We start from the raw sequence: 72,089 nt of genomic DNA, 5'->3' as shown, positions 1-72,089 counted from the left end.
AGGAACTTCAGGGATTCCAGCAGTTTCTATCTTGCACAGCCTCAATCCCTGCTGGTTTTTACAGGCAGGAGTTACGAAGACTTCTTTCCTAACAGTGCAACCCTAAGCTGGGGGTCTGTTTTGGGTCTGGGACCCTTGGCTCCTGAGATATCCGTCCTGATTTTTATCCACCACATGTGGATGTGGGACCAGCCCGTGCCATGTTGCCACCCATCCTACCAGTCTCGATGTAGTTTCTTCTTTAATTCTGTAGTTGTAGGACTTCCATTCAGCTCATTTTCCTATGATTCTAAATAATGATTGTTCTACAGTTTACTTATAATTTTGATGTGGTTGTGAGAGGAAGTGAGCCATTTTTATGTATGCTGACATCTTGACTGGCAGTTGACAAATGTTTAATGAAGGCAAACTGTGTTGCATTGTTGGCTTTGGAAAATAACATTGTTTTTATTCCTCAATTTTCCACAGGCCACTCTGTTTTCTATAATATGTCTGTTCAAATACTGAGTGGTGAGTAGCTGACAGCTTAAATACAATTCATTTGTGGACTAAAAGCATGAAAATATACAATACTGTCTCTACCTTTATTTTTTCATTTTTACCTTATTTATTTTTTGAGAGCAATTTGAACTCCAGTAGATTCACTTCAGAACACATAAATTAGGTGAATGGGAATTTTATGCTCAATGTTGTTGCATTTTAGGCAGTAAATTCATACTGATTAGATCTTCCTGACAAGGTGAGCATTTCAGTTGTCAATTTAATTGGCTGGTAAACTCAGGAAAAAACTTTTGTTTTATTGAAAGATACAAAAAAAAGCATTTAAAAAATTAAGACCATTTTAGAGCAGTTTTACATTTACTATAAAATAGAGATTATGATTTACTATAAAATTTATATTTATATGAAATATAAGAGGTTTCTCATATACCCACTAATCTCAGACATGCATAGTCTCTCCCATTATTACTATCTCTCACCAGAATGGTACTTTCTTTTAACAAAGGATAAACCTACATTGACACATCATAATTATCCAAAATCCACTGTTTATATCAGGGCTTCCTCTTGATGTTGTGTATTCTGTGGGTTTGGACAAATAATCATTATAATATCATACAAAATATTTTTATTGCAATAAAAATCTTCTGCACTCTGCTTATTGAAATGCATACCCTCCTACAACCACTGATCTATTTATGTTTTCCATAGTTACACCTTTTCCAGAATGCCATGTAGTTGGAATCATAACAATTTATAGCCTTCTCAGGTTGACTTATCTCACTTAGTAATAAGCATTTAAATATTCTCTGTATCTTTTCATGTCTCAAGAGCTAGTTTCTTTTCAGTGCTATATAATATTCCATTATTTGAATGTACAATTGTGTTTTTTTTTTATCCATTACTGAAGAACATGTTGATTGCTTCCAAGTTTGGCAATTACAAATACAGCTGCTATCAACATCTGTGTGCCCATTTTTGTGTAAATATAAACTTTTCAGTAACTTTGGGTAAATACCAAGGAGCACTATAGAGTAAATGGAGTCAGCCAGGCTCCCTCACCAGCCGAAAAAGTATTCCCATAACCTTGAGACAGGGCCCTCACACGCAGAATCATACTTTGTTATATAATGTCTTGGCATCCTGCTGGCTTTGTGTGCATTTAGTATATAAGGAAGTTGGGACTCCATGCCGGCATGTGTGAATCTTCTCACCCTTGAATAAAGGCATTTCAGGAATTCCCATGGCTCCACGGATTTTCTTCCGTTTGCCTGAATCCTCTGTGAACCTTCCCGGCCTTGAAAGGTTGCAAGACAAGCACAATTGCTAGATTAGGTGGTAAGACTATGTCTAGTTTTGTAAGAAACTACCAAACTGTCTTCTAAAGGGGCTGAACAGTTTTGGATTTCTGCCAACAATAATGAACATTCCTGGTGCTCCACATCCTCTCTAGCATTCGTTGTCTGTGTTATGGAATTTGGCTCTTCTCGTAGTTGTGTAATAAAATCTTGTTTTAATTTATATTTCTCTAATGATATATGATTTGGAGCATCTTTTCATATACTTATTTGCTACCTGTATATTTACTTATATTTCTTCTTTAAGTATTTATTTAAAATCATTTTAGGGTACTTATATTTATACATTAAGTAGTATTTAATCCTGCAAATGTCATGGCCAAAAATTTCCACTATGTGTGGCATGTATCCAAGAGATTCATTATTAGTATGTGCTGAAATGAAAAAAAAAGAAATAAAATAAAAACACTGGAAATTTGCATTTATTATATTTGTATAATAAAATACATGATTTTTAATTTTCAGTTACAATCTAGAAATTAGTAAACAAAAATATAAAAATACAGAGTAAATATTTGTCTTTTCAAATAACATAAACATGGATACTGCTAAAAATCACAACAAAAAAACTCTTTAACATTACTGAATCAGAATCTTTAATTGTTGGCTTTGCAATCATTTGTAACAGTCATCACAAACAACATTGCTTTGTTCAAGGCAAAAATACTTTTCAAAACACTTGCAGAAATATTTAGTCACTTATCTAAATAAGTGACTCATTTTGGATGCACACCACCTAACACCTCTTTTTCTTTTTCTGCTTGTTGAGGGAGCTGTACCTATGTCATTGTTAGAATTTACTTCAATTTATGTTTGAAATTGGTGAAATTTCAGGTGTAAAGGCTTATGCACACCTGTAGAGATTTCTGCATGCCTTTTCATTTGTTCTGTTACTAACTTCATTATAAGATTTCTGGTAAATATTCTATACCTTATTTTCACATTACTGTTCAGCATATGAATAGTCTGAGCTTTTTTCCTGCAATATTCAAAACTGTGTAGAATATAACTATAAGCTATCTCCTGGTGTTTCTGACCACATCACATGTATCATTTAGTCCACAGTGTCAACTCCTAACTTCATGTGGTTGTAATATTCTATTATGTCAGGTTTTTGTGAATCAAAATTTACAATGTCATTGAAATGCATACAGGAAACTAAAATTATGTGTTTTGTTTCCCTTTCTGGGTATATGAGATATAAGTGTGCAATCTGTACCAAAAGCAAATAAGTTGGAATTTTCAGGCCTGTTTTTAGAAGACAAAAATTCAGGGGTAGTTGTGTTTATTCTAACAAATGGTACCTACTCATGAAAGTCACTTCCTTTTCAATTGGGAGATAAGATTTATATCAGTGAACCAGTTATCTTTTCTAATATTATGTCCTGATGAGAAAATGGGTTCTACAAGTCACTTGATTACATCTGCTGGTTTATTACTCATCAAGTAAGGAACTCTGGGCTGCTTACTGGCATATATTTCAAAATTTCCTGTGTAAAATACTTTTAAATTGACCGTAGCAAAAAAATTATAGACCACATTTATTAGGCTTGGGTGGAACATATTGTCTAAGCCCACATTTATTCCTTAATCCAGGTAACATTTCATTTATTGTTACAGTCTGTCCCATTGAATAAAATAATTTACAATTTTCTATAAATACTGAGAAAATGTCTCATTGCCACAAGTTTGTCCACTTTTGGGCATTCTAAGAGGGTAAGTTTGTCATGAAACCTGATACTATTATGAATAAATTTAAATCTCCATGAAGATATTATAAGTCTGAAAAGATCAACCCCACTACCATCTGTAACTCATAAATCCTGAAAATTTAGCTGATTGCTGTGATATAAACCAGCTACACATGGGGTCTAGAAATGCTTTCAATTCATTTTTTCTATTGATTTAGCATCTCTTTCTTGTGAAAACCATCTTGAGATAGAATGAGGTATTTATTTGTATATAATAAGATTATATCAAATAGATCACTTGTGATAAAGCAGTTCCAAGTTTCTAGTTCTGTGCTGGCTGTGTGTGTACATGTGTGTGTTTGGCTGAAATAACAGAAGTAGACACAAAATATTTTACAGCTGTTTTCTAATTTGTCTTCTTATTGGATTTTTCCTCCATTTTGATTCTTTTTTTATTATTTATTATTATTATTATCTCAATTGTTGTTCAAGTACAGTTGTCTCCATTTTCCCCTGTCCCACCTACCCCTACCTCCCACCCACAATCCTTCCTCCCTTTGGTTTTGTCCATGGGACCTTTATACGTGTTCCTTGTGACCTTTTCCCTTCTTTCCCCTATTATCCCCCTCCCCACTTCCCCTTGCTCTCTGGTTACTGTGAGTTTGTTCTTTATTTCCATGTCTCTGGTTATATTTTGCTTGCTTGTTTGTTTTGTTGATTCGGTTCCACTTACAGGTGAGATCATATGGTGTTTTTCTATCACCATCTGGCTTATTTCACTTAGCATAATGCTCTCCAGTTCCATCCATGCTGTGGCAAAGGGTAGGAGCTCCTTCTTTCTTTCTTCTGTGCAGTATTCATTCCATTGTGTAAATGTACAACAGTTTTTGATCCACTCATTTACTGATGGGCACTTAGGTTGCATCCAGCACTTGGCTATTATAAAATTGTGCTGCTATGAACATTAGGGTGCATATGTTCTTTTGAATTGGTGATTCAGGATTCTTAGAGTATAATCCAAGCAATGGGATTGCTGGATCTAAAGCAGTTCTATATTTATTTTTATTTAGGAAATTCCATACTGTTTTTCATAGTGGCTGCACCAGTCTGCCTTCCCACCAACAATATACTAAGGTTCCCTTTCTCCACATCCTTGCCAGCACTTATTGTTTGTTGATTTGTTTATGACTGCCATTCTGACTGGTGTAAAGTAGTATCTCATTGCAGTTTTAATTTGCACCTCTCTGATGGCTAGTGATGCTGAGAATCTTGTCATATGTCTCTGGGTCCTCTGTATGTCCTCCTTAGAGAAGTGTCTGTTCAACAACAAGAAAAATAAAATACCTAGGAAAAAACCTAACCAAGGAGGTAAAATACCTGTACTCAGAAATCCATTCTGATTCTTTATCCTTTCAAAAAAAACTACTCTTTATTCATGTGCTGAATAGAGATGGATTAAGAGTATTCATAGTCTTTCTTCACTAGAAATATCTTGCTCAGTATCTGACTCTTCTGAACAAACACCCACATAATCTTCATCTTCTAAATTGATTTTATTTTTATGTTCAACTCCATTATTATCATCATCGAACTAAAGTAGCATTTGCTGAACTTCTTCAACATCTCTTGAATTATTAAACGATCTACTTTTCTAGTCATTTTCAATGGCAAATTAAACACACACACACAACTGACTATAAAGTTCAAAAAACTTTTAAAAACCTACACCAACGGTGGCTTTGGAATTTGAGGTATCTCTCAAATATAATTTACTACTGAATATCATATACCCTTATGAAATACATATTATAACCAAACTGAAGGCTTGAACATTATGGCTTAATATTAGTCATGTACAAATGTGCAACTACTCATGACCTTGAACCTGTACACTCAATACATGTAACAGTGTTTAAGAAAAGACTTTGTGTCTCTTAGATCAGCTGTGACTTCTGTAAGGTTAAAATAGTTACTAGCTATGGCTAAAATTGTATTTTACCTGAAAAGATAGGGAAAACATATGAATTTTGTCTTGGACATGTTTTTCTGCTAATTGCAGAAAGTGATGAAACTGAGTCAAATAGGTTACAGAAGATATGGACCAACCCCCAGACTCATCAATCAGAAAATATCAAATATAACATAATATTCTTGTTTAATTTTGTTTTTTATTGTATTTTCCATTGCCATTTAGTCCCCTTATACACTCACCCCCATTGCAATCACCACACAGTTGTCCATGAGTCCTTTTTCCTTTTTGCTCAATCCCTCCACCCCCTTCCCCATGCTTAGTGGTCATTTTGCTATCTATGAATCTGTCTATATCTTGCTTCTTAGTTCAGTTTGTTCATTAGATTCCACATATGAGAGAAACTATATGGTATTTGTCTTTCTCTGCCTGGCTTATTTCACTTAGCATAATGTTCTCCAGGTCCATCTATACTGTCGCAGAGGGTAAAACTTTCCTCTTTTTTATGGAAAAGTGGTATCCTATTGTATGTATGTCCCATAGTTGTTTTATCCACTCATCTACTGATGGACACTTGGGTTGCTCTCATATCTTGGCAATTGTAAATAACATTGGAATGAACATAGGGGTGCCTATGTTCTTTCAAATTAGTGTTTCGTATTCCTTCATTCAGATATAGTCCCAGAAGTGGGATCACTGGTCAAAAGGCAGATCCATTTTTAATTATTTGATGTATCTCCATACTGCTTTTTACAGTGGGTGTACCAGTCTGCATTCATACCAACAGTGAAAAAGTGTTCCCCAGCACTTTTTGTTTGTTGATTTTTTGATGGTAACCATTTTGACAGGTATGAGATAAAATCTCATTGTGGATTTAATTAGCATTTATCTGATGATTAGTGACATTCAACATATTTTCATGTGTCTATTGACCATCCTATGTCCTCTTTTGACAAGTGTCTATTCAGGCCCTTTGCCCATTTATAATTGGGTATACTATTCTTAATACTATTTCATATAAAATATTTGTCTTTAAGGAATAAAGCACTTTCCTGTTTTCAACTGCATTTTCTTATGATTTTCTAAGAATAAATTCGGTGAAATTTATTTTTAATGAAATAGTCTAAAGTTTGATTTTGTTAAAAATCAAAAAGCAAAAAGACTTAAATGGCAAAAGAAAATCTATAAAATTCAAGACTACTTATCTTTCCTCTCTTCTATGGTTACCATGGTTTCACCACCAGTCTGCTTTGGTAAGAATTAGTAAGATAAGTTAAAATACCCAGCCTGGCACATGGTTGCTACTCAATCAGTGTTAACTCCATTTGAATTTTAGGCATGCTTTTACATAGGTTTTCAAGAAATTGATTGACCCCTCCACGCTAAGTGATCAATAATTTTGAAAGATAAAATAAAAGTGAGTCTAAACTTATGAAGGCCTCTAGTAACATACTAAGTTTTTCAATTATTAAACAAAGGTCTTCCAAAGATTGTGATCAGGTAATTAAAATATGACAATTTTGTTTTAACATAACCAATATAACTAGATTGACAAGGGACTGTGTGTATATGTGTGTGCATTCAGGTGAGTGTAAGAATGACAATGATTAATAAAGAGTCCCTCAGATTTCAACTGTTCAAAAAAGAAGGCAAACTCTTGATTCTCTTCTTTTTTTGGAATATGATTCTGAACACTTTTCTCTACTGAATTTCACGATTTGTATGTGATAATAAGCCTCTCAGTGTGCTCAACTGGGTAATTCTCTTTTTTTCCTGACAGTTCACACAAATAGCAATAAACTTATCTGATGCCTGCTGCTTTCTTTATGTCATTTGGAAATGAGTTATGTTATACTTTTAGGATAAATTGAATTCTATTCTTTCAAGCATAGATCTGAGTGGTCTGGTAGTTTAGATTTTTGTCTGTTATGTTACAGAATATGATGAAGTCCACAGTGATACACTATAGAAATAGAACCATATAAATCCTGTTGCTATTGTGGGATTTGAGATTTGTCTCCATGGACACTGAGCCAAGCTAACATTCAGGGATTCATAGCCTAACATTCACAACAAAGACTGAGAATTTAAGCCATCTTTATTTAAAATGAAGTGACTATAAGTTAAGCAAATCTTGTATATATTACATAATGAACTTATCAAAGTTTTCTATTGCAGCACAATTAAGATTATTAATAATTCTAGAGTTCTTAAGCAGTAAATATAATTTTTTCCAACCTTAGTGTTTATAGGTTAATTATTTTGATGCTTATACAAGGATACACATATAATAATGGATTAGAATGTGAGCAATAAGATATAATTAATGTTGACATATTCATTAATCTAGAGTAAAATTAGAAGTCAATATAATAAGCATCTCTATTGATTTGGAATTAGTAAAAATTCTCCAACTGTGTTTTTTCTATCTAAATTAAAATGTAAACTAAGAAAATGCTGATTAACTGAAAACATTTAATCAACCAGTTAAATTATGCAAAAAGTGCTATATAGGAAGACTTCAAGTTTTTGTCCTGATTCTATCTCAGTAGTGGAGATACAGCTCTCTAACGTGGGTTGCTGTGCCAGTCTTATTTGCAGATGCTTGTGTTCTGGGGGTGAGGCGTCTTTACTAAAATGAGAGTCTTCCCTGTTTACTATTTCATAAACACATTGCCTTACGTATTGTGGAGAGCAGTAGGTAGGCTCAGGTTTATATGACTTAGATAAAGTTATTTCATCACTGGTTGATTCACCTTTACTTATTATTTCCCTCATCATTGCAGTAAAGTAAACCTTAATTTACAAATGATAATAATGTAATCATTACAATTGCTATTTAAATATATATATGTTAATATAGAAATCATGCTTAACTTCACATAAATGAAGATAATGTTTATAAAAGAACCTCATGTAATATTCCACATATTATAAATTTTCAATAATCTTACATTTTATGTAGCATGACAATTGTAATTATTTAAAAATAATTCTAATTAAGGCTTATCAATCTAAAAGTCTGTATTTTACACATACTTGTAGATATAGCATCCATTCTTAGGTTTCCCTAATATGTCAATTTGATTGTTTCTGATTTGGCCTTGGTTTGTCTGGATTATTAATGCAAGGCCAAGATTTTAAGTCATTGTAGATGTTTCTGCAAATATTGTGTAAACTTTCTCATTAGGCTATTTTAGCAAGCCCTTGTGCTGCCCATCCCAAGTATTGTCTTCAGTGTCTTGCCAATTAAAAGAAAATGTGCACACAAACGCGGCCTACAAGTGTAGGCACTAAAACCTTTTAATCAAAAAAAACCCTTTTGATGTCTGCTTATGTTTAAATAAGACAAACAATAATTATTGATGTGTGTGTCAGAGAGTTCAGTCAAGACTTGAAATAGATGTAATCGAATGTGACAATATAAAGTGAAAATCTGTTGTCTTGCTATGTGCAACATATTGGAAAATTGTGTGTTGTCGAATTGAGGACACATTTAGAGACCAATTTCCAGCTAAAGCACCAGAAATTACCTGTTGCTTTGTTTAAAGCTGTATTTCAAAGACAGCTTTAAAAATGAAAACAGTTTATAGAGTAAAATTAATTGCTAATATTTACAAAATAAATATGTTAGATTAATCTATGGACCTATATTAGCATTAATTACATTACCAAACATTCTAAAGTTTCAAGCAATAAAAATTTGTTACCAAATTCCCCATTCAACTTTGCATATTGATGATATAAAGATTGCTTTTGAGCATCATACAATGAAGCTAATTGAATTTCTTCCAAAATATAAAGCTATTGAACTATTTTCCATGTTCTACTTCTCTTCTGATAATTATGCAGAAACAGCATAAAATTTACTCTCATTTTTTTGGTGACAAATCCTTCTATTATTGAATGAATAATTATATCAATTTCTTTCTTTAAATAATGATTTCAATAATTATGAAATCAGACCCAAGAATAATTTCTGATGGTTGTGTATGTTACCAATCTATTTACCTGTCTAAAGATGATAAATGTCAGTCATAATTATCAATCACGTGTTCCCTTAGATAAAAGATAAAACAGCATTCCCTTAGCAAAGATAAAACAGCATTCCCTTAGACTGAAGCAGGAAAATAATATTTGCACAGAAGGTGAAAAACTGGGAACAGACTGTGTGGGTTCTTTTTCTCTTAGGAAGGAAATTTCCTGAGCCAAGACCCAGTGTTACGCAACCGAGTGGGGACTGAAAGACTGCATGTCTATGGATACTGTGTTTCTCAAGAGAAAGTGTGATTTCAATCCACTGCTTTTCTTCTGTAAATAACTTTTTATAACAGTCATTGGGTTTTTAGGATTGTTTTATTAGTTAGAATTTTCTGATTATTTTATATTTTTCATTTTAGTCATTCAGTATAACCTTTCAAAATCAACATATATCCTTTAACATTGAACCTTTATTTTCTATAAATTGTTTTTTTCTCTCTCAGTATTTTCTGTTCTTGCTTCTAGAACCTCCTATTAATTAGATTTTGAAACTTTGGATCCCATTTTTTGCATTTCTCATTTTATCTCTTTATTCAGCTTTTCAACAAATTACCTCAATTTTATTTTGGCAACTTTTTTGATTTCTAACTATATGTGTGTGTGTGTGTGTGTTTACTATATGTATGTATCTATGCATATCTGTGTATATGTTTGTTGTCAGTGTGTGTTCATGTGCACATATACATTATATAGGTATATGTACACATATGTGTAATAAATTTTTCAAGGGTGAAAATCAGCTTAGGTACCTATCACTTGAAAAGTATATAGATAAATTATATTACACACATTCCCTGTACACATATCAACATATATCGAGTTTAAGAAACTAATGCTGAGTGAAAAATAAAGCTAAATGAGATCAAATATTCAAATCATTCATTATCTAAAACATATATAAACAAAATCATCATGTTGCTGAAAGTGAAAGAATGCAATGGTTTATATGAATAAAAGGGGAAATTTCAGCAAATTAAAAAAGTCCTTCCATGTTCCAATGGTGCAACTATTTCTCTCTCTGTAGTCCAAATAACAAAATGAACCTTACTAACATATTAACTTGTATTTAGTAAATTTATCACTGTTGGATTGAAATTAACACTATCACAGTTGCTAAGAAATTTCTCAGAGCAGTAACTGTGATCATTTTGGTTCATTTTGCTTGGAAGTTCTAAGAACATAGTTTAGTTTACCTACGAATATTTTTCTATCAATTCTGTTTTTATATCTTAAGTCATTTCATAAATTCAGTTCATGTGTTTCAAATTTATTTTTTCTTATTTAATATGGAGCTATTGCACATTAGATTCAAAGAATCAACCATAGGAGTGGCTGGGTAGTGTATTTTTATTAGTAATATACAGATTGAGTTGAATAGTCATCCTTCATTAACTATATGTTTGTATTTATATTTGTTATTATCATTATATCTTTTTTATTTTAAAACAAAAAACATTGTATTTCTGAAGTTCCCTCAGACATTCTCAAATTCCTACTTTATTAGTAATTTCACATGTTGGTTGAAGTAAAAGGAGACCCTGCTTAAGTTAATATATTCTATCTTCTCTTTAATCATAGTGAATAATAATACTTTAAAAAATACACAAACACATATCCACAGCATCAATGGCATCAACCAAAGCACCAAACCCCATGTGACTGAGAAAACATAATTCTCTATATCGGTGTCTTACATCACTTTCAGATCTCAGGCTTGTGCTACCCAATCCAAGAAATATGAAGATAGGCGAAGAATTTTAACAATTCAAAATTCAGTGAGAAACAGATGAAAAGGGACAGGAGATCAAACACTACCTATATTTTTCTTATTATTAATCCTGCTTTTTGCCGTGTATAATGTGCATCACATTTTTGGCCCAAACTTGCAGGAAAAAAAACTTTCATTTTTTAATTCAATTTTTTATTATTTATATTTAGATCCTGGTTTTTTGTACTATAAAGGAATTTTACAATTTATTTTTGAACATATTATGGTACAATAAATTTTATGTAACAAATAACTGCAGAATACAAAAACAGATACAAGTTACAAGAACTTTTAAAAAGAATGAAAAGTATTTATATAGATATGGAATTAGTACTAGCCATGTATAATATGCATCCTTTTTTTCCTCTCAAAAATTTGGGCAAAACATTGCTCGTTATTCATGGCAAAATACAGTATCACTAGAATGTCCTCACTCCACTGGTAGATTTCCTAAAGCTCTACACGGAAATTACTCCGAGAAAAGCCACTCGTGCTGGTTCTGGCAGTGCACATACTACAACTAGGACGATACAGAGAAGCTGAACATGGTCCCTGTTAAGAAAAATGTGGACTTTTAATTTTCCATATTTTTAATTGTTTTTTATTTGGTCAAAAGTTTTGGTTAAGGTAATATTTTTTTTAAATAGTGCTGATTGTTGCACAACATTGTGAAGCTAATTAATGCCATAGAATTTACACTTAAAATTGTTAAAGTAGCAAATTTTGCACCATATATAATAAATACTTTTAAAATACTATGCAAATAGCCCTGGCCTGGGGACTCAGTTGGTCAGAGCCTCGTCTCGTACACCAAAAGGTTGCAGGTTCATCCCTGGTCAGGGCACACACCTAGGTTGTGCCTATGGGAGGCAAGTGATCAATGTCTCTCTCTCACATCAATGCTTCTCTTGTTCTCTTTCCCCTCCTTTCAAAACTCAATAAAAATATACTCAGGTGAAGATTTAAAAAATAACAAAATAAAATAAATTACCATACAAATAAGCTTACAAAAACAAGGTAAGTTAATTTTACAGGGTTTGTTTTACTGATTCTCCTTAATCTTAGAAAGGGGAATTGGAAATTAATTAGAAGGGCAAGAATATAAAATTGTAATTATTATTTGTTGCCCATTTTGAGGCTGAACAATAAATACAACAGTTTTGCATGTGAAATACATTAAAATGTAAATAAACTATATATAATGAGAGCTGTGACATGAGCATATTAATAAAAAAGAAAGGTCTTAGCCTATGATATAAATGTGCAGTTCTGGAGGAAAGATGAGAGAGAAATAAGTTCCTTTGGTGGATCTGATCCTGCTCATAACCAGGTTCTGAACATCCTCAGCAGCTTGCCACCAGTCATCACAGAGGCTTGTCACTTCGCTTTCAGTGAAGGAAGAATCTGACTAGTTCCCTTACCAGAACTTTTACTCTTCCTGCGCTGTTTGTCCTCTTTTGATATTTAGCATTTCTCTTTCTTTCTTTCTGCCAATGTGATTTTTTTCTCCCTCTCCTTCCCCCAAAATAAATTTCTTGTTTATGCACAAGTTGTTTTGCAGTTTCATCTGCTGGTATATTTAAATTTTATTTATAAATCTCTTGCCATTTTGCTAAAACTGTCCCCTCACCATTTTCCTTTTTCTTATTCATTCTACTAAAGAGCCTAAATATATTTTACTTTGCGCAGTGTTTATGAAAATGAACTTTCACATGTTACCGTCTCTTAATTTTTGTCTCAAATAATTTTAGACTGTTCTGTCTAAAGAATATAAACATAAATATATGTTTCTTGAACATGCATGATTGTATTTTTGAACTGCTTTATAGAACATTGTCAAAACCATTGGAAGATTCCAGATTTAGCATAATAATCACTGCTCTGTGACCTAAAAAATGCAAACCTAAATAAAGTTCATTTTGTGTCTGCTGAATTAGCTGAACTGCTACCAGTTCCATGATATCATCATAGCACATGTAGTAGACATCACAGACACATAGCATGTGAAGAACTAAGCTTTTTTAGGGTATGAACCCACCATCTTCTCAGATTGGTGGCCATATGAATAAAGTGCCCATAAAGATTCAATCGCTGTCATTGCTTACTGGGTTTGGTAGTGACAGGTAGCCTGAACGCTGGTGTCATTTCCAGTTTGGTTTCATTTTGTCATTTTCATTTTCTACTCTGGATCCTCAAAGAAAAAAAAAAGACATTTCAATTCATCTACTGATTATAGGGGCTACTTGTGTCTGATGAAATTACTTATTGCTTTGATTTTTACATAGTTCCATTCCACTCTGTCTGAGTTGTCACCCTCTCATCATGAAACAGGGTGCAGTCAAGAGGAGGGCCCCAAGAAGGGATTTGTAATGGGGTCCAGAACTCAAGGTGTCCAGGAAATATTAGCAAAATATATATAGGATGCCCTCGCCCCCACAAGTCTGAGCTGGGGAAAAGGACCTGTGGAGCAGGGCCATTCAGAGCTATTTTGTGTAACAGCTTTGCAGCTAACCCCTGGCATGGTCATTTAACATATCTACAACCTCTAACTGGTTTAATGGATGTGTTAAATAGCTGTGGCCAGGCTTTGTGGGGGGGGGGATGGGAGTGATTTCCACCCAAGATGTAACTGGGAGGCAACTCCCCCTGGTTACAGGGCCTGCGTGAGAGCTTGGAGAAGATTGGCTCCATGCCATGGGGCCACACCTGCCCGGACTTTCTATGGCAGCCCAGTAAAGCTGGAAGAATAGGGTATGCTGGCAGGTGTAACTAATTGTGGGAGGAGTTGGAAAGGGGGCTGCAGAGGAAGACTGGTGGTGGGATTTAAACCCAGGCGAGGCAGCCATACCAGAGGGAGGACCGTGTGGTTTTGGGGAAGAGGGGAGAGGATCACGCGATTTTGGGGGAGAAGACAGAGGACCACGTGATTTGGGGGGAGAAGACAGAGGACAACTTGGTTTTGGAGTGCTCCTTTTTGCCACACGGCTTAGGCAGCAGGAGAGACTTTGCAGGGAAGAAAAGGGGAGGAAGGACTCTTGCTGGTGGGCCCTGAGAAGGTGCCACATGGCTTTGGGATAACTGGAGATTGCAGTAGCCACACAGCTGATGGTGCCGGGAGCCTGAATCACAGACTTCTACTTCTTTTCATGAGATACGGTACCCCAGACTGGGCAGAGGGAGAAGGAAGGACCGTGGGTATTCTAGAGGACTTTAGTATTTTATTGAAGACATTAAGTCATTACTCTAAGTCTGTGTAACTTTTAAATAAATAATTTCTTTCCTTTTCACCAGTCTCTGGCATTGAGAGATGTCTTTCCTCTGGCAGCAGGCATTGTAAACCTAGTAGGTGTGTGTGTGGGGGGGTGGCCCAGAGAGAGAACGGGGGGGGGGATCCTTTCCATAATAGTACATTGAGAACCCCTCCCCCCCCCAGACTGTTCTGTAACAATCCCGCCCATTCTCTCCTGCAATCTAGGTCACTCTGGTCGTACTCTGACTCCACATTCATTGCTTTGCTGCTCCTTACATGTTGCATAATGACATGAAAGTCTATCATGTTGAAGAAAGAATATCCGTTGTTGCTTTAACGTAAATGACTGTTTTCAATGTTGCATATACAGAAATAATGTTCGGTAAAGCATAAAATTAGTTTTTATTAAGTAGAAAATTTAAATGAGAGCCCAGAAAATAGAAAAGTACCATCAATAATAGATGTTTGTCTGTATTTTCCTTGGTGTTCATTTTTCCTCAGTGTCTATAGAAAATATTGCATACTTACTATTTTTGCATTGTGAAGTTGCCCTAAATTATTTATAAAAATTAATGGATGTATAACCTTTTATGTGTTTGAGGCATGTGTGCGTTTCAGGAATTAAAGATATTTGTGTGCCTTTTTACCTTTATTGAGCAAGATAAGGTGAAATTGTGTCACTGTTCAACTGAATCTGTTTTCTTATGATGTGATTTTTTATGAGCTTGATTATCTAAGTTAGTTTGTAAACAAATATAATGAACACTTATTTTCTGCTAAGCATAATCTGGGAGAGTTTCAAATATACTTTTATGGCAAAAGGGATTTTATAATTAAACATATCCCCATGAACACTTGGAACTGTAAAGTACGGAAGGGGAACAAAAAAAACAGAACTTATTTTTTTTAAATGTCTATTTATACTTACATGTTTAAACTTCAGTCACTTTCAAAGTACTCTCCATTTGATGCAATACACATATCAAAAAAATTTTTCCACTGCTCAGAACAGTTTTGAACTTGCTGATTTCAATGTCTTTTAGTGCTTCTGCCAATTCTTGTTTCACCTTCTCTGCACTGGCAAAATGTTTCCCTTTGAGGACTTTTTCCATCCAGGGAAACAAAAACAAGTTGCTCAGGGTGACATCAGGAGAATAGGGCAGTTAGGGCACACAGATTATACTGTTTTGTGTCAAAAACTGCTGAACACATCGCAGTGTGGGCAGGTGTGCTAAAAAATCACACAAAATGAAATGGGCCAATGTGCTAAGTCTTCAAAAAAATTCACTGAAGCTAAGCACAGCCTCTCACAACACCACCAGCTGGCACACTGATACAGATGGGTTCCTAGAACACTCACCTAGCTGGGGAAGCCTGTACTACAAGGGGCCCAACCTGTAGAAGATACTTCCATTTTGGGGGAACCCCCTTGTCTAATTTGACAGCAATTGTGATATGAAATGATATCCCAGCATTGCTTTATTCTGTGTTTTAAATGCCAATGATTTGGAGCATTGCTTATTGACTCTTGGTTTCCTATTCCATAAATGGCCTATATACATATTTCTTACTTACGTTCTCTTACAGTTTTAGAAACTTTGTTGTTAATTTGAAGACATGATTTGTATATTCTAGATAATCTCTATTTTTGCTAGTAAAATAGCCAAATCTTCCCATTATTTTTAAATATATATAAATTCCATGAAATCCCAACTCCAGTGTTTTTTTTGATAAACATGAAAAATACTCTAATATGTATGAAGAAGTATAAACGTGCATACATAAAGAGCCTGAAGACTTTTTTTAAAAAAAAACAAAGATATCAGAAAGACAAACTAGAGTATGTCATGTGTTTTTAAATTTGTCATGACTAAGAACACACAGATATACCAAGTGATAGAATAGAAAGCTAGAAACAGATCATATATATATATATATATATATATATATATATATAGCCATTTCCTACACAATAAAGTGTTACCATAATCACTGAGGAAAGATGGAGACTTTAAGTAGATTGCATTAGGAAACCTCACTCTTCTTATAGAGAATAAAAACCTTGATCAAACATGACATACACAAACAGAACCTAGATGGATTGAATATGTAATTTTGAAGGTTAAACTATAAAGTTACAGGAAAATTATGAAAAACTTTATTGTGTGCTAGGGGCAAAAAACAAACTTCTTGGATAAAACCTTCACAGAGCAAATGACAGTGCAAGAATTGATAAAATACATTAAAACAAAAGATTTCTCTTTCTACAGGACATTTTGTCATTTACAATTTTATTCACTACTGATATAGAAGGGAAATATATATTTAAAATGTGATACAACTTATAAAAACAAAAACATACAGTGTTTAGAAAGAAATTAAATATGTAAAGGAGTTTATGTAGGGATAGACATCATATTTTAAAGATTTTTCCTTTTCATCTGATCATTAAGTTATTTTAATCATTCACAACTTTGTAAGGAGGGGTCAAAAAGCCCTTTCTGAAGAACTTGTACCCAAGAATATATAAATGCTTTCAGAAGAAAAACAAGGAAGAGGGACTTGTCCTAATAATTATTAAGAATTATAATAAAACTAAAATCATTAAGGGAGCATATATTGAGATAGAGATATAAAATTGACTAATTCGACATAGTGGAGGTCCTAGAATTAATTCAATATACATACAGAAATGTGATTAATGAGAACTGAAGGGATTAGAGCTTGAATATTAAAAAATTACTATAATTTTAAATATATATGCTATTTTTATAGTATACATCAACTTATAAAACCATTTTGTTTGATAACTGGCAGATATAGCTAAGCAAATATTCAGTAACAAGTGAGACTTGTAGTCCATCATTACTGTTTAATTATTAAATCATTCTTATATCTCAGCAAACTGGTACTATAAAACCTGTTTAAGGCTGTTTTTGTTTTTTAAATAGCCTTGATAATTTGAGGAGAAATTCAAGGGAGAGCAGATGAACTCTGGTACTGTTTGGTTTTTCATTCACATATAAAATTATCTGCCATTTTGAATGTGAGTCATGCATGTCAAAAGGACTTAGAAATTTCCAGCCTGGTCTTTTCTTTGTGCCCATTCTCTTATGCGGTCAGACAAGTGACCCTCATACGAGATACATATAAAACATTAAGATTACAAATTCTATTTATCAGGATACCAAACTATGGACATCTTATAACTACATACTAATATACAACTATAGTGCATTCCGAATTCTAAGGATTATGGTAAAACAGTGAGAAACGAAACAAATCCCTGCCTCTATGGGTTAACATTCTAGTTGGTGAAATGATAATCAAGCTAAATACATAGCAGTTATCTAGTATCATAGCCAATTATGCCAAAAGTAACTTAAAACATTTATTATATCAATTTCTGTGGTTTACAAATCCAGGTGCAGCTATTCAAGGTGTTTCTAACTCGGTCCCTCATAAGGTTGCTGTCAATCTCTCATTCGCAGGTGCATCAGAGATCCAGATGTTCCTCTAACAAACTCCTTCACATGACCATTGGCTATCGGTTGGGGATGTTCTTCTTTGCCATGGGGTTACTCACAAAACAGCAATTTGCTTCCCCCAAAGTGAGAGGTGGAAGCCACCGTCGTTTTGAACTCTAATCTCAGAAGTGGCATCCCGTAACTTGCACCATACTGCAGTCACCAGAAGGGAATCAGTGAGTACTGCTCACATTTAAAGTACAGGGGACTGCACAAGGTCATGAGGTGAGGATCACTGGGGGGCATTTTAGAGGCTGGTTCTTGCCATAAGTAAATAAATAGTGAGAAGGGTGAAGAAGAAAAGTAACTCAGAGGAGATAAGTTTCAGGAGAAAAAGCTTTAGAAAAATTTTAGACAGGATGAGAAAGCTTCACTGACAGTGACACTTGGGAAAATTAAAGGGGAAGTGACAAATGTGAATATGTGAGGCAAGACCATTCCAGATTGAGAAAATGGCAAATAAAAAGATCCTGATATGTATCAAATCAGTACCAAAAATGAACATAAAAATTAGCACATAGTGAGCAAGTTGAAATTGGCCCTCTTATTCATTAGGATGGGATATCAGACAAGGCCAGTTCAAAACTAACATGAAACATTATGTCCCCGAGAATATGCCGGGGTTTTAAAGTGTCAAAACAACCCTCGTCTTAATCACTGGAAAACTTGGTTGCCTGAAAGTCACACTATCAAAAACACCGTGCTTTGCAAGCATACTGCTAAGAAAAAAACATGCTGCAATTATGTGGGTAGGTGAGTCATTATTATACAGAGTGGCAGCATCAATTTTCAATCCAGGTGCAAAGACGCAGATAATGGTTTTCTGCATACAACATGACACATTTAAATTAACTTTGTAGTTTCCAGGAAAACAGGATCCTGGGTCCACTTTTCAATTCAGACCTCATAGTGACAATCCCTTCAGGCAAAGCCCAGCTTTGTTTTCAGCCCGTCACCCTGCTTCATTAGATTTCACCCAATGCCACTTGTCCTAAATCTTACAATACCTCTTCCTTTTTCTTTGTGGAGACTTCTCATAGTTCCTACAGTGTAGTCTTTCTCACTGAGATAGGTCCATAAACCTGCTTTGTGGGACTACAGGCTTGTTCTTATTGGCTTTACATTGATTGGGCTGGAAAAGTAAGACATATCCAGAAAATGAATGGGAGACAGCAATAAAGTAAGACAGTGACACACACTGTACCTCTCTTGGAGTAATAAAAGTTAATCAAATGAAGTATACTTTTACATTGCTAGCATTACATAGCTAGCATCACTTAATCTCATTGGAGACAATTGGTCAAAGTAACAGGAGATTGGAGATAAGTAATCTCAAAGTAATTGGTTGGAGATATTTAGGATGGTTAACAGACAATAAGTAGATTTTCTGCCTTGGATACAAGGGGGGATTGAGATGAATTCAATGTGCTATTTGCTTTCTCAAGGAAGATTCTACACTAATGAAGGAGTATTTGTGATTTGAAGACGTCTGCTGGAGCTAAGAGTAGTATTACCAGGATAGACTTCTGTCCTTCTTTTTCTAAAAGAGATAAAATAATCCCTGGATGATCAAAATTTGTAACCAACAGGTAAAAGAATTCATTGCTGAGTATGGATGTGGGCAGACATCATTAAACTCAGTCATACTTCTGGTGGCTGGTCTTTGCTCTGTTTCCTGATTGGGTGGAGCTAATCTGTTACTGACTGAGTATTTGGACTATCCCCCCATCCCCTACTGGGATGAAGCAACAGTTTGGATAAGGATGTCTGTAGAGGACACAAGTTTCCCTCAGGAGCTCTTTTTCAAAATTTAATCTTTTTCAAGTGGGGTTGATCATGTTATCAAGTCAATTTAGAAGCACACTGTAGACATAGACTGCAAACTAAAAGCAATAATACTTTATTTCACAATATTATTCCATCATTTGGGTCCTATATCTGTCTAAATGAATATGTGTTTGTGTGGGACGCATAGTACGGATTGACACTATAAGCCCTAGCAGTATGCTCTAGCCACCATCTAATTTTTCTGTTCCTTACCCAAATATCTGGAAAAGGTTACCTACATTTGCTACTTCCACTTTCTCACTTCATTAACAATATATTCCAATTTAGCTTTTATTATCAAAACTCTACTGAACTTTTAAAAAAACTTTTAGAGTATCTCCATGTCCCTAAGCTTTCTTACCCAAACTGTCAGCATTTGAAGACTTTGGTCATTGTTTTCTTTGTGATATGCTTAATTTTCTTACCTTCTATAAACTTCATCAACATATTTCAGTTTATTTTATTGATGTTTTCTCCTTTACCCAGACTCTAAACTTTAAAATTTGAGGGCGCTAGGCTTGGTTCTCAGTCTCTCTCTGTCTTGTCTTGTACTCCCAGAGAGTCTTATCTAGTCCTATGATCTTAATCTTAAAGGCAGTTTACTACACACACACATTCCTTAATTTCTTTTTAACTAGTCCTTTGTTTCAGAAGCTCTGTCAGACTTAAAATCTATTAAGCATCTACTTGATACTTTTGTCTACACAAATTGTCTAGACAAAACCTCAGCTTCAAGATTTTCAAAGTTCACTATCTTCTTCCTCCCCCAAAGCCGTTCACATTTCAGTTTTCTCCTTCATATTACATAGTATCCCTGTCCATTCAGGTCTTGCATTCCAAACGTGTAGGTCATTTTTCCTTTGTTTCCTGCCCTGATGACTCACCATGCTCACCCACATTCAATCCATGTACAGAGATTCTATAAATTTATTTCAAACTGCCACCAACTCGGTTTTGGAAAGTGTAAGAATCACCTATCAGATCTACTTCCAATGATTATTTCCCTCCAGACAATCATATTCGTTAAGCTAAAAATGTTCTGATCTAATGGGATTATATTTCAATTCATATGATAACTCTGTAAGGTCTACCCTTTTTTATGTTATAATCCATTTTCCATATATTAGAGTGATCTTTTTATAAAGAGGGAAGTAAATCTTGTCTTTCTCTTCCTAAAAATCATCCTAAAACTTATCATATTTAATGGATATTTTATGATAATTTAGCATTAAATTTACAGTTCTCCAAAACATGACCCAAGTCCCTTTCATCCTGAATTTCATCAATACTCAGTCTCTAACCTATGTGCCAGCAGCTTGTTAGAATTGCTACCAATAAGTTGAATCTTTCCTAATATTGTTTCTTAGAATCTCTGTCCTTTTATCTCAATGATAAAAAAATATAAACCAAGGACCTCAACACATAACTCAATAGATAACTCTTCAATAAAGCCTTCTTCTTCTTTTTTTTCAGTGTACAATTGTATATTTAGAATTAGACAATTGGACAAAGCTTAGATGATCCCAATTTTATTGGCGACATTCAAAGCCTCATCCTTGGGAGCCAGTCTAACATATGCCTTCTCTTCATCAGGCCTGATCAGTGTGTTGACCTTGGCCATGTCAATGTCACAGAGCTTCTTCACAGCCTTTCCAATCTGGTACTTGTTGGTCTGACATCCACAATGAACACAAGTGTATTATTGTCTTCTATCTTCTTCATGGCTGACTAGGTGGTCAGGGAGAACTTGATGATGGTTCAGTGGTCAAGCTTGTTTCTCCTGGGGGCGCTTTTCTGAGGAGATTTAGGCTGCCTTCTGAGATCAGTGTCTTTAGCGTGGGAAGGTGGGTGGTGTACTGTTCAGTAGCTCTGGATGCCTCTCAGCACTGCTTTCTTTGCCTTCAAATCAATGCTTTGGAGGATGAGAGCCTTCCTTCTTCACTTTTGGCACCACCTTTATTGAAAAAAAAAAAAGCAAACCTTTCTCTTCTATAATCTCTTTTTTGTTGATACCCTTCCATAGCTCACACAATTTATAAACAGATGAGTTTGTATTTACCATTTGTATGTTTCCATTTATATTGGCTCCCTCACATTATAATACTTAATAATTTACATATCCTCAGGTCCCAGCAAAGTACCTGGTTAAAGGTGAATATTTTAGAAGTGTTGATTCAATCATATTGAGATAATACTGATTACCAACTAATAAAAGATTGATAAAGTTGGGTAATTTATCCTTGAGATTTTGTACTCATTAAATGCTATTATCAACTCTTTTTTAAAAAAATTTTGAGGGCTTATGCACCCCAAATGCTACTGTGGTAAATAAGTAACAAAAATATATTTTCCAAAACAGGTTAGACAACTATAAAATCATTTTCACAATAGTTTTTTAAATGTTGTCAATAGTGTAGCTATCATTAGTATAGAAGACATTTGAAATAGTGCTATTTATTTCCTTTGAATGTCAACACGCTGGAATTTGGGAATTAGTCTCTGCTACTTAGAACCATGATAAACATTACCAATAAAGTCAAGCTGTACATGAATAAGGCATAGATTACTCAGAATTCATGAAATAAGCACATGCTATTATTGATACTAATATTCTTGCTACTATAACAATAGAATTTCCAAACATGTCATTTAGTCTGCAGCATATAGTTGAAAAAAAAAAAAAGGCCTAACATGTTTTCCCTCCACTGACCACAAGTTTTCATTCCGTACAGCATAAACCACACCCTCTCACTCACTACCTAAATACACTGGCCCTGCGTAGGGAACTGGAAGGCATGTCTCTGTGACGCGTGGGCTGGTTAGCATTCATGAGCTGCACAGTCATGACTATGGTAATGAAATGAAACAAAATAAGAAAAACAAATAAATTATGCATTTACACCCTTTAAAAGTTTAATAATGGGAATTTAATGCTCTAGTGTGAGTCAAAAGAAAAGAGAAAATCTATAGTTAAAAACGTAAGATTTCCCCATGCATTAAATGGCCTGAAGGCTGTACTTACGATATGTCACTTAACCAGTCACCCCTGGAGTGCCTTACCACTTAATCATGCAATGGGCTCAGTCTGTGCGGGACGCAGCCTGCTGCCAAACAAACTCAGGTGCTTTACTTTTACTTTCTCCCTCTCATTGTTTCCATTTTGTTCACACTCTCTTATTCTAATATGGAGTAACACCCCCTGCACCCTGACCAACTTACACACACTGCTTCTCCAAGTGATTCTCCATAAGGCTTGGTCAAACATTGTTTGTGAGAGAGACTTTGAATGCATTTTATAACATTTAGCTGAATTCTGAGGGAAAAAAGGTAGGAAAACTCTCCTTCACAAGGATTTCATTCAGCCCACTTTTAAACTTGATCCATAATTTGATCAAATGCTCTTGGGCACTATTAAATAGTAATAATGAACTTCACCTAAAGCCCTTAGTAATTTTGTTCCACATTTCCTTCTCTAATTATCCACTATTCCCTATTTATTATTACTTCATTCTCTGCCTTGAGGCCACCTAAAAATACTAAGAATGATAAATTAAACACTACATTTGGCACCAAGTTAACCTGTGGGGAGGGTTATAATTTAATGGATTGTCTTCTGAATTAATTATTTCTGAATTATTTAATTGCAGTTTCTAAACAGATTTCTTAGAATATGTGACATTCGAACTTTTAGGATATTTTTAAAATTGTAACAATCAAAGGTGTATCACTAACTATTTAGCTAAATTTTACATTAATTTTATTTTACCTGTATAGAGATTGACTGGTTATATTTTTACTAATCAGCATTGTCTTCTACAGAAGTTTAACAATATTTTTTTAGTATCTCACCAGTGCAGACATTAAATCATTGTCACTTTGAAGCCAGTGCCTTTTTCCCTTAGGTAAAAATAGTCATTGACTTTCAAGTCTTATGAGTCTCACTACATATACATTGTGTTTAGACCAATTACTACTTTAGAGAACATGATGGTACTTCATACACTACTTACCCCCTTCCGTCTCATTAAAGTTCTATGACAACCAATTTCTGATTCTCTGAGCTAAAAACCTCCTCATTTCATATGGAAAATTAGTCATTTAGTGTATGACTAATGCTTCACATTGTAGTGGCAACCATGCTATTTGTGGTGTGAAATTTAACTCATGTTGCACAATGGTTTTTGGTTTTTCTATTCAAGAAGCAGAACTCTTAGGGAAGTTTCATAGAATGCTGATAAACAGAAACTTCTCAACCATTTATCAGCAGCAGCAGGACCAGAAAAACTGGAACAGCTCATCTGGTCTGAACCTCTGGAATTTTCCCAAATTAATTACCTACTATATCCAGTGCACAAAAGCCTTCTCAGATTTCACGTATGAGTGGCTTCAGTGGCGATCCAAAGCTCTTTACAGTCTCCTCTAATACTTTGAACTGCTGGACAGCTGCTTTTTAATGCTTTAGAAAGCTCAGTGGTAGAAAGAAAGTTTTCACCGACTGTTAGGATATTATTCAACTGTAAAGTCTTGTTTTAAAAGTATATTGTGTTTTTATTTTACATATTGTTTTATTTTACATATTGTTTAATCTTAACTACAAAGGTAGATTAAGTTCATTATGTGGGATTAGTCATGGAATGGTTTTATTGTTACACCTAGAGTAATACATAGCTCACCTAGAATAATATACAGTTCCCGAATGTCTCAAAAATACTGACAAGTGCCGCAGAAAGAAGGAAGAGGGAAGTTTCATGCAATACAGATAGTGAGTATAAACCGCTGCAAAGACTTTGGAATACTATTTGACATTACTTACTAAATTTAAACACGCATGCGCTCAAATGATCTAACAATTTCATAAATGTGCATGGCAGTTACACAAATGTACTTACTCTGCTCATTCAGTTGCACACTTGTGATTTGTTCACTCTTCTATATGTCCACAGAGCCTCAATTAAAATAGTAAAACATTTTAAGTCGACATATTATAAACACATATATGAAATATTAATATATGTTTTACTTGACCATTACCATGACCATTCCCTCAGATATGTACCTTGTAGTCTTCACTTTGGTTCATCTCTTTCCTCATTGCTCATCCAAACTGCTATGAATCATTTAACTTTTGGTTTTAAAATATGTGTTACAATTTCATTAAAATGATCCGCTTTGATCTTCATCATCATTCCTATTCTCCTAATGAAGATCCTCCCCAATTCAAGCTTAAACAATTGAACTCCTTCAGATTGGTCTCACTGACTTAAATTTGTAGCATCTGTCTTAGATAGTTTTCCTGAGCCACTACTTTTAAGTATTTGGCACTTATGATCAAGTAGTTTCTTTAGTGAATTTAATCCCTTATGAGAATATGATTAAACTATTTTAATTTTGGAGGTGTCCATTTTCTGACCCTTATAATTTTATTATTATTTACTTAGGTCTTGTGTATAATGTGTTTTCTTAAGAAAGACTTCCATCCTTTATTTACACTTTTTAGAAAATATGTTCTCATGCAGTTTCTTTCTTATTCTAAATGTTCTTTCCATCCCTTCCCTTCCCTTCTCTTTTCTTTTTTTTCTTTGTTTTGTATTTATTCAAACTTCCACTATTGTCCAAATGTATCTTTGTTTCAGTTACTTTATAAAGTTACATTTGATTACATAGGATCAACTGATCACCCCTTCTTTTGTATCACTTCTTCTATTTTTACAGAATGCAGAATATATGATTAATGACATGCTTACTTATTTATAAAGATTCTAGTAAAATTTTGTGGCAGGCTCTGCACTTAATAATACACATGTGGATATGTGTAGAAAAATTCTATCCCTGTTCTCCAGAATATAGAAAAAAGTATAGATAAAAGTAAGAAAATATACCTAGAGTAAGAGAGGAGACCCCCCAAAAAAAGATGGAATTATCTTTGGGAGGGTAGGCCCCTTGTAGTACAAGCTTCCCCCCCTAGGTGAGTGTTCTAGGAACCCATCTGTATCAGCACACCAGCTGGCATTGTTGTGAAAGGCTACATTCAGCTTCAGTGAATTTTTTTGAAGACTCTTTCAATGCATTTGTTCATTTCATCATGGGTAATTTACAAGTGTACCTGCCCACACAGTGCTGAGTATTCAGCAGTTTTTGACCAAAAAATGGCATGACCTCCTTACCCCACCCTCCCTATTCACCAGATCTTGCCCCAAGTGACTATTTTTAGTTTTCCCAGATGAAAAAAGTCCTCAAAGGGACTTGCAAATGTGGAAGAGGTGAAAAAAAATGGAGGAGCACTAAAAGGCATCAAAATCAACAAGTTCAAAAACTGTTGTAAGCAGTAAAAAAAAAAATCTCAATTGGTGTATTGCATCAAGTGGAAAGTACTTCAAAGGTGACTGATGTTTAAACATGTATGAATAAATACAAACATTTTTAATAAATAAATTCCATTTTTGCCCCCCACCTTGTATTCTGGAGTTCTAAACCTTCAGTATTTTTTAATATTAATAAATAATAGTTAAAATTAATATAATTATTTCATATTAGCAGTATGATATTTCTTAGAGCATTGTGGGCTTCACAGAAGGCCACAATATCATCTGACATTACTGTCATCTGACTTTAGTAAACAGGTACAGGTTCTACTTTTGTTTCATTGAGGGCTCGTCATTGCAGTCACCAAAGTTAGTATGATATTTTCAAAAGTACCTGGTAAGATTTTGATGATTATATATTTATTTCATCATTTTTAATATATATCACAATATATTTGGACATTTTCTAGCATAGTTGGTACTCAACAGATTTTTTTAATGATTATATTGTAGTGGTGAGATTGAATTGTAGTGGAAATGAACACAAACCTAAGAGCCAGGCAACCTCGACTGCTTGTCTTCTAGCTTTATGCCTTGAAATTCCCTTAAATAGATATGATAATACTATTATATGTATGAATAGATATGCAAATGCAAGTGTGTTTTTGGTAGCATTATTGATGTATTATTTTGCCTTCCATTATATACATAAACATAAATAAATATATGATATTGCAACAATATAATCAACCTTAATTTGATCCACTTAAATGAGAAACTCTACGTCAGGAAATTAACACTGTAACTAAGAGGTAGTAAGTTCCCGCCAAATTATCATTACTAGTATTTTTATGGTTGATTTGGCCAGTACATTTATTCTATGTTTTATTTAGATTAATAGTAAACTCTAATTTTAGGTAACTACAAATACAGAGAGAACGATTAGAGGCTCATAGCTTTTAATTCATTGTTTTTGATTTTTATTGACCTGCCTAAACTTTTCTTTTTAAAGATTTTATTTATTTATTTTTAGAGAGTGGAAGGGAAGGAGAATAAGAGAAACAAAACATTGATCTGTGAGAGAAACACTGGTTGCACTGAACCAGGAAACTGGCTTGCAACCCAGGTTGTACCCTGACCAGGAATTGAACTAGTAACGTTTTGAGTTGCAGGATTATGCCCAACCTACTGAGTGACACTAGTTGAGGCTAACCTTTTTTTTTTTTTTTAACTAAAGCAAAGGTTTGTTGACTCTTAAGCCTTAGTATAATGAGTGGGGCTACACAATCACAATGAATGGTTAATACTAGTCAGAGTAAGCAGCTGATGCTTGTAAATGATTTGTGTGCAAGGCAAATATATAAACCTATAAAGTAGGTAAATTATTTTTCATCGTTATTATATTTTATCTATTACCATATATTTATTCCGCATATATCCTCTTCCACTTCCATTCACCCCATTCCCCCAACAATTATTACATTGTTGTTCATATCCATCTTTTTTTTTCTTTTTTTAAGTATATTTTATTCATTATGCTACTATAGTTCTCCCAATTTTGCCGTTTGGACTCCCTCTGTTTGGTATTGCCCTTCCTTCCAGTAATCCCCCCCCTTAGTTCATGTCCATGGGTTGTACATATAAATTCTTTGGCTTCTCCATTACCTATACTGTTTTTAACATACCACTGTCTATTTTGTACCTAATTTGTACTTTTTTTTTTTTTTTTTGAGTAGGGGGAAGGGAAGGAGAGAACTATCAATGTGCAGTTGCCCCATGAGCTCCCCCTACTGGGGACCTACCCACAACCCAGACACATGCCTTGACTGGGAATCAAACCAGTGACCCTTTGGTTCACAGACCGTCACTCAATCCACTGAGTCACATCAGTCAGGGACTAATTTGTTTATCCCTGCACCATTCTCCTCTTTCTCTCTCCCCACAGATAACCCTCCAACTGATCTCCATATCTGTAATTCCTATCCTGTTCTATTTGTTTGCTTAGTTTTTGTTTTTTAGATTCAGTTGTTGATAGTTGTGTATTTGCTACCATTTTAATGTCCATAGTTTTGATTTTTGTTTTAAATAAGTCACTTTAACATTTTATATAATAAGGGCTCAGTGATGATGAACTCCTTTAACTTTACCTTGTCTAGGAAGCACTTTATCTGCCTTCCATTCTAAATGATAGCTTTTCTGGGTATAGTAATTTTGGTTGTAGGTCCTGCTTTTCACCACTTTGAACACTTCTTGCCAGTCCCTTGCCTGTAAATTTTCTTTTCAGAAATCAGCTGACTGTTTTATGGGAACTCCTTTTTAGGTAGCTGTCTCCTTTTCTCCTGCTGCTCTTAAGATTCTCTCTTTATCTTTAACCTTTGGAATTTTACTTATGATGTGTCTTGGTGTGGTTGTCTTTGGGTCCAACTTGTTTGGGACTCCCTGTCCTTCCTGGACTTGTATGTCTATTTCCTTCACCAAAATTTAGGGAAGTTTTCTTTCATTATTTTTTCAACTAAGGTTTCAATTTCTTGCTCTTTCTCTTCTTCTTCTGGCACCCTTATGATTTGGATGTTGGCACTTTTAAAGATGTCCCAGAGTCTTCTTATTCTCTCCTTTGTTTGTTTGTTTGTTTTTTAATTCTTATTTCTTCATTATGTTCTGGCTGGCTGTTCATTTCTTCCTTATGTTCCAAATTATTAATTTGAACACCAGCTTCCTTCCCTTCACTGTTGGTTCCCTGTGGATTTTTCTTTATTTCACTTAGTGTAGCCTTTATTTCTTCCCTTATGCTTTTGCCATACTCAGTTGAGTTCTCTGAGCATCCTTATCACCAGTGTTTTGAACTCTGTATCTGATAGGTTGGTTATCTATTTCCTTTACTTCTATTTCTGGGATTTTGTTCTGTTCTTTCTGAGCCATATTTCTTTGTCTCCTGAATTTGTCAGGCTCCCTGTGTTTATTTCTATATATTAGGTAGAGCTGTTCTGTTTCCTGTCTTAGCACACCTATTAAGTTGTACAGCTCAGAGCTTTAGGTATTTGCCAGGCTGGAACAACCTGCTTCGCAGTTTTGTGTCTCTGCATGTGGGGGAGGTGCCAGAGAGAGGATAACGCCACCGCCTGGCTGCTGGAGGCTTTCTCGGCCCTCACTCTGCTTCCAGTCACTTCATCCATTTCGGGTACACGATTGGCACCATCCTAGCTATTGACACCTGGTATTGGTTCCCAGAGTGGGTGGGTTTGTGTACATTCTAGGACCGTGGGGGCCCTTTAAATGGACTCTCCTGAGAGAATGGAAGGTACTTCCACTGTCCCAACCCCCATTGGTTTTTACAGTCAGAAGTTTGGAACACTGGAACATTGGTTTGCATGATCTGGCTTTGGGCTTGGATTGCTGGCTCCCCAGCATCCTTCCTGATTTTTATTCAACACACATGAAGGTGGGACTGCTGTTCTGCTGGCTGCCACCACTGCCTCACTGCCACCACACCAAGTCCTCCCCGCCCCGTCCTCCATCTCTGCCCCACCTACTTGTCCAGATGAATATGGCTTCTTCAAATCCTAGTTTGTTGGACTTCCATACAGTTCAATTTTCTGAGAGTTCGGGGTGTTCTTTGTTTTGTTAGTTGTGATTCTTCTTATGGTTGTGAAAGGAGGCAAAGCATGTCTCCCTGTGCCTCCCTCTTGACTGAAGTCCTGTTTTTCTTTTTCTTTATAGAATTTCTGAAAGAGATGGGCTTTAAACTGCCTTTAAACATAGAAATAAATTTAATAATGAAGGAAAGTAAGAGATATATATGAGATATTCTATTTTTAGCTATAAGATTTAGATTTATATTCCCGAGGGGAAAAGCTTAATTATTCAAATAAGTTGTTACATTTGATTTATGATATAAATATATATACACACATATGAAATGATAATGCCCTATGTTTTAAACATGGAACATTTTATTGTGCTTATTAAATTTACCACTGTACTGGACATGTTTTAAATACCCATAGAATATTTTATAAAACACATATGCCAAAAATGTATTAAATTAATTTTAACTATTGAAAAATTTACTTTTTACAGATCATAACTAAGGATTTTATATACCCGCATGTGTTTTAAATCCTTTAAATGAGTGTGGTATTAGGATCCATGAAATGCATTTGTAAACAAATGAAAAATATGTCAAAATAAAATTACTTGTATAAAAATCAGTTTCAACTATGTATTTGTTTTTACCAAAATGTAATAAACTGATGACATTTTTATGCAAAAAATAAATGATTTTCAAATTAAGTAAATGTACATAAACATCCTTCAGGTGATGGAAATTTCCAACTGTCCATGCGATTTTGTATAACATAATTTAAGTTGGTTTTTACTAAGTAAATAAATAAGAAAATAGCAGTATGGCATTTGCAGATAACTATGCCTGAGTTGTTGCACTAATTTTAAAAAAGATATTCACAATTGTTTTATGTTAATTATGTTTGAGATACCATGCATGAAAATTATAGTTTTATATTTATTATACAATAATCTAAAAATATTTTCAGTCAAAGCCACCTAGAATGTAAATAATGCTTTAAAATTTAAATCTACAGAACAAATCACATTTCTACCTCTTTATTCATTTCTAAGTGGCATCATATTTGCATGAATAATATAAGTTGCCACTTATTCCTCAAAGCTAAGTCAATTAACTGTATGAATTTAGGATTTTAGCATTTGTTTTGATGTATTATTTTGCATTTTATTTTATAAGAATACAAATATGTTATATATATTTAAGTCATATCCCTAAGTAGCAATGTATAATATTTTTAAATATAAAATATACTATTAGTACCAAATCATTAAAAAGGAATACAATTTATAAATGGAATGTGTTGTAAGGAAAGTAGAGAAGTAATAAAACACAACTTTCTTACGCAGTTAGTTCATTACACTAGAATTTGCTTTTTTGTTAAACAAACAATAAAATTTTGTTTTCATTTAGAGATCAGGAAATAAAGCCTACTATATTTTCTTATTCAATTTCTGTGTTTTGTTTTCATTATCTTGTGCCAGATACCTGTCATATGCACACAAATAAAGTGAATAGTCCATCCAATTCATATTTTTCTGTACATGAATTATATCCTTTTAAATGGGAAACTCAAAGCCAAAAGTAATATTGTATTATTGACATATTTTATAACTGACATATCAGGAGCATATAATTCTATACTAGTCCATATCACATGTAAACTTATTTTAAACATAAAGGGTGGATATTTTCTCCCCGACTACTGTCTATATAAGACATGACAAACCGCAGTACATAAATACTTGTGCTTCATGTGAGTATAATGCAAAGGCAGACAGCGCTGGCCAGTGTGGCTCAGGGGTTGGAGCATCATCCCGTAACTGAAAGCTTGCGGATTTGCTTCCCAGTCAGAGCACCTGGGATGATGGTTTTATCCCTGATATATAAGGGATGTGAGATATGTAATACACCTGGTCTGGGCACATGGGGGAGGCAACCCATTGGTATTTTTCTTTCACATCAATGTTTCTCTCTCTCCCTTCTTCTCCATTCTCTCCCTCTTAAAAGCAATGACACAATGTCCTTGGGTAAGAATAAAATAAATAAATACAATTTTTTTAAAGTCTGATAAAACAGTAATGGCAATTATATTCACATTGAGTTAAATTGTGTATTTGTGTGTGTGTGTGTAAAATCTTTCACCAACTTGGACACTAGGCATACCTGAATTTGCATCCAGGTAAGCTTTGACATTAATCAGTCAGCTCAACAAAAAATATACTGCAAATTCCCTTATTTTCAGTTGCTTAACCTAAAAACTGAAATTAATGGTGCTGTGAGGATAGATGTAACCAAATAATAAGGTGCTAGACATGCAGTTGAGTATGCCGTTACTGCTCAGTAACTGCCATACATATGTTAACTGTTAAAACATGTATCTAGATGCAGTCCAGAAGGTTTCAAATTAATATAATATCCTAAATGTTTACTGTTTAGGCACTACGCAGTAAATACAATTGACCAAATTATCATTCACTGTATCTCTATAAAATAATTATTAATAGTGATACAGTAAACAAAATAATAAAATTAAGGTGTTTCCATTATAAGGATAAAAATAGAAACAATATTTTATTGGGAAAATTGTTTAAAGTGCAATGTACTTTTTACGCACCAGTTAACCGCCTTTTCTTTTGTTTTATAATGTACACACAAAAAAATTCTACTCACCTTTCTTAAATAATGGTAGTATCTTAGAGCCAATCAGTGTGATGGATTTTGAAAATCACAAACACCATGTGAGCCACGGTAACTTGACTGTCTTTGATACCACTCCCTGTGACATCATCATAACACTTAACATTTAGACATGAATGCAAATTATTTTTGTGTGGATGAAGAATGTAGAGCAAAACAAGCAAAGTATGTACATAATGATCCAAATTATTTTATATCTTAAATATGTATAATTTCACCACATATACTACCACCACCATGTAGTCCCAGTTCCTATTATCTAAATGAAGGTAGCAATTGTATTAACAGGACAAATGAGTAGTTACAAAGGTTCCTACCTGAAAATCAAAGTCAGGTTTCTCTCCATTTTCCATTCTCAAGGATTTGCAATCTAACGAGAAAAACATACTGATACATAAAAATGCATAATGCGAGTCTGAATGTGATAAATTTCTAATATGAGTGAAAAAAGTACTAAAATATTTGAGAGAGAGAAATTGCATATGGAATGAGGAAAAATCATTATTGACAAGTTATTTTAGAAATAAACCTGAATGAATCTAAGTTTTATTTTCATTGTCAACCTAAACTATTTCAAACACTTTAAAAATATTTCTTCAAACATCCTTACAGGTCACTTCCACATCTGAAATGTAGGGCAGCTATTGGTTTCAACCATACATACTCAGCTATGCACAGAATCTCCATTTCAGATACTACATTTCCATTATGATATAACAAAGCCATGATCACTGTAGGTCATTAGGAAATGCAGATAAGAATAGAAAAAATTAATATCACCCAAAATTCCATAGTTACAAAATAAAAATCTCATTACTTTTAATATTTAACAGTTTGGGATAATTCTATGCTTTACAAAATTAGGTTCTTATTTTTAAAGTTTGGCAATTATATTATCTATATGTTTTAATATACATTTCTTCTATATGATTTTAATACCTATGTATATGAGCACAAAACTGGAATTATCTCCTGGAGGGTGGGCCCTGTGTAGTACTAGCCTCCCCCACTAGGTAAGTGTTCTAGGAACCAATCTGTATCAAAGTGTGTACACTTTGTGTACTAGCTGGTAGTGTTATGAGAGGCTGCATTTGGATTCAGGGAATTTTTTTTAAGACACATTCAAAACTCCTGCCTACATCTCTCTGAGGATTCAGCAGTTTTTGGCCAAAATGGCAGATCCCCTTGCTCCACCTTCCCTATTCACCAGATCTTGCCCAGAGCAACTTTTGGTTTGTTTCCCCAGATGAAAATGTCCTCAAAGGGAAACATTTTGCTGATATGGAAGAGGTGAACAAAAAAGGGCAGAAGCACTAAAAGGCATCAAAATCAATTAGCTCAAAAACTGTTTTGAGCAGTCAAAAAAACATCTCAATAGGTATATTGTATCAAGTGGAGAGTACTTGAAGGTGACTGAAGTTTAAACATGTATGATTAAATACATATTTTTATCAATAAATTATGGTTTGGGGGTCTCTACTCATATATACGTTTAATTTCTCCATGTCTCTATCATTGAATGTGAAGTCATTGACAACACTTTTAGATATTAAACTAGTTAGAGCTCTTTCTTACTATATGCAGATAGGAAAAAGTAATTCAAAACTACATTACTCTATAAAGTAAGTAAGTAGTCACCCTTATCCGCAGTTCTGTTTTCTGTGGTTTCAGTTACCCACATTGGACCATGTTCAAAAAAGTATTAAATGCCCCCAACCATTGTCATCATCTGCTCCTGACATCCAGCATTGGCATCATCATGGCTCAGTGATGCAGGACCACCAAAAATAGATGATCATCCTCTGATGTATTGTCAGAAGGTCATCAGAAGCCTAACAACATCACATTGCCTAGGGCATCACTTCACTGTATCTCATCGTGCATTTTATCATCTTACATCCTCACAAGAAGAACAGTGAGTATAGTGAAATACTTAGAGAGAGACTACGTTCACATAATTTCAGAGTATATTGTTATAATTGTTTTATCTTATGACTATTGTTGCTAATCTCTTACTGTGAGGAATTTATAAATTAAACTTTATCCTGGGTATGTATACATAGGAGGAAAAAAACATAGTATATATAAGATTTGGTACTATCTGAAGTTTCAGGATTCCCTGGGTGTCTTCAAACTATCCTCCATGGGATCTTTTATAAAGAACTATAGCAAAAAAGATAATTTGCATCTTCATGCATTTTTTTATATTATCCTCTCAATTGTGATATATTGATGGTAAAATAATTATGAAGCTTCAGTGAAGGACAAGTCTCTAAGTGGTTGACTACTTGACACTGTTGAATTTTATCTGACTTATGATTCTGGAAAACTGTAAAGGTTAAGAAATCTGTCCACCCTTTGTGTTCTGAAAAAGAACTTAAGCAGCAAAGAATCATCCTTCTTTATATGACTTAAAAAGACTTAGGGATGCCCTAAATGCTCTTGTTTAACTATGATAAGGACAGTTTAAGACATTTAAAATTCCCTTTCTTTATTTCATATAGGATTAGCTGAATTGCTTGCCCCTACTGATCAATTAGAATAAAATGCTTGTTCACCAAACTATGGTTAAGTTTCTCAACTTCCTCCAGGCCTCTGAATTTAGATTCACCCTTAGCATACAACACGTCCTAAAAATAGCGTTATGTCAGGTTAAAACTCTTTCTGTGACTATCAGATTATGCCACCCTTTCATCCAACCCACTTCCCTGCACCTGGTTCTTTCTAGCCTTGTTTACTCTTAACTATCAAAGATAAACACTGTTGCCTAACTCCAGATAGGCTTACAGGTCTGAAGGCCACAGTCCTCTCCCCACTGCAGTACTCTTTCCTGTCCCTTGCAATTTATTTTGAAGTCTCCTTACTTGATAAGGAGACTTCTCCTTACCAAGTCCAGATCTGTTTTTATTTTACATCACATTTGAATGAGATCAGATGTTGGGAACCGCCCTGCCTGGTTTCAGAGGCTGTAACCCCTCATGGTTAAGGCTGAGTCAGAGTTGGGACCATAAGCCACTAAGGAGACAAAGCTTGTCTCCCTGGCAGAAGTGCCACTTCTGCCCACTTCACCCTGCTTGGCCCTGAGCTTGGCCAGTTAGCCAATGACGGGTAAGAATCCTCAAGGGAGGATCAACCTAAGACAGGTTCTGGTCACCAGGAATAAACTCGCAGGGAAGGACTCAGGGGGCTGTGGAAAAAGGGGGTGATGGACCCTCGCCCCTTGGCTTTGAAATAGCCTGAGTCCTCATTCTGTCTGCAAGAAGTCTCCTAATCTCTTGGCTGCCTTACTTCCCTTGCCTGATTTAAGCCTGAAGGAATAACAGAGGGCAGTGCAGTCCTATGCTGGGAGGGGCGGATTCCTTGGGGAATCAGGCCTAACAAAAATACATACATTCCTGTGAAACCTACTTAATTTGTACCCTCAGTTTAAGAGATAAGGGTCCAGACCTGAGATGAGTCTGGCGCCTAAAGTTTTATGGCCCTCTAACTAATTGGCTGTAACTCAGAATAAGCCCTCAGAGTTCTCTGTAAATCTTGTATTGTTTAACCCTTACTGACTGACAATGATCAATGAGCTTTATCTGTATTCCTATGCAAATGAACCTAATAAAAGCCCCTGGAGAGAGAGGCTCAGGGCCCTTCTCCCCCTGAGAGAAACGGCCACCTTTCCTCCCCAAGCAGATCATGTCTTGGTAGTCTTTTTCTTCGGCCGTGGCGGAACCTGGGGGGCTGCGTTAAAGCCCTCCGACAATCAATATTGTTCACCAGCAAAATATTTATATAGAGAGAGCCACCAACACTTTGATTTTCCTGTGTGTAATTTCATTTTCTGTGTATAATTTCATAAAATACTTAGATTAATGTCTGGAATAAATAAAATGTATATTATAAATAAAATAGTACAGAAAGTAATTTATTAAAATAAAGGAACATGTATAAAGGACAAATGGACAAAATCAAAGGTGGGTAGGATCAAGGATGGGAGGTGGAGAAGGCTGGGGTGGGGGGAGTGGTGGGGGTAAAATGGAGACAACTGTACTTGAACAAGAATAAAAAAAATAAAATTATAAAATAAAATAAAATCATGGCAAATTGAAACACAAATTATCTTTCTTTACATTTAAATGAAAACACTAATTATTAGTTCACAAGAAGCACACACATGCAATATGCATGTGGTACTAATACATGCACATGTTGGCTCTCTCCACATGCCAATGTCACAGCTCAGGGGATATTGGGATATAAAAAATATTTTAAGCATAGACTAATTAACCTATAAAAGTCCACTTAAAATCGATTTCATAAAGATCAAGTAAAAACTCAGGCGTATCCTAAAAGATGCTGGCTAAGTGGAGTAGTAAATACAATGCATCCATCTGTTGTAAGTAAAAAATTAATCAGGCTATATAAAAGATCTAAAATAAAAATAAGATAACTTTGCTTATGTAATTTTTCCAACACTTTAAAATAAAACTATGATATTGTGTCCAAATTTATCTTGGCCATTATTCCTATGTCAAAACTAAGGTTAGGCATTTCTATTTTAAAACATTTTTACAAATCTGAAAATATGTAGTTTATATTTTGGCTCAGTTTTCTTTAAACAGTCTTCTGAGTGTGTTTTAATTACATATTTCTAGGAATCACACTTTTGTTCTCCATTGTATGTCCTCCATAAAAATTTGTTTTGTTCTCAGGAGACTTGGATTAATTTAGTGCATTAATGATGTAGGGAAAGAGAATGGATTGATCAATTTCTACAAATGGTAATATATATATTTATATTTATGTTTATATTACTTCATTTTGCTTAGCTGGACCAGGTAATCAGTGTGGTACAGGCATTTGCTTTAGCACTCAGATTGTCTAAACTATAGCATGGTAATGCAATAGGGTACAGCTTAAAGGAGGAAGAAAAGCAGAGGATTGTCACTGGGTGGTAATGTTACAGTGGATAAGTCTCAGAGAAAAGACTGCTGCATTTCATGATATTTTAACTTTACTACCACATGTTCCACACAAAGTACTCACACTGAGGGTATATATCTTGGTGCAATAAGGGAGCACTGAAGTTTGTGTTATGATTTATAAATAGCTGGTTATGCTCTAGTCCAAAAATTAATATTTTTCTTTATCCACAGATTATATGATTTTGATTATACATTGCTTTTTTGTTTGTTTGTTTTTATCCTCACCCAAGGACATGCTATTGATTTTAGAGAGAGGGGTAGGGAAGAAAAGAGAGGGAGAGAAACACAGATGCAAGAGAGAAATATTGATCAGTTGCCTCTCTTACAGACCCTGAGCAGGGACTGAACCCACAACCCAGGCATGTGCCCTGACTGGGAATGGAACTTGTGGCCTTCTGGTTTGTGGGACAACATTCCAACCAACTGAGCCGCACTGGCCAGGGCTGATTGTGTATTCTTTTTATACCTGAGTTCTAAGTTATTACATTCTATAGTTATCAACACTTTAAAGTAATCTTATATTCACAAATATGCCATAATTATTCATCTGCATATGCTGAAAATATAACACTTAGTGTTAACAATTTTGTGAAAATATGTGAAATGAATTTCCAGTATAATATAAGTGCAGGCAAAGAATATATAATGAAATATTTCCCACAAAAATTGAGTGCTGAATTATTTCTAGGAAAATCTCATTGGTCCATCAGCTGATGCTTGTACTAAACCCTACATATAAAATCCATTTCTCCCATTACTTCCCCTTCACTCTTTTGTTGTTTCCAAGCTAGTAGAGCATGGTTTAATTTCCCAGAGAACAAGAATCTTTTCCTAGGGAGCATTCTAAACTCCAGCAAGCCTCATCAGAAAACTGATAATTGATGAACTGTGTACACACAAAAATCTCTAAAGAATTCTGATAAACTAGTGCATTTTACAGCTTTACCAAGGAAGCCAATTGCTTCCCTCCACTGGGAGTTCTAGAGGATAGAGATCAAGGAAGAGGCTAATATTTACCATTTCACAAATTAAAGACTACATGGTAAGTTTAGTGTCAGACAGCTTTAATTATTTTTCCCTGCTTTGTAGTTTGGATAGTTTAATCTGGGTTTCCTTGCAGCTGACAACTTGGAGTGAAAAACTGAGCAGAATGACAGCACTTACTGAAGCAGATAATGTAGCTCAAAAATGCAGAGACTGTTTTCTGGGATGCAAGACAATGTTTTGCATCCCTTTCGTCATCCAACTGAGTGAAAATCCCAATATCCATCTGATGCATTGAACACGGGTAATGATATGGTTTTCCGCACATTTGATTGAGAGAGGAAAGATGTAAAAATATCTTGACATAAAATACACAATATTGGTTAAAATTTTATCATTTATAATAAAGTTATGGTATAAACAAAGAATCAGTGTATGTTTTGGATGCAAAATTCAGAAAACAGTTTGTACATTGCATGTAATTTGTGGACATTTTCATGAATTTCCATTATTTTTATCTTTTCACAGATAATATTGTAGGCAGCTTAGGAGCATGTAAAAAAGAAAATTGGTATGGTATTCTTCTGATGTTAAGAAATAGATTTCTAGAAGCCTGCAAGTCTGATTGGGTGTTGCATTACCAATTTAAAGACCTTAATTGTTCAGAAACCTGAGAGCAACCTCATTAGGGACATACAATTTCTGTGGTAGAGGGAAATTGCAAGAACATGCTTCGTTTGGAAAAATCTTTTTTCTATTCTTCAGAAACAGACCCATCATAAGTCATGAGTTAAAATATTGATTTAATTTCATCTTTGTAATTTTTTAGCATATTTTCCCAACTCCCAAAATTTCCTTAAGCCACTTAATGATCCTTTGAAAGTATTCATATCTTATTGCATCTCCTGTACCTAATACAATGTACTTATTTCTGGATATGGCATCTATTTAATCATTAATTTGTTCATTCATTCATTCACCAATCCATCAGGCAGAGGGTAATCTATTATTACTGACTATGTTTCATACTTTATACAAGCTCTGTTGGAAAAAGTCCAATCATTGTTAATATAATGAGAATGGTTTGCGATTCATCAATGTAAGCTGACAGCCAAGGAAAATGGGCTGGATTGCACATGAGTAAACAAGGATGACTTCACTCTACTAGTCAGTGGGGGCAGTAGGCACCTTTGAGTGAACAGTGTACTGTGTGGCCATTGCACTCAAAATGACTGAGTGAGTAAAGTAATGAATCTGCATCACATTTTGTGTTAAGCTTGAACATTCCTCCATGGAAACTATTCATTTGAAAGATTAAGAAGGCTTTTGGGAACAATGTCATGAGTGTGGCACTAACAGTGTGGAACAAATGCTTCAAAGATGGTTGAGGATCTGTTGAAGTGATCCACATTCTGGAAGGCCTGCAACAATCAGAACACCAGAGAATGTTGAATGTGTACAGGCTGCAACCAACAAAAATTGGCAACTATTGGAGAACTAGAAACTGATCTGGGGATTCCAAAAACTACTGTGTCTGATAGTTTTACTTAGGAACTTGCCATGAAAAGTGTAGTGGCAAAATCTGTTTCTCTCCCTCTGCTACCAGAGCTAAAGGAAAATCATACTGCAGTTGCTAATGACTTGATTCAGACCATTTCCAATAACCAGATTTCCCCATGGAGGTCATAACCGGAGGTGACTCATGGCTCTATGCCTACGATCTGTAAACAGAGGCCCAGCTGTCCCAGCAGAACTCACCTGATTCTCCATGCCCAAAGATGCAGCAAAGTTGCAGCAAGACCAAGACCACAGTAACTGTGTTTTTTGATTTGGAAGGTATTGTCCATGACGAGTGTGCCCCTCCAGGCTAACAATTACTAAGGACTACTACTTCAGTGTTCTTCATTGAGAGATGAAATAAGATGAAAATGGCCATAGCTATGGGCAACTGATGACTGGCAGCCTCATCACGACGACACACCCACTCACGCATCATGTCTTGTGTAGAGTTTTTGGTGAAACATCAAATCACCTGGGTGGCTCAGGCCCTTATGGCCCAGATCTGGTGCCCTGCAACTTCTGGCTTTTTCCAAAATGAAAATCACCTTTGAAAAGGAAGAGATTTCAGACTCTCAATGAGATTCAGGAAAATATGACAGGGCAGCTGAGGGTGATTACAACAAAGGATTTTACAGAGTGCTTTGAACAGTGGGAGAACTGTGTGAGGTCCCTAGGTTTCTCTACTTTAAAGGGGACCGAGGCATCCTTGTCCTGTGTACAATGTTTCTTGTATCTTTTCTTTTCCTCAGTAAAGGTCTCTATTTTTCATGCTACATGGCTCGATACTTTCTGGACACACCTCATATTAGACCTTGAAAAATCAAGGTGTAAATTCGATGAAATTTAGACATTGCCTTAGAAAAACTTATTGTAAAACAATTGCTATTTCTCTGAAAGTCCTTATTGATTTACTTTTGGAACATGTGATAGAGTCTTTCACAAAACTTACTACAGTAGTCGGCTTTGCTGTGGTAAATGCCAGCAGCTTACGAAACAATGAAGTTAGAGACTCTGCTCCTACTCCATTCTCTGTTCTCATGTCAGGACTCAGATTGAAGGAGAAGCCTCCCGGGCGATGCCATTCATGTGATAGAGGGTACATTGCAACAGACTTGACAGAAACACCCATGGCTTTGAAGCTTCTTCTAGGATGGGGCATATGCCATTCCCTCTCCTATTTTTTTGGCCGAAGAAAGTCATATAGAAAAGCCTGACAACAGGGGGAGGATGATCTCTGTGGTCCATTAGGGAATAAGCATTAAGGAGGGATGAACCAATCCCTCCATAAAGGACAGTAAAGGATGGGAAGTAACCAGATGATCTGTCAGTTTAAGAGCTTGCTCTTATGAGGGGTGTGATTTTGATATTATAGTGGTATTTCTAATTATACAGTAATCAACAATTATTTTAAATAGTTGAATTTATGACATTTTATGACTTCAATAACTTTTAACCAAATCCGGCAAACCAAGTCCTCATAGTTTGCATTATAAACATTGAATTATCAGAAGATGAAAGAACTACATTATAGCATGCATTTGAAATAACACATAAAAAACAGCGGAGAACAAGTTTTGATGTTTTGTCGGGAATCAAGCCTGAAACTACTACACACAATTCCCTCTGTATTAAAAGGGTCATTAAATATACTAAAATATGGGAATGCTGTTATGTAATGTATTTCTAAGATGCTTAACTTTTTTAAAAGCAAACTATTTTTATATTACCTATATGTACCTATATATATGAATGCTTTTATTAAGTGAAAATTAGAGTTTGTGTGTCAGAGAAGCATGTCTACTATATCTCTCTTAGCTAGTAGAAGCCTAAGGAAGAGAAAAATCATATGAACAGACTGTTTTAGGTGAAATACAGCTGCAGGGTTGAAATTTCATTATGATTCTGTTCTATTTCCATCACCCCACAGGAGCACGTATACTTAATTCATCAGAGCCCCCTTATTATCTCTGCAACGCCCCCGACAGCCACATCCACCCAAAACACATTAATATGGTCAGTTATAGCATTTGCAAAGTGAATCAGGCTTTGAAATAGAACAGTGCTGGCAACTGCACAGCAAGATTTTTCTCAAAAGAATAACAATATTCTCTTTATATCCCTAAAATAAGAAACTTATGTTCATGCTGGCACACTTAGGTGGATTCAATTCCCATTCACGAGCTGGTGTATTGATTTAAAGATGAAATATATAACAAGTTTTTTACTTGAAAAAGTCATCTCCAGTTGCTATTTTTAAAATACTATACCTTGTGTAGTTAGAACCCAGTCACTCAAAAAAAAAAATCCAAGTTAGTTTAGGAAAAACATTGGAGTGTAGATAAAATGTTATGCTTCATTGTATTCTCTCTGACACTAACATCATGTATATAATTTCCTCTTATTTTTCTATTTTAAAAGATTAACAAAGTAACATGTTCATCCCTTTAGAGACTGAATGTCGGGTAACAATAATTTCACTGCATGAGCCCATTCATGACTTCAGATTGTTCATATGTTATTCCCTCATTCTTGAATGACCTTCTCCATTTTCTTTCATAATACAATTTATTAAATTCATTTCTATATTTCTTTCTTTTTTCTTTTCCCAAGCTGGTTCTTAAATGGTATTATATAACAAAGCATTATTTTTGTAATTTTATCCATAATAATAACACTAATAGCAATAGTATGAACTAATGCTCATGGAGCACTTGCTTTGAACTTGGAAAATTCCAGTGCCCTTTATATGTAGTGATTCATTGACTATCCACAAAAGGTGGAAACTATTATTATCTGCCATTTGACATATCGGTGAGATGAAGCAATGCTAAATAACTTTCCCAGGAACATTCGCCTAGGATGAAGTGGGCTTGGCTTCAGTCCAGGACACGTAACTCCAAGGATAAGCTGTTAAGCACTACATGCTTCTCACACCACATGCTCCCTGTATGAACATACCCTGAGACAGCTGACTCCCATATCTACACTTCCAACTCAGTCGAGCCCCCTATACATACATTTAACTCCTTACAAAAATGTATACCTATAAAATAGATAAAATTTAGCAGTTTTAATACTAAATTTATTTATTTATTTCTACAATAGGTCTTCTGTGCTGTGCCCCACCTCAGAGGGACACGCCACTAACATCTCACCTGCTGTAGTCATAGATGTGACTTTGCTTCACTCGTTTCCAATTCAAACACAAAAACGAGTCCTATCAATATGATTTCCCAAGTCCATCTCAAATTATCCACGTGTCTTTGTTTCTGACCACTGCCACTCTCTTGCAGAAATCTAAAATATCTTCATTGATCTATCTTAAGTTTATTCCATTTTTCACAATTCGGCCAAGGTAAGTTTTCAAAAATTCAAAACTGACTGTGTTATTCCTATGCTAAAAATCTTTCAATGGCCCCTCACTGTCTATATAAGATCCTAAAGTGTTATTGTGGTGTACAGCTTCTTCTGAGAATCTTTTTCACAGCATGTCCCAGTTCCTCAAAGTCAGAACCACCCTAAACTGCACTCTACACAACCTGTTTTCTCCACTTCCTTGCTTCTCCCTCATCAGCTGGCTTGATATTTCTTGTAAATTTAAACTACACCTACTGTTTGTCATTCTACTTCTAAGTATGGGTCATCAAGGAACATGTATAAAGGACACATGGACAAAGCCAAAGCGGGGTAGGATCGAGGGTGGGAGGTGGGGATGGGAAGGATGAGGGGGAGTGAAGGAGAGAAAATTAAGACAACTGTACTTGAACTACAAAATATAATACAAAAAATTTCCAAAAAGAGATATAAAATAATCTTCCTAGCAGCTTTAGCAATAATGGACAAAAACTGAAATTACACAATGTTCATCAACAGTACAGTGATGTGGTAGTTATTTGTCTCCAAAGATGACTACAATTAACCACACCTCCTCTTATTCATTCCCTGTTTTCCTCACCCTCAAATTTGGGTTGCTTTTGTAATTTGCTTTTGATTGATTGAATATATCAGTTGCAAAGCTTCATGATTTTCCATGTTATTACATAAGAAGTTGTAGCTTCCTCGAAGTATCTTGGAAGATTCTTTCTTGATATGCTGTCTCACAAAACCCACCATGACACTAAGAGAAGCCCAAGCCACACAGAAAAGCAATTTGTTGGAACTCTGGTTGACAGTCCCAGCTAATAACCCAGCCAACATCCAGCATCAACTGCCACTATGAGACTGAGTCATCTGGGACATCCAGCACTAGCTTTAATCTGACTGTGATTGCAGGTGAGACCCTGAGTGATTACTGCCCAGCTGAGCCCCGTCCATTCTCAGAGCTCTTAGAGGTAATAATTACTGTTTACCAGAACAAAATGATAAAATGTCCTATTTTAATGTAATGTTATATTACACAGGAATAACAATGAATAAACTTGTGTGCAAATATTATAACACAAAATAGTGCATGGTAAATGACTCAATATAAAATTTAAGTTGAAAAAATAGCAACTTATCTATAGTGACAGAAATCACTATAGTGGTTGTTATGGAAGGTAAAGATTAATTGAAAGTGATCAAGAGGTAATTTTCTGTTATGATGAAAATATGTCTTGATAAATGTGCATGTTACATAAGAGGTTATATTCAACAAAATTCATCAAATAATACACTTAAGATATGTTTATTTCAAACTATGCAATTATACCTAAAAAGATTTGTCACTGAGCCACAAAAAATCTTTTCAAAGAATCTTGGTCTTAGATAAGTTGTTAAAAGCTACACTTCTTTTCTCATGTCAATGGAATGGCTACTTAATACTTAAGATTATTATAATATCTTTTCACATGCTCTAGGCTCCTACAACATCATGTACATTTCTCCATACTTGAAGTTACCAAGCTGTTGTAAATTGATCCAGAAAAGGAGTAGTGTACTCAACACAGTATCTCTAGCATTCAATATCATACAATAACAAAATTGTTATTGTTATAGTAATTTTCAGATATTAATCTAAAATAATGAACAAAATGATGTCAGCATACATACTGATAAATTTTGGTCAGTAGGTCAATATCAGATAAATTAAATAATAACTGTAAGCACTAACCATAAGCTGTGGAACATTTCAAATTTTATTTTTTATAAATTTGTGATCTAAAAATACATGAAACATAAACACTGGGATATTAGAATAAACACATCGTAACAACACAATTTAATTTATCCCCAGTTTCTCAAGGTGATTTATTGACAGTATCTTCAAAAAAGCCTTCCCATAACCATGAAGCCTAAAAAGCTTTGTTTTAAAATACTGAAAGGAATGTTTCCAGGAATTAAAACACTTTTATCAGGTATAATGATTGCCTATTTACATTTCTATATAATGTAGTTTCATAGTAAATGACACTTTACTTGTAAATGTTCTCCATATCTGACATAAATCTAGCAACATTTGTTTCATAACAGAATATCTGAGTCATCATCTTTCTATCTGTAGCTATTATTACTTTGTCTTTGTTTTAAGACAGATTATTCATTTAGTGTCTTTACATCAGTTTCCATGACTTATCCCCAGCTACATCACTTAAAGGATCAATATGAGAAATATGATTGAAATGTTTAGATAAAATATATTTGAAAACATAAATTAATTTTTTACCTAAGAAAGGTACAACTAAAATAATCTCTCAAGATACCATTTGAGAGTACACCATTAACTTAACAATACACATATAATTAAATAAATTCAATCTGAAGAGTGAAAGAAATACATAACATTAAAAACAATAATATTGGAAGATTATAATCATTACAATAAAAGTGCATGTTGCACACATCAAATGTAACAGTTTAAACTACAAAAGACTTCCAAAACAAAAAGCACCCTGAGGTAATCCCTCAGTTTGCCATTTGTCTTGTTCATGAAGCCTCCTGAAAGCACTGCGGACTCACAGCTCTCCAGGATCACGGGTTTCCAGGACAGACCTTTTCTTTGGCTTTCTTAATTCTGATGACATATTATGACATATCAGAATTAAGAGGGGAGAAAAGAGAAAGTGAATAAAAGGAGGGAAATGATAAAGGAAGAAAGCAAATAAAAAGGAAGCAAAGCCTGATGTCTCTCTACACTGATATTTACTAGTTTCTGCCTATGTACATTAAAATAACAATTTTATAAATCAGGCTGGTCTGGACATGGGGTGATTATTTCTGCTGCTAAATTATGAGTGTTTCTTGTAATCTTCCATTAACATTCATTTGAAGTCAATTATGCTTTCTCTGAAATAATTTAATCAAATGATTCAAAATAAGGATTTTCTTAGCTCCAGATCAACACATGCTCAATAGTTCATTTAAAATGAAATGAAAGTAAACTTTTTTCCCACACCTTCCAAACTTATTTCTCCCCCGAATCCTCTATCCTATTTAAGGACATGTAGCGTACCATTTACCGGAGAAGAAAGCCTGTAATCATTCTTGTTGTTTTCACTTTTCCTTTACCCAACCCACCACAAACTACTCTCCATTTTACCTCCTCAATATTATACAGTGTCAATGGTCATAAACTGTGCCATTACCACTAACTGAGTGATTTCGTACATATCAATTAGTCTCGAAATTTTCCTCTAAAATGAAAATTGGACCTTGTCATTTCTTTCTCAAAAATGCTCGATGTTTCATTGTATTCATTATAAAAATATAAATTCTTGATGCAGATCCCGGCCCGCAAGATCTGCTGTTGAGGTTTCAGTATTCCAATACACATACACACGGACTACAGACGTCCTGTGCGGGAAAAGGGATGGCGCGGCCTCTCTCTCAAGAGGAGAGTGCCTCTCAGTGCCTCTGCCACTCCCTCAAGGGGGGAACTCAAAGACTACTGCCTTGACCAAGCTTTTATTGGTTTTCCCGCCCCTTACATCAAAGAAGGTCCTCTTTTACTATACAAAGGTTTGTTTTGGGTGATTATCTTTGCAGACACAGGAGAGGGTGTTGCTGAATACATCAAAGGAGGACATTTGCAATGTAAAGGGAAAAGTGGTCCAAAGGCTAGGTTCCATACCCGGAAGGTCTAGCCCGGATTTTGGGAAGATAAAGATACTCAGTAAACATTTGATGGCCTCAGGGTGAGAGAGGTTTTTTTAGCAAGAGCAAGTCTCACAGCAGTCTAAGTACAATGCAGGCCTGATTTCCCACCGGAGAACTTACCCATGGACTTATCCATGGTCCTGCCCGCCAACCTCGCTCCCCACTGGCTTTTCCGAGTGGGAGCTGAGCCACATTTCCCACACTTGGAACGGTTCCCCACAAATTCTTCGTTATGTTTTTAAACTCCCTTGAGTTTCAATCTTGGCCTCATCAGTCTACCCTACAACAAACAAAAGTTATATAATTTGATTAAACATGGTGTCCACCCGCACTATTTCCTCTCTCTGAGCAACACCCACAAGTAAATTCTCCTTCACTTTCCTTACCTGACTAGCTCCTACTAATCCATCTATCAATTCTAATTACTTCCTCACTAAAACCTTCTCTAGTAGCCCCTGGCTGACTTGAAATGCATTTATAATTTCTCCTTATTCTTTTACTTGTATAACGCTTATCAAAATATATGGTGGCTGTCTGTATAACTGCTATCTATGACGATGCACTCTAAAATTCTTGAGAAAGAGATGTTGCATGTTATTTCTAAATTCCTAGCATCTGTCCCCATACTAGGCAAACAGAAGTACCTGGAAAGATAGTTTCTGATTAACAAGAAGTGACCTAATGGATAAAGGATTGAATAAATAGAAGTTTGCATTAATAATTGACTAAGAATGAATTCCATTTAGGATTGACAAACTATATAAATGTGACCATTTCTCTGCTGAAGATTCACCAAAACAAGAAAACAGCAAGATAAATGCTAACATTGTAAAAACTATCATTTATAACTTCTGCCATCTTCTGGGGCTTTGCCAATTCAAGTTGGGCATCCTAGATGCTTAAAGGCTAAATAAAATTTTTGACAGTCTTGTAGGACTTGAGGACAGGAACAGGAAGTCAAAAACCAAAGAAGAGACTTTGAAGGACTTCGGCCTAGAAGTAATAGAAAATGTGAGGTATTTCAGATATTGATGGAGAATTGCAGCTCATCTTCAATTCATACCAATATCCAAGATTAGATTCTAACAAAAAAAATACAATAACATTGATTCTAACACTTGTATGAAAACTCAAACCCAACTAAAATAAGCTATGTGCCTCATAGATATAAATGTAGATAATCTAGAGAAAGATAATATGATCATATACCTCAAGTTATTTACATGGAAATTTTATAGTATGAGATCCATCGCATCATTAAAAATAATGAGAAAATGAAGAAAAAAGACCATATGAATAAGAAGCTGCAGAAATCATAGAAAATATGAACAGACTTAACTCAGTAGCTCCAGATTTTAGAGTTAGCAAAAAATATATTGTTTTAGGCTGGCACTCAATCCACTGAGCCACAACAGCCAGGGTGAAAAAATATATTGTTTTAGAAAAGTGTTTAAAATATTAAGAAGAAAAATAATCTCCATTATCATTATAATCTATAAAAATTAAATGGGAAGTCAAATGAAATGATAACATAAACTAATAAAAGAAATTAATAAGTATAATTACATAATAGATTTGAAAAGAGAAGTGGTAGAGTGGAGGATAGATTACAGTGAAAAGATCAAAGTCAATCACAGATAAACAATATTAAGGAAGATATGTAAAATCGTAAAGGATTTAAAGAGATAAAAACAAGGCCTAACATACATGCAACTCGAGCTAGCTCATCTCAGATCCAGAAGAGAAGTGACATCATAGGCACACTCTTGCCCCCCAAATTAGAGAGACAGACCTGCAAATACGGAGAATCACAACTTACTGGAGCAGCAGTCTGCCAGATCCATTGCTGGGGGAAGAAGGCCTGAACTGTGACTGAGAAATTGCTAGACGATCAGTGTGGGAAACTCTGCGTGATTAAAAACTGCTTGGGTTCCCAAGGAATGGAGGATGGAGCCCAGACATATTTGTAAGTTTTACCTCCTGGAGCCTTGTCTGGTTCTCAATAGATATCAGAGAAAGATCTCTTAATGTTTCAAGCCGAGGTGAGGGGAAGGTACCATCTTTTAGTTACACCAGAAGATTCTGTTTTTCCTAACAAGTTCTTCCCTCAGGTGAAACTGTTTGACTAGAACCTAACCAGCTGAGGTTTTTGTTAGAACCTAACTGACCTGAGGGAAGATAAATTAATTCAGCTGGGCTCTAGCATTCCATGTGGAGCAAGGGAAATACCCAATTCCGCTTCCCTCCAGCCTCCACGTGGGAGAAAAAAATACCCATTTCAACTTACTCTGGCCATCCTGTTTGACCTAAGTGGGAGGGGCTACTGAATAGTACTTGTGAGACTCACAGTCCAGAGACAGGGGCTCCCTACAATAACAAGAACTCATCATACAACTGAGGAATGCTTCCCTGTTCCCAACATTTACTACCATATTACTAAAGTCCTAGTCACAACAGTTTTTCACCTAGTGCATATGTAAGATTATGAAGAAAAATACAAGGTATTTAATATTAAAAAAATACAATTTGAAAAAAGAGAGGAGCAAACATTATATTCAGACTCTGATATGGCAGTGTTGTTGGAATTATACTGGTCATGAAAAACAGCTCTGATTCATATGCTAAATGCTCTAATGCAAAACTTGACAGTGTACAAGAGCAGATGGCCCATGTAAGCAGAGAAATGGTAATTCTGAGACAGAACCAAAAGAAAATGCTAGGGGTGTGTGTGTGTGTGTGTGTAGCAACAAATATAACGAATGCCTGTGATGGACTTAGTCGTAGAATAGGCATACCTTAGGAAATGATATCTCGGCTTGAAAATATCAATCGGATCTACCAAAACTGAAATCAAGGAGAAAAAAATCCTGAAAAAGTACAACAGAATAAGAACTGTGGGTCAGCTACAAAAGGAGTAACATACGCATGATGGGACTGTCAGACAGAGAGAAAAGGAAAGAAACAATTAAAAGAATCATGCTGAGAATTTCCTCCAAATGTCAGAAAACAAATCGTACATCCAAAAAGATCAGAGAAAACAAAGCAGAATAAATGACCAAAAAATTATACCTGGGCAAATCTCACTCAAACTGTAGAATATCAAAATAAAGGAAATTCTGGGGACATAAGCAGTATGAAAAACACCTTACCTATAGAGGAGCATAAACATTCTTATCAAGCTTACAAGGAACATTCACTTAGATGTTCTGTGTCATAAAACATACATTGACAAATGTAATAGGATCGATATCTAAGACTACAATGTAATTGAACTAGAAATCAACAACAGTAAGATAGGCAGAGAATCTCAAAATACTTGGAGGTTAAACAACACAGTTCTATATAACACATGAGTCAAGGAAGAAATATCAAAGGGGACTTAAAATTAATAAAAATGCAGATAATTTGTCAAAATTAACGAGATGCAATAAAAACAGAGCTTTATAGTATTGAATATATATATTGGAAGAGAGATCTGAAAATCAATAATCTAAAATTCCAATTTACTTAATTAGAAAAAGAAGAACAAAATAAATTCAAATTAAGCAGAAGGAATGGTATAGAAATCCAAGTAAAAATCAATGAAATTGAAAATAAGAAATCAGAATTGAAAATCAACAAAACCAACAACTATTTCTTTGAAAATATAAATAAAATTGGTAAGCCACTAGCCAGGCTAGTTAAGAAAGAGAGAGCAGACACAAAATATTAGCATCAGAAATAAAAGGCATTATTACAGATCTCATGGAAATTAAAAATATACTAGTGGAATACTGTATACAACTCTATGCCCACAAATTTGATGACCTAGATGAAATGGATCAAGTTTTTGAAAGATAGGTTGAAGGATACAAGATTAATATACAAATGTCAGTCTTATATATTAGCATTGAACAATAATTTTAAATGTAAAATGTAATACTATTTACAAATAGAACCTCTAGAATGAAATATTTAGGTGTAATTCTAACAAAATATGTGTAAGACCTACATTAGGAAAATTACAAAACTGACGAATGTAATGAAAAAATAAATAAGTGGAGAGATATTACACATTCATGGATAGGATGACCATATTATCACATGTCAGTTCTTCCAAACTGATCTATAGATTCAATGTAATCCCGATAAAAATTCCAAATTATTTTATGGATATTGAAAAACTGATTCTAAAGTTTATATATAGAAAAGAAACAAAATAATCAACATATTATTGACAAAGAACAAAATTGGTAGACTGACTCACACTTAACGTTAAAACAGAGACTAACTTTAATGCTTCCTAATACTTCTGAGTAGATTAGTTAGCAGTCTGTGAAATGGATTATACATGTCAAAAGATTCGCTATATAACTTTTTACCTCCCATGTATATTTATTATTATGTATATAGAAATTATACCTCCATAAAATTAAATATATATATGTGTCTATATATATATATAATTTAGACCCTAAAAAAAGAAAGCATTGGCCCGCAGGAGCCCTTCAGGAGGCTTTGCAGAAAGTGTTAGTAGTGAGAATAACTTCTTGTGTTTCTTGAGTTTTCTTAAAAACTACAGCAAAGTTTGGAATAGTGTAAGGCACTTATTGAAAAAGCATATAAATGCATATTTTGATGATTATTTAACATCTAAACTCCACTGTCTCCCCTGTAAAAATTATATTTTAGAATAAAGTGATCCCTTTGTAGCATAAGCTGTTCATAGTAAGTTTCTGTATCTAATAGACATACTCTATTAAGACATAGAGATATTGTAACAATCTAAATGTATTCTAATTTTTCAACTGATCACTGTATATAATTGCTTTTCTGAGTAAAATGACAAGAATTTTCATCTATTGTCGAGACACCAGTTTTGATTGAGAGCACATATTTGTACACGTTTCCTGTTTGAAAATACTACATTGCTCATTTAAAGTGAGACATAAACATAGATAAATAAACTAAACTCCGTCTGTGGCATTTATTGACATTTGCTCCACACATAGGCATCGTGCTCGGATAAGGACTGGAAAAATGGATGGAGCATAGCTGGCATCTCTCAATATGCTCATCATCTACTTCTGTCAAGCCGTTGTATACTTTAGAACCTACAGGTTGAAATAATTTAATGAGCTGATTATGTCTGCAATAAACCAGCTAAGTTATTCTGCTATATTTAGTACTGCTTTCAAGCTACTTTATAGAATTATATATATGCAAAATCAAAACTAATCTACTTAGAGAGAAATAATTTAATTATAGAAATTTCCTTCTATAAGTATTTGAGTGTATACTAAGTGACAGGTGCTGTGATAAAGATAATTCAATGAGTAAGTCTAGAAACTACCTTCTATTCATTACGGTGGGGTAAGACACAGTAAATAAAATAAAGGCGAGCAAGATCATCTTCAGTGGACTGTATTGTGAAGAACCAGCCAGTATGTTGTCCCTGCGCATCCTTTTCTACGTGGCTCTTCTACCTCACGTTACTAGGTATACCACTCAGAGAAGGTATAGTCTCAGAGAAGGATAGCCACAAAAGAAATACCAAGAGAAAATACAGATTCCTTCTAAATTTCAGTTTCAAAAAGAGAATTTGGAAACGTGACAAAATAATATTTGAGAAAAATATATTTGCATTCCCAAAGACTAAATTTTCAAAAGCCAAATTCTGAAGGTCTTAGGGCCTATTTATAAATTAAACCTTAAAAGGGGGCAAACTACAAGGTAATGTAAATCAGTTTTGCTACAATACACAAAATAAAATTAATTAAATTGGGAGTATGAAGAAGAAATCCAGAAGAGCACAGGAGGTAAAATCAATTTTCTAGTATCCAGGTTTAAATGAACATTAAAATTCTCCACTGTGTTACCTATCAAGGGCCCTCCCTCTCCCTCCAAGAACTATCTGTTATTTATTATTCCTCTCTACAAATCCTCAGGATTTAGATCCACCACTGGGAAGAAAGAACATGGGAAACATGCACACAGGCTGAGAAAAACTACCGAATGACTTGTTTTCCCCTTGACTACACTGAAATTGTCATCCATCCAATGATACTTGAGAGGGAAACTAAGTAACAATCATTGTACAGCTTTATCTTTCAGAAACAGCTAAGATTATAGTCTTGAAATTTATATTCAGCTAATAGTTTTAAAAATGTGATAATTGCTTTCAAAGAAATGTGCAGGATAATGGAATGGAGAGAACTGGAGAGGACCATGATACGTATTTCCTGGGGATTCTTAGTTATAAGCAATAGAAGCTGACTTTGACTGGAAAAAAAAAAAAAGAAAAAGGATATTGGCTAGCTAAGAATTCTTAGAAGGCTGCAGAAAAAGATTGAGGCTAAGCTTCCAGAACCAAAACAAAATATTACAACAAAATATGGCAAAAAGAGTAAAGCGGAAATTGAGAATGCCAAGCAGTTTTAAGCTGGGAACTAAACTTGAGTTTTTCAAGTATAAGCACCAAAACTCCTCTGTGTAATTAACAAAACTGGAACAACTGCTGTCTGGAGAAATGGAAACCTCAGCTACAACTTTTGCAAAACAAACTAGCAAAGAACCAAATAAAACAAGTAAAGAAAACCCCGATAATGAAAATACAAGGTCTGGCAGAAGTAAGGCCTACGTGAGTGTGGTTGGTAGGGTACGTGAATATCTCTCACGAGATGGACAGCAATTTAATAACATTTCACCTAAAATGTCAAATGCTGTGCTTGAGTGTGATATTGTTATGGTATAGAATTATATGCTTATGATTTTGTAATAAAATATTTTGTAATAAAAAGGGCCATTATTTGTGCCAAGCCCTGCAAAATGATTCTAAGCAGCAGTTTTTGAATTCTTATTTTGCTCAGATCTAAACTGTAGACTATTAATTATGATACAAATAACAGCTGTTTCACCAAAGACATAAATATAAAAATAGCTAGAAGAAGAATGAGGTTTCTCCCAAGCCCAGAGGTCTAAGTGCAAATAAGGCTGGCCTGATATGATAGCTTCTTCATATGAGACCAAATCATTCCTCAATCTTGTAGTCTGGTCTTCTCAATATAGGGTTCCATCGTCATGTCTACCAGTTTAAAGAGACAAAAAAGAAAATGAAAGAAGACACCATTCTTTCCTTTCAAGGGCATTTCTGTTACCTGCTTTTTGCCAGAACACAAGTCACGTGGCTCCAATTTACCACAGGGAAATTTAGGCAATGTAATCATCGGCTATGCTGTGTCATGTGCCCAGGTTATTTCTGCTACTGTAGAAAACGGGGTGAGTAAAGTTGGGGTAAAAGCATTAGCAGTCTCAGGCATAAGACAAATTATGTGTGCATAGTTAACTCGTGGGACTGAGTCACCTGCCTGTGACCCATCCTTGTGGAAACTGAGAAAAATGTATTCTGATTTCTATATTGGGAAAGCAGAAATCACAAGTAGGAAAACCTCCAAACAGAAAATGTATTCAAAAGGTGCTGAGAGGCCAGATAAGGTGGGAAACATTCACTAGATAGGAGACTCTGAGAAGGTAACATTTGTAGTGAGACCTAGAGGAACAAAATGTAGCAGCTTTGTGGGAAGACGGTTTTTAGGAAAAAATTATATTGATATTCAAATCACAGTCTCAGGACAAACTATTGAAAATACATAAGCATTCATGTTTTACTCCTATCATGCATTACTTGAACTAACTGCACAAAAACGACAAATACATAATCTGCAGTAGAACTCTAATCCCTTGCCGGACTGTCATGTGAGGCCTCAGCCTATTATATCCTTGAGATAGAATTCGCATTGGTGCCAAAAGGCTGGCGGGTATAGTCAGCTCATCAGTTCTGCACAACTAAATAGAGGTCAGAGAAGGTATTTTTAAAGTATAATACAAATCCCCTTCTGTTTGTATTTATATTCTCCATGTTAATGTAAAATATCATTTGATACACAATGTTCAGCTCAAATGATTTTTATTTTTTACAGGAAGTCATTAAAAATCATCTAGAATCTTATACGAAGTATTAGAGTTTTATGACTGCAAATTTTCAGTTCATGCTCAGAATTCCTATCTAAACAAGTTATTTGGCTTCTCTCCTTTTTTAATTTAATCTTTATTGTATTTGGCTTCTCTCCTTTTTTAATTTAATCTTTATTGTATTTTCCTCCATTACCAATTAGTCCCCTTATACTCCCTTCCACCCAGCAATCACCATGCTGTTGTCCATGTCCCCGAGTCCTTTTTCCTTTTTGCTCAATCCCTCCACCCTTCAACCCCCCCACCGCAGCTGTCATCTGCTCTCTGACTATGACTCTGTCTCTGTTTTTGCTCATTTGTTCAGTTTGTTCATTAGATTCCACATATGAGTGAAATCATATGGTGTTTGTCTTTCTCTGACTGGCTTATTTCACTTAGCATAATGTTCTCCAGGTCCATCCACGCTGTTGCAAAGGGTAAAATTTCTTTTTTTACAGCTGACTTGAATTCCATTGTGTAAAGTCCCATCAAATGATTTTATTCTGAGCTCCTAGATTCAGAGTTGAGATTAAACTCCAAAGGACTTGTCTTTTGCTGAAAATTAGATATTTAATATAAAATACAAAGAGGATTTACTTGGCTATATTAATTTTAAAGACTTTTGGCTGCACAAATCATATTTTCTCCCTTTGAAATTACTGTAAAATAAAATAGTACATAAAAATATTAAGATCATTTTATGTTTGGTAATATGAAAACCTACATAAATTCAATAGCAAGTTTAAATCTATAAGGTTTTTTAATCCTTCTATTTTTCAAATATTTTTAAACTCAGAATATCTTATTAAATATATATTCTGTTTTATTTCTTGATTTCCATAATTCATAGATATTTCTGTTTTTAATGTTTTAAAAAGTTAAAGCCTTAATTGACTTCCAATTTGAATAATGATAATGCTGATTATTACAATGGTGGTTATTTTTTACTTAGAAATATAAAATTTTATTGGTAAAGTTTTATCAGAATCCTTGTTTCTTGTGTACCCTATATCACTGGTAATGTTTTTTTTTTACTTACTAGTCATCATTTTATTTTACCTTTCAGGAATAACCTTACTAATCACTTTATTTATAGTTTTAATTACTTTCTTAAAGTAAAATTGTCCACTCTTTCCCTTGTATGTCTAAAGTAACATAAAATTTCTATTTTAAAAGCTAGAACATTTAGCTACATTTGGGAAATCATATGGTTTTCTTCCCCACCCGACCATAAGCTATTTGAGGGCAAGGCACATAATTTGCTTCTCAGTCTGCCTCCAGAAACTAACACTATTTCTGGTGGATGACTTTTAAAATTATGTACCTTAGTTAGTGTGACTAATACAGAATATATATTAAAATGGTGAAAATGTTTACAATTGTGTAAGAGAAGTGTTAGCAAATGATACACAAGGACACATGAAACATTTTTTTATTTTTTAAAGATAAAAAATAAAAAGTTCACTGAGGCCCACCAGTCAGCCCCTTGAAACAATTTTTATATATGTTTTATTATATCTCTTCTCATTTTTTTCTATTTAGAACTCCAACTATACATTAAACAATATAATTTTGGTTTTTCAAGAATTCAGGAAAATGGAAAAAAACTTTCTACTTGTCCACTGTGATCATGTATTCCCACTGACTGTGATTCCAGGAGAGAATTATTGCCATCACTATGAATATCTCACACTACTGCATTTATCAAGCACCTGTGTATTATTAAAGGACCTCATGGAATTTAAGTTCATCTCTGCTGATTTCTTTCTTTCTTTCTTTCTTTCTTTCTTTCTTTCTTTCTTTCTTTCTTTCTTTCTTTCTTTCTTTCTTTCTTTCTTCTTTCTTTCTTTCGTTCTTTCTTTCTTTCTTTCTTTCTTTCTTTCTTTCTTTCTTTCTTTCTTTCTTTCTTCTTTCGTTCTTTCGTTCTTTCGTTCTTTCTTTCTTTCTTTCTTCTTTGGCTTGCTTTGGGAACATAATCATCACCTCATCAATCATTTCAAATAAAAAGGCTAAGTGTGATATACATTGGTTATAGATGTATAATCTGTAATAGGCATAAAAGAAGCTTTAAAAAATTCAGCTCTTTAACACACTGGCCTTCATCTCATAATATAACTAATGTTACTGCTTGAGTTTAACTCGAAATAATTGTCATGTCCTTAGGAATCACAGGAAGCATTGTAACTCAATAGCATTGTAGTTATTATGATCATAATAAAACAGCTGCGGGAGGGGCTGGGCTTTCAGAGAAGGTGGCCATTTGTAGTATGCCTTCCTCTTTTGCTTTGCTCTAAGCTTTTAAAATTTTCTGTCCCTTTTATTTTACTCCCTTTATTTTTAAAACAACATAATGTTTATCATTATGGTTAATTAAATTACCTGTTTCAAAAATAATTTTAAAAATTATATCATAATAATGAATTAATAAAATTCATTTGATACATTTTAAATTAGTATTGTAGAATAATTTTCACCAAATATTTATAGTCTATATTTATAGAAAGATATCTCCTTTTAATAGAAAATCTTTGAATTACTTTCATAAATAGTTTGCTGCACACTTCAGTCTCATTAATGAAAACCTTCATTAGTTTCATTATAATTCACATAACTCAAAAATTTACCCAATGCCAGTGTCTCTTTTAAATACTTTTATTTATGAGTATATCATTTCATGTAGTCCTATTAAACAAACAAAGCCAAAGCACCTATGGGCTGAATCTTATTATTCCCCATGTTATTATTATCCCAATTTCACATACAAAGAAATTGAAGTGTAGAGAGGTTAAGTTCTCTGACGTTACAGAGCTACCATATAGGTCAGCTAGGATTTGGGCAATTTGACTTCAGAGAGAACATTCTTATTGATTATGTTGGAATGTATTGTGAATAGTACATCACTGTTAAGTGGAATTGTATATGAATTTCAGAAATTGTGTCATATTTTAAAAGAATTATAAAAGGGATTATGGATCTAATCCATTACTTTTTGACTGGCAAATATTTTTCATAGTTGTATGATAAATACCAGGTTTTCAAATATTATAGATTTCACATATGAAGCAGTAAGTTTCTGCTTTTCACCTATAGAGATTCCTCTTCGAACCATGTCCCTCTAAAATTATCCAAATACAACATGAAAATGACAAACATCCACAGCAACGTCATCTTTAACAATGAAACAGACCACATCTGAAGCAGCATTAGACCTCTGAGAACAGTTCATCATGAGGTCAGTGCAGAAGCGTATTCCCCCTTATCATGGCAGGGAGTACAGGCGTCCAAGTGGTGGGTGTGCGCAGGGGGCGTGTCATGGCTTTGAATATCTCCAGGTTTCTGAGTCAATATTTTACTACACAGTGGGAAAGACCAATAATCTCCATTTTGAGACAATAATACCTTATTTGGAGATTATAGGAAAAATCTTGATACCTATTTTTGTCATAATGAAGGGCATGGAAGGTTTAACAAAATCAAGACAAATCAAGCAGCTATAGTTACAAAAAAGGCAGATCTCAGATGCGTTGAAATAGAGAAGATGTGTTGAAATAGAGAAGAACAGTTGTCAAATGTTTTGTTTGAAAGGAAAACTATTTTTATTTTATTCTTAAATAACTATATTTACTTACTAATGGGATATGTGCACCTGTTGGATACTGCACACTTCTCCAATTTTGGAATCAAATTTTCACACTGCTATCCTCATTTCCCATTCATTTTTTTCCTGCAGTACTTGCTTTTATCAAGAAACATCTAAAATTCCAGCTTTATGAGGCTATGACATCATCTAAAATTATGCAGTACAATCTACTGTTGAAATAGTGGACCATCTCAAGATATTAGTCATGGGATGTCAGAAAAATTTTTTTTTTGCAATTTTAAATATTCCATAGCACCCTGTGAGTTTGCTGTGACACACCAAGGCTTCTTGCAAAGTTTGGAAACCATGAGTTTTATATACAGAAGTTCTGGGTGACACATTAAAGGAGACTTCCTACAGTGATCAGTCACAGCTTGTTGGCTTAGTGGAGAAAATACTGTATAAAGAGCTACTTGAAGAGGTTACAAGGATGTGGCTATGAATGCACTTATGTGCAAATAAAATTTTTATTTTTACTGTCTGAACATTTCTGGAACTTCTAATGCAACTCTGAAGCTAGATAGTCACTTTATTTGCCACTGTCACTGTAAAGATATGGACAGCCCAGTATGAGAGGGAAAGATGACACAGAATAAAATGACCCAACAGACAAAAATAGAGGAATTAAGTTTCCACCACTATTTTACTTGGAATGAATTGAGGATCTTCCTTACAAATAACAGCTGCTTATGAAAAATATTTAATATATTTTTGTCCAAGCACAAAATTTCATTCTGGGATTTCTGTCTAAAGTGGAAAAACATTGTTCTTCTCTTTATTTCAAATACCATGTGGTACTCTCTTTATTACTAAATGAGTTCAAGTGGTTTGTCACATTTCCAGGTTTTACCTCCCTTAACTTTGTGGTAAAGTAACGGGCTCCTGAAATAATTTCTGTACACTATCTGTGAGGAAAGATGGAATGTCTTCCCTCACAAAGTCTTTATAATTTACTGTCCATATAACTCTTTCTCTGGGATTGAGGGCTGACCTGGCAAGTTTGCCTTGAGTGGAAACCCACTGGCTGATGGCCTCACCAGGCCCTGAACTCCAGGAATGAATTTAATTGTCAGGGACCCATTTTATTAAAAAGAGATCTTTTAGGAGTCATATTGTATTCTTATCCTGTTGGAGAAATCTGTGCAATAAAGTCAATAAGGAGGCAAGAGCTGATGGCAGAGAATGAGAGAGAGAGAGAGAGAGAGAGAGAGAGAGAGAGAGAGAGAGAGAGAGAGAATGTGGTACTGAGAATTCCCAGGGTTAAAGAGTTTCTGCTTGGAGAGTCAGACAAAGGATGGTTCTAATCTAGGACAGGATATAGATCAATCTAGAACACAGATCTTTCTCAGACCAGGTCACATTAGCTGAGAAGCTAAATTGGAGTAAGAAGAAGAGGGGTCAATGGGAACTTTGCATAAAAGGTGTAGTAAAGATTGTGCTGAAATTCGACTGTCCTCAGTTTAATCACGTGGGCTGTCTATGCCTTACTGTGGATTTCAGATCACAGGATCAGAAAACAGATTTTTAGTTTGTCAAGGGGAGATAAATTAGAGCAGGCAGCTTCCATTACAGAGATCTTGTGTGCCAAGCTGTATTATACACATTTTTCGAGTCTATTAACTCAAATGGCAACAGATTACCTAGGATTTAGAATTTTCTCAAGGTACTTTTTTCTGTTCTCCTTCTTTTAGGTTTTTATTGTTGTTGATAGATATGTATTTATTGCTATTTTATTTTTCACATCTATGAACTTTTTTATTTTCTTCTTTTTTAAAAAATATTTTATTGTTGATCAATTACAGTTGTCTGCATTTCTCTCCCCCCACCACTTCCCCCCACCCCAGCCCAAACCACCTCCCTCCCTTGCTTCCACCCTCCCCCTTGGTGTTGTCCATGTGTCCTTTAAAGTAGTTCCTGAAAACCCTTCTCCCCATTATCCCCTTCCACCTCCCCTCTAGTTACTGTCAGATTGTTCTTAATTTCAATGTCTCTGGTTATATTTTGCTTGCTTTTTTCTTTTGTTGATTATATTCCAGTTAAAGGTGAGATCATATGGTATTTGTCCTTCATCACCTGGCTTATTTCACTTAGCATAATGCTCTCAAGTTCCATCCATGCTGTTACAAAGGGTAGCAGCTCCTTCTTTCTCTCTGCTGCCTAGTATTCCATTGTGTAAATATACCATAGTTTTTTGATGCACTCATTTACTGATGGACACTTAGGTTGCTTCCAGTATTTGGCTATCACAAATTGTGCTGCTATGAACATTGGGGTGCATAGGTTCTTTTGGATTGGTGATTCAGGGTTCTTAGGATATAATAAAGAAGACCCTTAACATTTCATATAATATTTGTTTTGGTGGTGATGAACTCCTTTACCCTTTTTTTTTTTCTTTTGTCTGTGAAGCTCTTTATATGCCCTTCAATTCTGAATGATAGCATTGCTGGGTAGAGTGTTCTTGGTAGTATTTCCTCGCTTTTGTCACTTTGAATATTTCTTGCCAATCCTTTCTGCCTGAAAAGTTTCTGCTGAGAAAGCAGCCGATAATCTAAAGAGAGCTTTCTCGTAGATAACTGACTGCTTTCCTTTTGTGGCTTTTCAAATTCTCCCTTTGTCTTTAACCTTTTGCATTTTAATTATGTGTCTTGGTGTGGGCCTCTTTGGGTTCATCTTATTTGGGAATCTTTATGCTTCCTGGACTTTGATGTCTGTTTCCTTAACCAGGTTAGAGAAGTTTTACATTATTATTTTTAAAATAGGTTTTCAATTTCTTGCTCTTTCTCCTCCTTCCAGCACACCCATGATGCAAAGGTTGATAAGCCTGAAGTTGTCTCACAGGCTCTTTACACTATCCTTGTTTGTTTGTTTGTTTGCTTGTTTTTTTCTTTTTCCTTTATGTTGTTCTGAATGGGTATTTTTATGCTTCTTTGTATTCCAAGTCATTGTTTTGATTCTTGGCTTCATCTACTCTACTGTTGATTCCCTATAAATTATTCTTTTCAGTTATTGTATGTTTCATTTCTGATTGTTCTTTTTTATTGTTTTCATGTCATTTTTTAATTCCTTTGGTGTTCTCTCTAAGATCATCTGTTTTCCCCTAAGTTTACTGACCATCCTTATAACTAGTGTTTTAAAGTCTGCATCTGCTTGTCTCCATTTTGTTTTGTTCTTTTTCTGGAGTTTTGTTGTGTTCTTTCATTTGGGACATGTTTCTTTGTCTCTTCATTTTGGCAGCCTCCCTGTGTTTATTTCCATGTATTCAATATTAGAGATGCTATGTCCCCCAAGCTAGACCTAATATAGGTGTCCTGTAGGTTTCAGTGGCAGAGCCAACCTATTCACCAAGTCTGGGCACTCCAGGTGTGCCCCTCTACCCCATGTGGGCTATGTACATCCTTCTGTTGTAATTGACTCTTGGTTGCTCTCAGCACATCAATAGGAGGAATTTACCCCCCAAGCCAATTGGTTACAAGGACTCGTTTCAACCACTGTGAGGGATCAGCTGTGCAGGGGCTGACCCCAAGGAGCAGGACTTATTTTAGTGGGTTTTTTTTGTCCACTGAGTCTGCCCCTTGAGTGTGTTCCTGTGGAGGTGGTTGGGTTGCTTTGAGGTGGTCTGTAGCTGTCCACTGGGTGAACTGGCTCTGAGACCTCCCAGGAGGTCAAGGCCAACCACCACCTGTATTCTGCCTGGGACCACCCAGAGCTGCAAAGCAATCTGCAGGTGGCTGCTACTTGTGCTGGGCTTTGAGGTAACAGGAGAGGCCGAGTTGTGAACTAAGGCTGGCTGTAACTAGTGCCAGGCCTGGGGACACTTAGCAAGAGATACAGGGCATACCAAGGCCAGATGCTGTTTGTCTGAGAGGTTTTAGAAAAGTCCAAAACATAAGCCAAGACAGGTAATTCATATGGAAAAGCCCCTGGAAATAGCTTGGGTGGGTCTAAAAGTTTGTGTGGCAGGGTCTCAGGGAATCACCAGGGTAGAGCAAGCAGTGTGAGCCAGGTTGATGGAAACTCTGATAGGGCACTTGCCTGCCAGCTCTATGGAGGGAGGGCCCAGGAAAGGAACCATGGCTTCTGCCAGCACTTCTTTCTGGAAGAAAGCTGTCCCTCCAGCTCTTATCCTGATGCGATGCACTTCAGTTTCTCCCCATAAGTCCATGGTGCAATCTGAGCTGCTGCCCCAGCTCAAGAACTCAAAGTGAGTTTGAGTTAAATATGTACACTGGCCCTTTGAGAGAAACTCCTGGGACTTCAGTGGACCTCTTTCTCACTCAGCAGTTGTAAAACTCATTGACTTCTCTTTGTGGCATTGAAAATCTGGGCTGGGGGATATAGTGTGGTCTAGGACCCCTCCTTCCTCAGAGGGTGCCTCCACAGTTTTTATCTACCACAGTAGGTGTGGGACTAACCCATTCCTACTTTCAGCTTCTTCTACCAAACTCTATGTGGCTTCTTTGTATTCTTAGTAGAAGGACTTCAGTTTGGCTAGATTTCAGGAAGTTCTGAATGATGGCTGTTCTGTAATTTATCTATATGTTTGATGTGGTTGTGGGAGGATGCAACTACTGCATTTACCTGTGCAACCATCTTGACCGGAAGCCCTCAGGGAACTTTCTTAACAAACCAAATATTGTCAAATGTTGATGTCTGATAGTTTGAGAGAAGTACGAAGGTTATCTGCACACACATATAAACAGGCACACACAGGCATAGATACATGAAAACATAAACCTCTATTATATAAGATTATTTTGTGTTTAAAGTCCTATATACCTAAGATAGAGATTTGTCCTACAATACAGGGTCAAGCATAAATAATGCTCCTTTTTATTACAAAATATTTTATTACAAAATCATAAGTATGTAATTCTGTAACATAGTAATGTCACACTCAAGCACACCATATGAGATTTTAGGTGAAATGTTCAAATTAAAACTATAAATTATTACACCCATAGTATTACCCTACTAACCACATTCAAGCTGTCTTTACTTCTGCTGGACCCTGTAGTTTGTTGATATGAAATTACCCATAGAAAATTGTATACAACTCTATCCAACAGCTATTTAAGATCCCTGTTATCTTTATTTACTTATGCAGGTCATTCCTCATTTATTCCTCTAAGTGTAAAATATTCAAAAAGATTTCCCTTTGCTTAAAATAAACAAGGGGACAAAAAGCAATATAACCACAAGAAATATTGAAAAAGTAAAAGGGGAGAATACATGAATAACCATGAAATTACCCCAAAATAAACAAAACACACATATACATATACATATGTGTGTGAGAGCACATCCACACAGAAAGGTTATGGCAGAGAGGCAGTAAAGTATAAACAAATATTATTATAGAAAATTAAATCTGTTAAAACAAAGACATCTATGTTACAATTCTGTTTAAATTAAAAGTTCAAGAATGGAATGGTAACTGAAGAAAAGAAGATAATAACTGACCAGTAAGGGATGAAATAAAAACAGAATTTAAATTTAGAAAATTAAGGTCACATTAGAAGAATATTAAAAAAATAGACAAATTTAACAAAAATTGTTATATGTAAAACAGATAGAACAATTTTTATAAGGACAAGATTATGAAAAAATTATGAAGAAATTGATAGATATACAAGAACAAAAATGACCCAAAATAATCATACCTCACATCTCCCAAAAACAAGAACACATGAAACAATGCAGCCAATATGTAATTCAACATAATGTATCTAAATTAGAGAAAAACAAATATTTGGGTGAAAGTTCAAGAAAAATAAGATGATTAAGTTCATGCAATACTGACACGCCCCAGGGAAGGTAACTGACTGAAAAGCTCAAGAATCCCGAGGCAGCCAGGCAGATCTTCACATCGACCACAAGCAGGGTAACCCACACTTCGTCTGGCCTCTCTACGGTGATATTCTCCACAGTAGGACAACTGGAGAAAATATCAACAGGGTTTTCAGAAAACAAAATATAACCAAGGTTTTGCAATTTAACCGATTGCTATTCAAAGAACATTAGAGTCCAAACACAACATTTGTACATGAATTAAATGATCTCTCAAGAATATGAGGTGATCAGGTAAAATTCTACAAAGGAAAAATCTTCCTGATGTTTGCAGCAACAAAGCACACAAGGAGTAATTGAAACTCTGTATTCACGAATATGAATTCAAAGGTATCTACAAAATTATAAAAACAATGTTATAACATTCAGTCTTTCTTGAACAACTCAAAAAGTTTATCAGATACTATTGATATATCAGTCATGAAAGTCTTCAGCTCTATGTATTATTCAAATTTTAAGCCAAATATACCATGGTAACAAGCATAATATCACAATTTTGGTTTTCTTTAAGATCCTACTTATCTTTGTTTTAACCTTTTAAAATAACAGGTTTTCATTACATCTGAATTCATTAAACATTTGTTATATAATCAGTAGAAGTTTCATTAAGAAAATATATCTAACCTCTGCTAAAAACAGTTAGCAAAAATCTCATTTGGTACAAATTAATTTTAAGAGTATTCAAACACTTGACTATACATTTTACACAATGAAAAGCAGATTGAATAGTAAAAGTAAATTTCTTTCTGTAGTGAACTATTTTGGTTTAACATTTTGTCTTACTATAGAGAGAAATTGGCTTCCAAAATCTCTTTAGTTTCTTGTTCTCCATAAAAACATAATATAGTAGATATACTAAAAACAAATATTCTCTTTGGTCTGAATTATTTAAATTGATGATCCATGGTATAAAGATCATTGTCTCTTTTAATTTCACAAGATGATCAGGATCCAGATAAAAAAATATCATCCAAAGATGATTTTTTTTAAATCCAAGCACTCTCAATAAATAATTGCTAACAGAATGCATCAGTTATTTTAAAAATATTATTTATATTCAAGAAACTAACACATACTAGTTTTACAATGTATTGTCCAAAGGACTTTTTCAGAGTGTATTGCCCAAAGGACATTTTAACATTTAGGTGTTAAACCCAATTATTCCACAGAAACTGGGATGTATGTTCAACCTACCTATAAACCATGTTAGATCCGTTGTATTCATTCTTATAAAATCCTATGACTATGTTATTATCCCCATTAGTTAAATGAGAATACTAAGAACCAGAGATGAATGATTCATACAAATTCTAAATTCTTGTTCCTAATTCTAAAACTAGGAACAAGAATTCTAATCCAGTACTAACTCTGCTCCTAGGATTTGTACTTTTCAAAATAATGTTATGTAGATCAAAAATTTATTCAAGATAACATATTTTTAAAATTACTCTGTTGACATATTTTCTTCTTGTTTATTTTTCATTTCTCCCAATGCCATAGATAGAATTCTGTGTAAAGAAATATTGTATTGCAATATGAAAAATTAAAATAATTGTATATGTAAGTAACAGAATCGTTCAGGTAGGTGTAGTTACATTGTAGATGATAAGCGGAGAAAGTTAATGAGAAAATTCCACAAAATATCAACTATTTAGGTTAATAATATAAAATACTTAGGGGAAAGTCTGTTACAACACAAGGTTCTCATTTGATTTAGTGATTATTTGTTTTATCCCTTAATCTTAAAACAAGCCAAATCCCTGGTTGCTTCTAGAGTGAAAAGGGCTGCTTTATTTATTCAGTGGGAGTTTTTCATGCTTAATTGAAATTTCAAGACCGGCCCTATAAAGGAAAAAAAAAAAGCCCCCCAAAACAAAAAACAAACTTCGTTAAATTTTGTTAAAAAACAAAGAGGACATTCTTCACCATGACTGAAATTAAGGTTTAAAACTGGCCAGAAATAACTGGCCTGCTTTTTTTTTTTTTCCCCCAGGAGGTATATTCATGAATTTTGCTTTTTGAATGTTTTATCTGTTTCAAGAATGTCCTTCAAGCTTGGCAGCCTTTCTCTGTTATTATCAGATCAAAATCTCAGCTTGTAATTCAGTGGGTGTATAAACAAGACAAGTAACTATTCTAAATACCAATACCCACCAACATTACCAGAGCTACAAAACATCTCAGAGAAGAAAAAATAGCATCAAGTTTACTTCTTATACAGATTATTCACAGACCTGGGTATCAGTTTGTAGGTTATTGTAGAGTAACCGTTCTAGACAAAAAACAGGTCCTTCAGAAAACCTGAAGGGCACCATAGATTTCAAAGAGTTTCACAACTGAGTGGATTGGATAGAAAAAAGCTAGTATGAAGAGTTTGCTTTACATTGAAATTATTTTTATCTCAAATCTAGCTCTTTGATCTTATAATGATAAACTAAGTTCACATCCCCACATATACACATTCTCTGCTCCAAACAAACAAAATAATAGATAACACATAAATAGAAATAACAAAAAATAGATAAATGTCTTTAAAATGGATCATTTCTAAGTAATAGAAAGCTCACAGAAGCACAAAGCAGTGAGCTTTGCTCACTGTAGGCTTGCTGAGCTCCCAGCTCGGAAAGAAAATGGTGAATGGGAAGGAGTTCAAATGTAGCATGCCAATAGTAACTAAATTTTCTCTAAGTTATATACCATTTCAATAGTGAGCAATCATGAAATAAACTGAAGAGCATCCCTGACAAACTGCTGCTGGGGCTATCCTTGGCAATGGTGGGGGAGCAGGCAGAAGGAAATAGAGAGACACCCAGGCACTGTCCTTTTCCATCAGGAGCAACATCTGTGAAATCCTCAATATCATATTGGGGTAAGGGCTCAATCAAAACACAAAGAATCTGGAAGCATTGCGTAAGTGTTTGGAAACCAAGACACGAGACATAGTGGGAAAGAGAGGAAGGAAAACTCACACAAGACAAAGTTACAATTGCCCTGCTTATAAAACTGAGAGAAAATATGTTAAAACACATAAAGCTAATGTCAAGAAATATATCCAACAACTAAACATTTAGAACAGGTATCTATTTGAATGAAATTATGTTTTATGAATCTATCTAACAATAACTTTAAAATAAGAATGATTAGGATGCTTAAAGAGGTAAATATACAAATGAGGTTGTGAGAGTCGAATTAGTATTTTAGCAGTCCTAGCCTTGTACAAAGGTACCTTCCTATAGTTTAGAAATTAAAAAGACTTTAACTATGATTTAGGTTCCTTTGTGATTGGAGAAGTTTCTGTTAATCGGATGCATTTGCACAGACTTGAGTTAGCACCGAGTCAAGTTGCAGAGGCAACACAAGTGTCCATTTTGGTAATGTGGGTTGCAGTGGGTGCAGTGTTGCTCTGGACTGAGTTCAGGTGGTGGCTACATTACTCAGTGATGAAAAAAAAAAAGTGTTTGTTACTAGATCCAAAGTTTGTTCTCATTTTTTATCTTGTGTCATGGTTTTGCTGACATGACCCTAGTGACAATACTTGGTAATGCACCTTCCTGATTTCCTGAATGCCCTCCAGGTTGTGACTCCATGGGGATCACTTCCTTCAGTCATTGTGATTCTACAGTTTACACAGAAGCAACCAGCCCAAATACATGCGTACACACACACACACACACACAAACAAGTAATAACAAAGTAAAGTTTTGAAGCAGAAAATATGAGGAGATAATTACCCCTGTAATTATAATAAGTCCATTAAAATTAAGATGTGGAAATTGTGCATGAATATAGACAGACCGATATCAGAGAAGGACAGAAATGAAATTGAATAACTTTAAGAACTTTTGCATATGTTAGCTGTTCAAAACAGTAAGAGTAATTATGGACTGTTTAATACATAAGGAAATATTATGTACTCACTGTTTGAAAAACAAAATTGAATAATTCCTCATACTATCCACCTGGATAAACTACAAAACACTATCAAACTAAGTGTACAAAATGAAACAATGCAGATACTAAAAGAAATCATGAATGAATTTCTTTAAACTGGGAGGAAAGATTCCAATCGTAAATAAAAACCAAGAAGCAATAAAAAAATGTGATAAATTTAACTGTAAAAATAAGAAAAATAATTCTGTTTGTGAAATATACCATAAGCAAACAAAAAATACAAAATTCACAAAATGTTTATAATATAGATCACAGTCATATAGCAAGTTTCTTTCTTTTTTAAAAAAATTAAGTATAGAGATCCCTAAACAAAGCAGAAAGCATCAAACATGTTTTTAAAAGGCAAAATACATGGACATGGGATTCACAGAAAAGTAAAATAAATGTGGCTCTTGATGAAGATGCTCAACTTCTCTCAAGTTTTACAGTGTGGTACACTTTCTCTCTCCCCCAGAGAGTGTAAACTACACACCTCCTTCAAAACGCTGCGATCGTGAAGACCTGGGGCTCTCTCATTCATCACAGAGGAAATACAAACGGACCGCATGGAAGGGGGATCTAGTCACACCGATTCAGATTCTAGAGGCCTTTACCCTTTGAGCCGGCAGTCACATTCATGATATAAAATACTTCATATACTCCTGTCCATGGTTTAAAAAAACAGTAAAAATCACAATAATTTTCACATTTTATTGTAGCAAAATACCAAAAACAATCTATAACACTATCCAGTAAACTGTGATTATATCAAACTGTGATTATTTAATCTATTAAAACTGTGATTACATTAAAAAATAAAAACTGTGATATAATAAAATAGGATAACATGATGTTCTAAAGAAGAAAAAGTGAAAAATATTTTTGTATGTAGATAAGAACATATTCTAGTATATATTGTAAGTAAAAAAAGAATAGTATAAAATGGTAGATATATAATATTAGCTTCTGTGTAAGAAAGACGCAAATGAGAATATTTTTAAAAATGGTTTAAATAAGTATCAAAATAATACAGTATAAACAAAATAATATAGTAAAATAAAGAGGGCAGAGGATGGGATGGATGCGCATAAAGGCAGAAGCAAGAAATTTCTGTGCGTATTTTTTTAATTGATGTTCAAATACAGTTGCTTCCATTTTCCCACCATCACTTTCTCCCACCCTCCCACCTTCAATCCCACCCCCCTTTGGTTTTGCCCATGGCATAAATAATATAGTTAATATATTTATAATAATAAATATATAATAAATGAATATATAAATGATAAATAAGTTATTAAAGATGTCATATTGGCCTGGAGATTTGAGTAGGTAGTATAATTATCATGGTTATTATTTACCTGAATTCTTTAAGATTTGTTTTAGATGAAAGTAAAAGTATGAGTGTTATTCATTTAGGCCATTACATTTCAGGATTGTGAGATATTTTGTCAGTAAGTAAAAAAGTAATACATTTTCACAGGATGACTCATGAGCTTTAAGCAATATTTATGTTTCTAATAGCACATTCAAGTGAATAAACATAAAGTTTAATTCATTAGATTTTATAATGTATTGATGAAAACAAAAGTATTCTGAAATCTTAAGTGCAGCTATTAAGATTTAAAATTTCTTATCACTTGCTTTATGCCCATGTTTAGTCTACTTAAACTCTTTAAGCCTTGTTTTTTTTCATTTATAATAAGGGGAAAACAACAGTATCCATTTCATAAGTTATTGTGATAATTAAATGAAAAAATGTAAAAAACAGTATCTCATAGTTGATCAGTATACAATTATAATAATTTCCCTTTGGTAAACCACCACAGCTATTTCCCTTTTAGTGATAAGATTTGTTGCCTAATAGAATACATATATTTCCCTTAACTTTGTAGTGTGTATTGGTTCACATAATTTATAATCGTTGTAGAAAATATTACAAATGTAGATGAGATAATTACAGAAAATAACTGTGACCCAATTTTTAGGAGGGGACTGGTATTTCCTTTAAAAATGAGGTTTTTAAAGCATCTTTTCTACCTTATTAAAATAACATATTTAATATAATAATGCACCAATTTGAATATAATAATAATAATTCATGATTAACTTATCTCCCTATCCTAATATCAACTGACATAAAAAGTTTTTGAAAAATATTAATGTGGTTATTTATTCAAACAGTTCCACAAAAATTAAGAAATCAGTGTGGCAGGAGCATTGAAAATAAGGAGAGAATGCTGGGAGATGAAATCAGAAAGGTGGAAAGAATTAGATGAATTAGGACTTTATACAGTATCCTGAGGATTTTAGATAAATGAAAGTTATTGGTAGGCTTTAAACAGAAGGATCATATGATTTTATTTATGTTATTTTGGAAGATCACTCAAATTGCTGTGTATGAAATGAACTCTAGAGAGGCAAGAGTAAGTGGTCCAGCCATATATGATGGCATACAGTGCTAAACTTAAAAAAAAAATTTTGGACTTAGGTGAGGAGAGACTTTATTCAAAAGTATTATACTCTGACTATGATGCCTCATATTACTCTGACAAATGCCTCAAAAGTCAGGTGCAAAACACTTTCTTTTATAGAGAAGAGTAAACAAGGCAGAGAAAACTGCGGGTGGGGAAGTGGAATGAAAGTGTGGAGGTGGCATGATGGGGCAGTGGACCATATAATATTTTACCCTGGTATCAATCTATGCTGATATCAGTATATTTTCTAAAGAGGACTCTAGGGGGAGTTGTTTCCTGAGCATTGTAGAGACACCTGAATTGGGTGGGTCAAATTTAGGAATAGGAGGGGAAAAAGGAGCTTAACACAACTTTGATCAAATCACTTTAATGTCATTTTATTTCAATTGATTAGTGAGAGAAAAAATTCAGCATTCTGAGGGAAAGAATGGGAATTTGGAAGGACTGTGTCTGGCCTTGTCATAGGTAAACAAAAGGGCATCCAAGTCTTACCACGAAGAATGGTTCTTTGTGGACGCTGTTTCACGGAACAAAAACATGTGAGGGGATTTCTTTGCCCTCCTGTTTCTCAGGGTCATAGAGCTTCAGTAAAGTTTAACATTGTCATCTGACAAGGTGAAAGAGGCAGATTTAATTAACTTATATGTGAAAAGAATGTATAATATTTCAACAACTATTCTAGGCACTGATTGTATAGAAGTTAGCAAAATAAAGAAATTCTCTTCCCTTACAAAGCTTTCATTCTATCTGGAGAACATAGAGGACAGACAGATATCATAACAACATAACATAACATAATATAATAATGCAATGCAATATATAATAAATTATATAATATGAATACAATATGATATATATGATATATTGTATAATATTATATAGTAGATCCTATGATAAAAAAAGAGTGGGGTCTAAGGAAATGGGTAGGGAATTCTATTTAAAATAGAATAGTCAAAGAAATCCTATGCAACAAGGTAATATTTAAGCAGAGATGTGACTGCTTGGAAAGAAAAAATAAACACATAAGCATATCTGGGGAAGATTGTTTCAGGCAAAAGGAACAGAAAATACACTGACCTTGAAGCAGTAGTGCACACAACTTTG

The sequence above is a fragment of the Desmodus rotundus genome, chromosome 13, assembly GCF_022682495.2.
Source record: "Desmodus rotundus isolate HL8 chromosome 13, HLdesRot8A.1, whole genome shotgun sequence".
Taxonomy (NCBI): domain Eukaryota; kingdom Metazoa; phylum Chordata; class Mammalia; order Chiroptera; family Phyllostomidae; genus Desmodus; species Desmodus rotundus.
Note: the sequence above shows the minus strand (reverse complement) of the source record.